Source organism: Helianthus annuus, chromosome 8, assembly GCF_002127325.2.
Source record: "Helianthus annuus cultivar XRQ/B chromosome 8, HanXRQr2.0-SUNRISE, whole genome shotgun sequence".
NCBI lineage: Eukaryota > Viridiplantae > Streptophyta > Magnoliopsida > Asterales > Asteraceae > Helianthus > Helianthus annuus.
In genome coordinates, this window is record NC_035440.2 from 148,958,103 (window position 1) to 149,030,191 (window position 72,089).

General features: G+C 38.8%; 2 protein-coding genes across 2 annotated transcripts; one reads left to right on the forward strand and one right to left on the reverse strand.

Annotated features, from left to right (window-relative positions):
• The first annotated feature begins 44,190 nt into the window (after positions 1-44,190).
• LOC110873267 (DIS3-like exonuclease 2) lies at positions 44,191-50,275 on the forward strand. Its single transcript, XM_022122200.2, has 6 exons — positions 44,191-44,478; positions 44,547-44,600; positions 44,667-44,735; positions 45,870-47,867; positions 49,527-49,598; positions 49,684-50,275. The coding sequence occupies exons 1-6, from the start codon at positions 44,401-44,403 to the stop codon at positions 50,011-50,013; spliced, it is 2,601 nt and encodes an 866-aa protein (XP_021977892.1). The 5' UTR covers positions 44,191-44,400; the 3' UTR covers positions 50,014-50,275.
• A 999-nt stretch (positions 50,276-51,274) lies between these two features.
• Positions 51,275-55,466, reverse strand: LOC110873266 (protein GrpE). Its single transcript, XM_022122199.2, has 3 exons — positions 55,159-55,466; positions 52,136-52,636; positions 51,275-51,695 (listed from the first exon to the last, which is right to left on the reverse strand). Exons 1-3 carry the CDS (start codon positions 55,360-55,362, stop codon positions 51,519-51,521), a joined length of 882 nt encoding a protein of 293 aa, XP_021977891.1. The 5' UTR covers positions 55,363-55,466; the 3' UTR covers positions 51,275-51,518.
• Positions 55,467-72,089: the final 16,623 nt, after the last annotated feature.

Here is a 72,089-nt window from a genome sequence, read left to right on the forward strand (position 1 = left end):
TCACATGGGGTAGCCCCCACTGGTTATGGTTTGGGAAACAAGGAATTGGTTAACTCATGGTTTACAAATGAACTTATGGTTTTTGGAACAACTTTAAAATGAACATCAACTGTGAACTCGCTCAACTTTGTTGTTGACTCGTTGTTACATGCCTTGCAGGTCGTTAGATGCTTATATGGAGCTTGCACAGGAGGAAGAGGTCGTTGTGGGACATGGACTGTCGAGTTCCATGTTAAACATTTGAACTTTTAAACTTATACTTTGGATTTAAACTTTATGCTTCCACTGATAACTTGAATTTGATAAACTTGTTTTGAACACCAATTATATTGTGTGGTTGGATTTTTATTTATTTAATTACATTGTTCAATATGATTGGTGGCTGGATCCTAGCCAGTCACGCCTCCAGCGGTGGTACTCCGCTTGTGGATTTTGGGGGTGTGACAATCAAATTGAGGAAATTGCTCAAAACAATTTTCAATGGCACACTCCCCGAGGCAATAAATCTATCGCCCCGGGCGCCCATAAGGTTGATGAAAGCACTTCTTTACAAGCCCAAATCGAGGCCCTTTCTTCAAAAATCAAAAAGTTAGAAATGACAAAAACGGCCTCAGTTATGGCTTGTGAAGGGTGTGGTGGGCCACATGAAAATTGGAGTTGTATGAAAGAAATAGATAATCAAACGGAAATGGTAAACTACATTGATAATAGACCTAGGCCGTCGGGTCCTCCGACAGGTACCTACAACCAAGGATGGCGTAACCACCCTAACCTTGGTTGGAGAGAACCTGGCAATAGTAGTAACCAACAAAATCAGAACCAAAGAACAAATTTTCAACAACCATGCAATGAGTCACAAAATTTCTCTCAACAACAAGGTGGACGAGAAAGGCTTGAAGACACTGTCTCACGCCTCATCTCCGACTTCGATAAGAAAAACTCGGATCAATTTCAAGAATTGGAATCGAATTTTAGAAACCAACAAGCTAGTATTCAAAACATTGAAAAACAATTAAATCAACTAGCTCAAAATTTCTCCGAGCGACCACAAGACGCGTTACTTAGCAATACTGAAACAAACCCAAAGGCGCAAGTACATCTCATCACATTGAGAAACCGTACTATCGGTCCCGAAGAAGTTCCGCTTCCCACAACTGAAAGGAGTCCGCCAAACCAAGCCACAGCTTCATCAACACCAAAAGAAACGACTCCTACGCTAAGCCAAGAGCCACCCAAGAATCCCCCGGTACCTTATCCCGGTCGATTACTACGCCAAAAGACCGATGAGCAATTCACAAAATTCATAAATTTACTAAAACAATTGCATGTCAATATTCCATTCGTAGAAGTCCTAACCCAAATGCCCAAATATTCAAAATTCATGAGGGACTTTCTCACTCACAAAAAAAATTGAATCATTGCAATTGGTTAATTTAAGTGAAGAATGCTCCGCCTTACTACTCAACAAACTCCCACAAAAGAAGATCGACCCCGGGAGCTTTACCATTCCTTGTTCCATCAGGGACTCACCCATACTCAATGCACTAGCTGATCTTGGGGCTAGCATCAACCTCATGCCCGCATCAATGTTTGACCGACTCGGATTGGGAAAAACAAGCCCTACGAAAATGAGCATCCAACTCGCCGATAGGTCCGTCAAGTACCCACAAGGTGTCGCTGAAAATATGTTAGTTAAAGTCGGAGACTTTGTCTTCCCAGCCGACTTTGTCATACTAGATATGGAAGAAGACACCAAAGTACCACCCATCTTAGGGAGGCCATTCCTAGCGACGGCCCACGCAGTGGTAGACATGAACGGGGGAACACTAACATTAAGGGTTGGGGACAAGGAAATGAAGTTTGGGGTCGGGAAAAGAATTGAAGATGACCTGGTCAACTACATGAAAGTCATAGACTCAAGTTTGGATGATGCTCTCCGACGGTGCAACATGGGATGCAACCCATCCCGCTTGAGTAACATATGACTAGCCTTATAAACGCGGCGCACCACGGAGGCATTCCGCAGAACTATCCTTAGCTTTAGTTTAAATTAACCTTTATTACTTTCTAGTTTAGTTTTAATTTGCAGGAATAAGACACACATGGGATGGTGAAGGATACCAAGGGAAACTTGAACCAACACCCCATGCACAAAAACAGAGCCACCCGACAATTTTTCTTAATTCAGCAAGTTCAGCACGGGGCCGTGCCCAGCCAACACAGCCCGTGCTCGACCATCTGCAGAAAAATGCCCAGTTCAGGTACCTGGACACGGGGTGTGCTCACTGAACACGCCCCCGTGTCCAGCCTTCTGTTACTTTATTTTGTTTTCTGTTACTGGCAATCTGAACACGGGGCCGTGTCCAAACGCCCAGTAACATAAAATTTTGCTTTTTCACACCTTTTACACATTCAATCAACCTAAAAACTTATTTTTGGGACACATTGAGGACAATGTGTAATTTAAGTGTGGGGGGATGCTAAAACCTTGAATTTTGCAAGTCCTAACTACAAGCCTTACACAAAACTCTATTGGAATCGCTAAACACCCCAAATTTTTTTTTAAAAATCTTTCATTTTTTTTACTTGTCTTGGTTTAAATTGGGAATAACAAGTTCTAAAAAGGTTTTATCTTTACAAATTTACAACCGATAGCGTTGTGATAAAAAGAACCAACATAAGAAAATTATGAAAAGGCATGACAAATCTAGTTAAAATTTGATTATATATACTTGATCACATAAAAAACCCATTCCCACAAAAAGTGAGTTTTGAGCCTTTATTGAGCATACAAATATACATCTTTAAACTAAATGCTCATTTTTCGTTTCTTGTGTGAATAGCCGCTTGGTTTCTTACGACTCTAGAACTTGCCACGACGATACATTCCCGGTCCTTACCAACTTAAACCCGAGTAAGTAAATGATGGAGGCATTAGGACTAACCCTTTTTATTTCTACACCATTATTTTTCTTTTTTTTACCACCTACCCAAAAATCCCCCTAGTTAACCCCTTTGAGCCTAAACCTTTTCATTTCTAAACCCAAAACAAACACTCTTTACCCACCAAAACCTTTTTTTTTATTTTTAACCCTTTATTTTAGTAGCAAAGCTCGGTTTTTCATGTGACATTTCCTTATAAAAAATAGAAGAAAAGAAAAATGAAGTTAGCAATAAACAAACAAAGCTCATCAAAAGAAGGCTTGTTTGAATAATGCTTCATTAAAATAAAAAGTCACAAAAACAAAGCGGTTTACAAAAACCGACGCTTTTTACGCCTTTCGCCCTTTTCTACTAACCACTAACCCAACCACCTACCTTTAACCCAAGCCTAACCCTTCCCCAAAGTCCTCTTGATATCTACAAAGGTTTATAGTTAAAAAGCAGGAGGATTGATTGCTTGGCAAGCATACGGTAGAAGTAAGTTCCATGCCGGTCTCAAGTGTTTCACAAATACATCTTCGGCCGAGTGTTGAGTGATCTCCCGTGAGGTATGTGAACTTGTATATAAATGGAATTTTAAAAGAGGCATGTTATGCCCAAATAAATAATTTCTCTTATGTAAATGTTCTAAATAGATCATAACGAATAGGATTGTAAATAACATAAAAATAAAGCCTAAATAAAGATCTTGGAATCCCGACACTCTATGACAAGCCCAAAAACCTTCTCTTCTACCCCTTCCATTTGGGAGTGTAAGCCACATTATAAAGAGTTTTGCTTGAGGACAAGCAAAGATTCAAGTGTGGGGGTATTTGATATGTGTAAAATGCAACATATAAATTACATCAAATGAGGCATAAAACTAACCCCTTTTTAGTACTAATGTTGGAAAAAGTGTGCTTTTGTCTTCCTTTTGTATTTTTTGGATTAAATGAGCATAGATGAACAAAAGAAGCAAAAATGCAGCCAAATCTAACAATAATACAAGAAAAGGAATAAACGTGGCATGCCCGACCCCTCGACAGCATTCCCAAGCAAAAACAAGAGAACAGGAGGCTGAACACACCTCGTGCTCAATGAGCATAGGGGCGTGCCCAAGTGTCTGCAGAAAAGACAAAGTTGTAGAAGCTTCTATCACCCAACACGGGGGCGTGTCCACCAGAGACGGGGCCGTGGTCAACGCAAAGATTCGCAGAATCCAAGCAAATCTTGATAGTACAGATACGCTTCTGCACACGGGGCCGTGCCCAGCGGACAATGGGGCGTGGCCAACTAATGCAGACAAACTGCATTTAATGAAGAAAGAGAAGATGGGTGGACACAGGGCCGTGCCCAATGGACACGGGGCCGTGTCCGAGCTTCTGTGCAGGCTATAAATAGGGGTGCTTGGCTCACTTGCAAATCATCTCTTGGCAAACCACCTCTCTCCCACATCACCCACTCTCCACCACCACCACAACACCATCATCCACCACCATCATCCATCATCCATTATAGAGTGTGTGTAGTAGTCTCGGGATCTAAGATTAATGACTTTAATAACTAGTTTCTTATGTTGAAGGTGAAACTTCCTTATCATTTGCCTGTGGTGTCTTGGCGTTATTTTACTGTCTATATAAAATAAAAGATTTACACCATTCATATCTCCACGGTCTATATGGAGATATGTTGGCTACCTGGTCGGGGGTTAAGGGAATTGTTTGGTAAGCGTCTTGCCTTGTTCAGTGTATAGATCCTGCAAGGACCTGGGTCAAGCTTAGTAGGATCTCCTTTGATACCCACTGGTATTGGATGACGGGGGTCCGAATTTCTTGATCCCCTCATATGTAAACTACTATTAATATATTAACCCGGCTACTTAGGATTGTATCGCTGCTGACTCAAACTACTTAGCCGAGGGTAACGTCACCTTCAAAAGAGGGGCCTACCACATTAGCATTAATAACTTAATTAATTATCTTTCAATAATCCAACCCTTTAGGATTGTATCCTTGCTGACTCAAACTACTGGGTTGAGGGTAAAGTCACCTTCAAAAGAGGGGCCTACTACAATAACTAAGATAATCTCTTAAAAAGTGCAAAAGTGCAGAAATAATCAAAGGTTACACTAAAGGTGAGTCGGATCCAAGTGATTCATCTTGTCTATCTGTTTTTTTTTATTTTTATTTTCAGCATTTTTAGTTTTTTATTTTCTAGTTTAAAGTCTTTTTCTAAACTTTTGATTTGATTAGACGTTGAGGATAAACCGGTATTAAAAGCTCTTGTGTCCTTGGACGACCTCGGTATCTTACCAACACTATACTACGCTCATGATAGGTGCACTTGCCCATATGTGTGTTTGGTGTTAGTAAATATCGTGTTTTATAAATTTAAAACTTGATTAATGTGGTAAAAAGGGCTAAAAATATACTTAAAAATATAACACACCACACACGCATCAATCCAGAAACTGGAAACCAAATTCTGGAATCTTAAGATGGATGGTCCGAAAATAGCCGAGTATATTCAGCGTTTCCATGATTTATCAAGGGTTGTTCCATATCTTGTTAAGCCGGAATTCAAAAGAATCGAGCGGTTTATCTGGGGATTGGCACCTCAGATCTTAAGGATGGTTACGGCTTCCAAGCCTCCGACTATCTCTGAGGCCATTAATCTGAGTGTGGCACTTACAGAAGAAGCTATCCGTTTGGGAAAGTTTTCTATATCTGAAACCAAGAAAAAGGAAACCCATGTGGACTCCTCGTGTGATAACAAGAGAAAGTTCACGAATTTCGAGAAAAGCACCCGAGCAACCAACAACACCAACAAGCGCAAAGACACCAATCCACCAGTTGAGGCCCAGACTGGCGCGACCAACGCTGAGCCAAAGGGAAAAGGATATATGGGCACCCTGCCCAAGTGCAACACTTGTCAGTATCATCATGCCGGCCAGTGTAGATATAGAAAGTGTGACAACTGTGGAAAAATTGGACATTCAAACGATACATGTTGGTATGGCGCGGGACGTGGAAATGGAAATCAGGGTGGAAATGGTAATCGTGGTGGGAATGGAAATCTGTATGGCAGTCGGACCCAAGGTGTAAACGGAAATCAAGATGGTAATGGGAACCGTGGATGCAATGACATTGAGCAAGTCACACATCATACGCTTCCGCAAAAGTCAGGGTGTGATAGGAAACTTGGGCTATCACTTGGACTGCGTAAACTAGCATGGTGAAACTTTTTATGTGTTTACATGAAGGATATGAGTCTTTTAAAACTATTATGCTACTATGTACTCAAACTTGTATACTCGCCAACATTATTGTTGATAGTATTTTAATACATGTTGCAGGTTGATAGTAGCTGAGGAAATCAAGAAACATGCTAGGATGCTGCTTAGAAACACATCTTAGTTAATTTAGAGACTTTTGAACAATATTTGGGATGTTATGTAATTGATATTTTTGTGGTTGTGAAACTTTGGTTGATGCTTAGACAATGCTATGAAACTTGATTAATTACTATTGAAACAATTAGTGTTACGGAAACTCTAGAGCAATCTGAACGCTTAATGTCGCGCCCCCGATGTTTCCGCCATCGGTTGGGGTATGACAAATGGCGTTCAGAATTGAGCCAAAACGACACACGGCGCATGTGAATGGCGTGCAAAATTGAGCCAAAATAGCGCACGGCGTATGGAAATTTCTTGGAGATTTCTTCAAGGAGAAGTTTTGTCTTTTGTTTGGGGGGATGTGACATCTGACTGACGAGGTCTGAGGTGGTTGTCTTGTCGGAGAGGAGGAACAGTTGCTTTTTCAGTGTGTCAGGCACGTTTTTCTCCGTGTGTCAGGCGCGTGGCGGCCACGCGCCCTAAACAGGCGGTGTTTCCTCTTTCTCTCTCCTGACGTGGCGCTTCCTGACTGGCCGACTGCCTGTCTTCTGATGGTCCACTACCCCATCTCATTAAATGCGGTGGGTATAAATACTTGGCGGTTCCAACCGAAGTTCCACCATTCTCTCCACTTCCTTCGAATTTCAAATTTCAGAGTTTTCCTTTTCTTCTCCAAATCTCCTCTCATCTTTCTGAGTACCTTTACAACATGTATACTTCCTCGAAGCCTGTTAGTACAAAGAAGAGGAAATCAAAGCCGAAGAACCCTCATGGCCCAGATCAAGCTGTGATTAACTGGAAAGAAGAAGAGCTCCACAACTTGATTCAAAATTTTGCATTCCCTTCTGACTGGGGCATCCAGTTCCCCACCCCTGGCAGTACGGCCTTAGATGCCCCTCCGGGCTACATAACATTGTATGTTGCATTTTTTAGAGAGGGGAACTTCAGGTTGCCAATGTCAAAGTTTCTCGGATATGTTTTGACGAGATATGGGATTCATATCTCGCAGCTGAACGCGTTGGGGTTGCCTCGAGTAACCCATTTTGATTTCATCTGCCGAGCCCAGAAAATAGAGCCTACTTTTGAAATGTTTGGTGATGCCTATGGAGATGGTGGTAGTGGCGGAGAGAGAGAGAATGTGGGTTATATATGTCACACCCCCAAAATACCACATGCGGATTCACCGCGGGGCGTGTGACGTACCAGGATCCAAGCCACCAATCACATTGAACTACTCATAATATTTAAGTAAAAAAAACATTCCATTCATTTCAAAATGTAAATCCATGTCATAAGTGTAACCACAATAAATGTTCAGCGGAAGCATAATGAAATCAGTAAATCAATTGTTTCAAAACATGTTCATAATCAGCAAGCAAGTATCCAAGAGTCCCGACCCATGACTACTCCAACACTCCCAGATAGCAAGTCCATATCCAGAATCTAACGACCTGCAAGCATGCAGACAAGTGTGTCAGACGACGCTGGTGAGTTCAAAGTTTGTTATCGTGTTTAGTTACCCGTTATTAGTTTAAAACGTTTCACAGCTTCATCGTTGTTAATCACACGCTTACCGCCGATGGCTTCAGATTGTTTTCCCTAAACCCCATTGCCTCTATCAAAGCAATGGTCAAGATGGGGGTCACTAGTTCACTGCCGACCTCCTCGGTGCGGTGTGAGGGTGCCAAACCTAAGTAGCGCTACTAACTAGTACCCCGTTGCCCTACAAGCAACGATCGGTAGGAGCGACTTGAATGATAGATACAGACGTCTATTAACCAACAACCCAGGTTTAACATTCCAGTCAAACCCATTACCCACCATTCCCTTCCCGGAACGTTTACCAGATGTCCCCAACCCGGGACGTATGCTTGGAAAAGAGCAGTGAACTCACCTTGGTTTGCTCGGTAAGATTAACTACTCGTTCACACTCAAACAGTCACAGCCTATGTTATTCACGTATGCAATGCCAGTTTACATTCATCATGTTCACATATAGTTAACAGTATGCATTTCACACGATGATTCCCAAATGGCACATAACAGTAACATACTCATTCAAATCCGCATATCACGTGTACGTTCCGTAATAATACTTAACAGTTAAGTGTACTGGTGTATGAACCAAATCATGTCACTTGATCATAATCAAACATTATTAAGAGTAGATACCATAGCATATCCATTCATTTTTATACATGCAGTTTATACAACCATCAAAACCTACCGTTCATGTGAAATCCTTCGACGAAAGTTACACTCGACGAATCCCCCTTGTGACGAAACTCGTCATGTTTCATCGAGTGATATTGTGACGAAACTCGACAGGTTTCGTCGAGTTATATGGGACGAAACTTACTATGTTTTGTTGGCTATCTTGAAAGTTTCAACGTTTCATCAAACCCTAATGTTTACTGTTACTGTTATCTAATCGGTTCACAGGTTTATCAAGCAATCATTACAATCGTTATGATAACGGTTACATCTTATTCATCAATCAATCATTCAGTTCACAATTACCAATCTTCACGCAACGAGTGCCTTAACAATTTGCATACACATATGATCATGATTATTACAACAGTCATTCAATCAACATTTACTAATCATCCAAATCAAATGGTAATCACAAGAAAACACGAGATTATTCAGGACCCCATCAAATAATTTTAACTACATATCACGATTATTGAACGATAAACATTACACATATCAGATCCAACATATTCACACATAAGCATGGTAACGCCAAATGACGTATCGGGTATAAATCCGATGAACAAGCAAAACACTAACCTCGATATAGTAGCTAGGGTAATCGGACCAAAGAGATGATATGCTTCGAGTGGATTTCTCTGCCATCGATAGGTGTAGGGAAAACTAGGGTTTTGTAACTGACCCTCTATGTATAAATATAATGAGACATGCTTGGGCTCCACCTGGGCCGAAACCCATCACGGCGAAACTTCTCCCAGACAAAACTTGGGTTTCATCGAGCATAGGGATGACGAAACATGTCTCATGTTTCTTCGGGTTCTTTTTTAAACGGTTAATGGGTTATCAAGGTTTTCATTAATTAGAATCATTGCACAATTACACAAGTTCAGTAACTAGTAAAACTCCAATCTAACAACTTCTCATAAAATAAAACTGATTGTCATACGGCATTATGAACAAGTAATACGAGCTTGAAATCTTGGGTTGTCACATCATCCCTAACTTGAAAGAAATTCCGTCCCGAAATTTGACAAGCAATCCCCAAACAATACGGTGTTAAATCAGGTTGATTGAGTGTTATCCGCGGGTGCCACATCATCCCCAACTTGAATGGGAATTTCGTCCCGAAATTCACTAGTTGCGCCAGACTTAGACTTGTCAGCTGGGAATAGATGTGGGTACTTGAGCTTCATCTGATCTTCACGTTCCCACGTGAACTCCGGTCCACGTCTTGAGTTCCAACGAACTCTCACTATTGGAATGCGGCTGTGCTTACGGACCTTGACCTCCCGGTCCATAACTTCTACTGGTTCTTCGATAAACTGCAACTTGTCATCGATTTTCAGCTCTTGAAACGGTACGACCAGTGTTTCATCGGACAAACACCTCTTTAATTGCGACACATGGAACACATCATGGACGTTACCCAACTCAGCAGGTAACTCTAACTTCTAGGCCACTTTACCAGTTCGCTCCAGAATTCTGAATGGCCCTACATAACGTGGGTTAAGCTTTCCGTTTTCCAAAACGCACCACACCCTTCCAGGGTGAGACCTTCAACATGACACGATCATTAACTTTGAATTCCAAAGGTTTCCTACGCTTATCAGCGTAGCTTTTCTGACGGTCACGCGCTGTTGCCATAGGGCTCCTGATCTGCACAATCTTTTCTGAAGTTTCCAACACAAGTTCAAGGCCTGTGACCTGGCTGTCACCCACCTCAGCCCTACAGAGAGGTGAACGACACTTTCGTCCATACAACACTTCGAATGGAGCTGCCTGGATACTGGTATGGTAGCTATTGTTATAAGAGAACTCTATCAGAGGTAAGTGTTTCTCCCAACCCATTCCAAAATCGATAACACACGCCCGTAGCATGTCTTCTAGTGTCTGGATGGTTCGTTTACTTTGACCATCCGTCTGTGGGTGATAAGCAGTACTCATGCTGAGCTGCGAGCCAAACGATTTGTGCATCGACTGCCACAAATCTGAAATGAAACGTGGGTCACAGTCAGAGATAATAGAAGTTGGCACCCCGTGCCTAGAAACCACTTCCTTCAGATAGACGACAGCTAACTGTGAGAACTAATCTGTTTCCTTGATTGCTAGAAAGTACGCTGACTTCGTGAGACAATCAACGATCACCCAAATGGTATCGTTCCCGCTTTGAGTTCTAGGCAAACCTGTGACGAAATCCATTGCAATTTGCTCCCACTTCCACATGGGTATTTCTGGTTGTTGAAGTAATCCAGACAGTTTCTGATATTCCACTTTAACCTTCGAGCATGTCAAACACTTACTCACGTAGGTCGCAATGTGAGCTTTCATCTTTGGCCACCAGTACATGACTTTGAGATCCTGATACATCTTATCCGAACCTGGGTGAACAGAGTATCGAGACTTGTGTGCTTCATCCATCACAAATTCCCTAAGGTTGCCGAATACAGGAATCCATACACGCTCCATGTAGTAGAGGATACCATCCGATCTCTCTACAAGTTGTTTATCCATAACCCTTAAGTATTCTGCTTCAATGTTTCCCTCTTTCAACGCTTCAGTTTGTGCAGCACGGATCTAATCAGGTAGGTTAGAATGAATGGTGAGTTGCAGAGCGCGAACACGCTTTGGTTTCATTTCCTTCCGACTGAGGGCATCAGCTACAACGTTAGCCTTACCCGGATGATACTTGATGGAACAATCATAGTCGTTCAAAAGCTCTACCCAACGACGCTATCGCATATTCAATTCCTTCTGGTCGAATATATGCTGAAGGCTCTTGTGGTCGGTATAAATAGTGCATTTAGTACCATACAAGTAATGCCTCCAGATTTTAAGCGCAAACACCACGGCTCCCAACTCCAAGTCGTGAGTCCTGTAATTCTTTTCATGGACCTTCAACTGTCGAGAGGCGTAAGCTATGACTTTTCTCGCGTTGCATCACACGCAACCGAGACCTTGAATTGAGGCGTCGCAATATACAAAAATATCTTTGGTACCCTCAGGTAGAGATAAGATCGGTGCACTGCAGAGTTTCTGTTTCAGTAGCTGAAAAGCATCTTCTTGTTTCGTTCCCCACGAGTATACAACACCTTTCTGTGTCAGTGAAGTAAGAGGTTGGGCGATCTTCGAAAAATCCTTGATAAACCGGCGATAGTACCCAGCAAGTCCAAGAAATTGTCGCACCTCCGAAGGAGTCTTTGGTGCCGCCCAATTGTTGACAGCATCAATCTTAGCAGGGTCTACGTGTATTCCCAATTCGTTCACAATGTGACCAAGGAAGTGTACCTCCCGAATCCAGAAGTCACACTTAGAAAACTTTGCATAGAGTTGCTCCTTCCTCAGAAGTTCCAAAGTGAGACGCTGATGCCGCTCGTGATCTTCCTTGCTCTTCGAGTAGATCAAAATGTCGTCGATGAATACTATAACGAAATCATCAAGATACGATTTGCATACACGGTTCATGAGGTCCGTGAAGACCGCTTGCGCGTTCATCAACCCAAACGGCATGACTAAAAACTCATAGTGCCCATAACGCGTTCGGAAAGCCGTTTTAGGAACGTCCTCCTCTCGGACTCTCATCTGGTGATAGCCCGACCTTAAGTCGATCTTCGAATAAAAACTTGACCCTTGCAACTGGTCAAACAAGTCGTTGATGCGTGGCAATGGATAACGGTTCTTGACAGTCACCTTGTTGAATTCCCGATAATCAATACACATGTGAAAGGACCCGTCTTTCTTCTTTACGAACAAAACTGGGGCTCCCCAAGGCGAAGAATTGGTTCAAATAAAGCCTTTGTCCAATAACTCTTGCAGCTGATTAGACAGCTCCTGCAACTCTCCAGGTGCTAAACGATAAGGAGCACGAGCAATTGGAGCCGCTCCTGGTGCAAGTTCGATCTGAAATCCCACTTGATGGTGAGGAGTAAACCAGGAAGCTCCTCAGGAAATACATCGACGAATTCGCGTACTACTGGCAGATCCTCGATCTTTCTTTCCCCTGACGGAGTATTAGTAACAAGTGCCAAAATAGAAGGATACCCCTTTCGTAAACATTTCTACGCTTGCATATCTGAGATGATACCAGCCATCGCACCACTGTGATGCCCCTGAACCGATAATGACTCTCCACCAGGGAGAGGAATACGCACAATCTTCTCCTTGCATAGAATCTCTGATTGATGTTTAGATAACCAATCCATACCAACCACTACGTCAAAGCTACCGAGGGTAACAGGAAGGAGATCAATATCAAACACTTGATCCACAAGATCTAATTTACACCCAAACAGAACATGCGAAGCTTCAATCGTTTTGCCATCGGCTAATTCTACTACTTGCTTAACCTCTAAAGGTGTTGGAGTTAACCCTAAGCGCTGACTAAATTCCAGGGACACATAACTCCAATCGGCACCGGAATCAAACAATACAGAAGCAAAAAGGTTGTTCACAGAAAACGTACCGGTCACGACATTGTCGTCATTCCTAGCATCCCCTGCTCCAATATTAAATACCCTTCCACGAGCTCTATTGCCCCCATTGTTGCCATTATTGTTGTTCCAGCATTGTTGTTGCTGTTCTGATGGTTGTTATTAGCGTTGGCATTCTGATTCAGCTGAGGGCAATCCCGTTTAATATGACCCTCATCCCCACATTGGTAACACCCCCTTTTAAAACCTTGATTCTGATGGGACTGTTGCCTTTGCTTCTGATTCTGTGGCTAGTTTTGATGTTGCTGCTTTGGGTATGGAGCTCTACAATCCTTTGCCATATGGCCTACCTTGTCACACCTCTCGCATCTTGGCTTCCTACCAACATAGGAGCCTTGACCCTGATTGCTGCCCTGGCCTTGGTTAACTGAAGATGACTGACTGAAACTACGGTTGTTGTTGTTGTTATCAGGCCTTTTCTGTGATTGGCTGGCACTGGTTTCTTTGTCAGCATCGTTCCATTTCCGCTTGTTATCACTAGCAGGTGTAGTAGGTGTGGTTGCAGCAGTAGCAGTGGCAGAAACGCGCGGTGGTAGAGAACCACTCTCCACCTCCTGGTCGGTGATCTTGTGAGCCAAACGGACAATCTGAGGCAAGTTGTTGAGGTTTGCTGCAGTAACCAAACCCTTCACCCGTGGAGCTAATCCCTTGATGAACAACTTTATCCTTCGGTGTGGAGGTCAGGACAAGTTCGGGCACATGATAGCCAACTCATGAGACCGTTTTACGTATGCCTCAATCTCGGATCCCACCATCTTCAGGTCGTAATACTCATTTTCCAGTTTCTGAATCTCATCACGAGGACAATACTCCTCCCTGATCAACTCCTTGAAATCATCCCAAGTAGTGGCATTTGCCTCCTCGATGCCCAACATCTGAACCTGGGAATTCCACCATGTCAGGAAACCATCCTCGAGTGTGCCTGTAGCATACTTCACTCTATCCCCAGCAGGACAGTTACACATTGCAAATACTGATTCTGCCTTCTCAAACCATCGCATGAGTCCTACAGGCCCTTCGGTCCCACTGAAGGTCTGTGGCTTACAATCCATGAACATCTTGAACGTACAAGCAGGTGGATTGTTTTGGTTTTGCACTTGCTGACCTAATGGACGAAAGAAAAACACATTACAGGGGTGTCGTGTATGCGACACGTGGCTAAAGAGTAAATGGCACATATCGTACCAGCTTGGTAGGCTGCCAAAGCCTCAGCCACGCGTGTGTTGATTAAGTTTGTCAGCTCAGCATGGGTCATCGCGATGTGACCATGTCCATGTCCTCGTCCACTCATGATTCTATATAAGGAGAGGGAACAAATTTAAGAGTCGAGATGAGGTGAAAGTCAAGTATCACGTTGAAATCTACAAACTACCAAGTTTACACACAATAGGGCAGAACCCTTCTCACACTCGTTAAACCTCGCTGGGACTTACATGCACCTCACGTTATTATTATGCGTGCACCCATAATAATAAGGCAATTTGCATGCTCATCTCAGTGCCTCTTAACTTGTGCTAAAAGTTTCCCCCACATTCAAGTAGCAAAACAAAAGGTATTACAGGATTGCGAATCACAAGAGTCGAAGAGTAGTGTCACACTATCAAATCACCATAGTATCTAATATATCGTTTCATGCAAGCTGTGAGTGTGTGACTACTAGACAAGTAATGCATAAAGTAAACGGAAGACGAACCTTGCAATCTGGAGCTGAGTGTCATGGTCGATTTTCGAAGTTGTTCGGTTATAGTCTGGTTTTATAAAAACATTTTAAAACCTAGTTCACTATAACCAGTGCTGTCACACCCCCAAAATACCACATGCGGATTCACCGCGGGGCGTGTGACGTACCAGGATCCAAGCCACCAATCACATTGAACTACTCATAATATTTAAGTAAAAAAAAACATTCCATTCATTTCAAAATGTAAATCCATGTCATAAGTTTAACCACAATAAATGTTCAGCGGAAGCATAATGAAATCAGTAAACCAATTGTTTCAAAACATGTTCATAATCAGTAAGCAAGTATCCAAGAGTCTCGACCCATGACCACTCCAGCACTCCCAGATAGCAAGTCCATATCCATAATCTAACGACCTGCAAGCATGCAGACAAGTGTGTCAGACGACACTGGTGAGTTCAAAGTTTGTTATCGTGTTTAGTTACCCGTTATCAGTTTAAAACGTTTCACAGATTCATCGTTGTTAATCACACGCTTAACGTCGATGGCTCCAGATTGTTTGCCCTAAACCCCATTGCCTCTATCAAAGCAATGGTCAAGATGGGGGTCACTAGTTCACTCCCGACCTCCTCGGTGTGGTGTGAGGGTGCCAAACCTAAGTAGCGCTACAAACTAGTACCCCGTTGCCCTACAAGCAACGATCGGTAGGAGGGACTTGAATGATAGATACAGACATGTATTAACCAACAACCCAGGTTTAACATTCCAGTCAAACCCATTACCCGACATTCCCTTCCCGGAACATTTACCAGATGTCCCCAACCCGGGACGTATGCTTGGAAAAGAGCAGTGAACTCACCTTGGTTTGCTCGGTAAGATTAACTACTCGTTCACACTCAAACAGTCACAGCCTATGTTATTCACGTATGCAATGCCAGTTTACATTCATCATGTTCACATATAGCTAACAGTATGCGTTTCACGCGGTGATTCCCAAATGGCACATAACAGTTACATACTCATTCAAATCCACATATCACGTGTATGTTCCGTAATAATACTTAACAGTTAAGTGTACCGGTGTATGAACCAAATCATGTCACTTGATCATAATCAAACATTATTAACAGTAGATACCATAGCATATCCATTCACTTTTATACATGCAGTTTATACAACCATCAAAACCTACCGTTCATGTGAAATCCTTCGACGAAAGTTACACTCGACGAATCCCCCTTGTGACAAAACTCACCATGTTTCTTCGAGTGATATTATGACGAAACTCGACAGGTTTCGTCGAGTTAACATGGGACGAAACTTACTATGTTTCGTCGGCTATCTTGACAGTTTCAACGTTTCATCAAACCCTAATGTTTACTGTTACTGTTATCTAATCAGTTCACAGGTTTATCAAGCAATCATTACAATCGTTATGATAACTGTTACATCCTATTCATCAATCAATCATTCATTTCACAATTACCAATTTTCACGCAACGAGTGCCTTAACAATTTGCATACACATATGATCATGATTATTACAACAGTCATACAACAGCATGGTAACGCCAAATGACGTATCGGGTATAAATCCGATGAACAAGCAAAACACTAACCTCGATATAGTAGCTAGGGTAATCGGACCAAAGAGATGATATGCTTCGAGAGGATTTCTCTGTCGTCGATAGGTGTAGGGAAAACTAGGGTTTTGTAACTGACCCTCTGTGTATAAATATAATGAGACATGCTTGGGCTCCACCTGGGCCGAAACCCATCACGGCGAAACTTCTCCAAGACGAAACTTAAGTTTCGTTGAGCACAGGGATGACGAAACATGTCTCATGTTTCGTCGGGTTCCTTTTTAAACGGTTAATGGGTTATCAAGGTTTTCATTAATTAGAATCATTGCACAATTACACAACAAGTTCAGTAACTAGTAAAACTCCAATCTAACAACTTCTCATAAAATAAAACTGATTGTCATACGGCATTACGAACAAGTAATACGAGCTTGAAATCTTGGGTTGTCACAATATATATTTGTTTAAATATGTTTTAAATATACTAGTAAAATTACCAATCTACCCTCATGTGCAACGCAAATGCCATACTTAACTAAAAATTTTAACCAAGTTAAGGTCAAAAGACGTATGGTGCAATGAGTTTTACAAACAAAGGATTATGACTGTAATTATTGAAGTTAAAGGGTTTTCTGTTACAATCTGATACAAAAATAAAGGACGGAAAGTGTAATTTACCCTTATAATTAATATACAATTTATTAATTTATACATAACAACAAATAGAGAGATATAGTTATTATATCATATTCATACATCCAATTTATTATATACAAAACTATAGATAAATACGCAACACATAAAATATTTATCTTATATTGTTGTAGTATTCTATTTATTTATGTTTATTTTCATATGTGATATAAAGTTTTATTTTATAGTTTTTGCGGATCAAACCAAATTTACGTATATATACTTGTAGACCTAAATTGTCTAATCTGACCTAATAATTATTTGGTAATAACTACACATATGTATATCTTAATTTAGCAATATTGTTATTTTATTAATAATATGTTAGATTAATATCCAATTTTTATTATTAATATATAACACATGTGGTGTCTAATACAAAAAAAAAATACTTTGTTGCGTATATTCAACGAAATTTATACCGCCACGTTGATAACCTATAAAAATGAGTGTGGTATATAGTTTAAAATTTAAATTATATTTTATATAATTTAGATTATATTTTAATTTATTTTTGTAATTAATATCAACAATGATTAAGTTAAATCTTATTATTGGAGAGGATATTTACATAACTCTTTAAGTTCACATTTGATCGGTGATATAAATTAATGGGGTGGGTTTTATTTGGATTAAAAAATAATCAATTAAATAAGTAAAAAGACAAAAATACCTCTCATTTAGTTGACTTTTTTATGAAGTTAATGGGCTTGATGAAATTGAGAAAGAAATGTAAACATTAGGGACATATGAGAAAAATTGTTATTATAATTTATTTGTAATTATTATAGTATTATAATTATGAATTATTATTTCCATATTATAAATTTATATACTATTAATTCAAAACAATGTTATGCATCATTGTTTGTACTTTGTGCTTATAGGGTGTTTTTTTTTTTTTTTTGCAATGGTTGGCTGCAACTATTGTTTTAGGGTTGCATATAAGTGTTGTACCTTATGTTTTATGAGTTTTTCAAAAATGTTTGGTTGTAGGTCCATAGGACATTATATTTTATTGTTATCTTTATTTTTATTATTATTTATTTTATGGTTTCTTTGTTTTAGTATTCTTACTTATTTAAATCATGTATTTATTTTTGTAATACACATTAATTTATTTTATTTAAATTTTATTCGTGTCCATACACGATGTAAGGTGCGTATGTGGTTCAATGTTTTTATGTCTATTTTTCTCATATGATAGGTTCGTCGCAACTCGCAAGTCCTATATCGACTTAGTTATTCTTTTCTATGTTTTACATTTCGGTCTAATTTCTTCGTATTAACACGCCGCAATCGATGTGTGTGGTTCAATGATTTTACATTTATGTTTCAGCCAAAGCTACTTTTTCATTTTTAATTATTTTCTTTTACGAGTTTTTTCTGCGTTGATGGTCGTTGGCGGTAGTATAACATTGGAGCAACTTGGCACGGTTTTATGTTCCCCACCGCAACATGGGGGCTTAGTATATCATCATATATGTAGTAACAAAATGCACTACAAAATGTTTCTTACTTTTCTCAAAATGGTTATAACTTCTCTTATACTTAAGGTACGTGCATGATTATGGTGTAACAACTTTTATTAATGCGTCATTTTCTATGCGTTGTTACGAACATGCGTGGTCTAACGTTTTTATGTCTTCTTTTTCAGTGTTGCTTGGCGTTGGCGATGGTGTTTTATTAATGTTGTTGGTACGGTTGTACCCCGCCGCAACGCTGGGTGCTTCCATCTAGTTTTCAACAATTATATGCATAGAGTGGATGTACCTAATGTTTAGGGGGATTTTCAAAAAAGAATTTGATTTTTCACTTTTAACCCAAATCTGTTTGATTTTTTACTTTTAACCCAAAAGTTTTCGTCTTTCGCAATTTAACCTCACAATTTTTTTACTTTCAACTTTGGTTCCTTATATTTTCCATCTTACGCAAATTTTTCATTTTACGTTTCATTTTAAATTATGCGAGTTAACACGGCGCAACGTGTGTGCGGTTCAACATTTTTACGTTGTCTATTTTTTCCAGTTTGATAGGTTCATTGCAACGCGCGAGTCCTAGGTCAACTTAGTTATTCTTTTCTATGTTTTACGTTTCAGTCTAAGTTATTCGCATTAACATGCCGCAAGTTCAATTTTGATGGCCCCGCCGCAACGTGGGGGTGCTTAATACTAGTTAGAGTAAATTGCCAAAATCGTCCTTGAGATTTAGGCATGTTTGACAGCTTCATCCAAAACAACTTTTTCCTACTATATTACCTTTCATTTTTGGGATTTTTTTTTGCCATTTTCATCTAAACGTCCAATTTTTTGCTAAAATCGTCCCTGAGATTTGGGATTTTTTGCCATTTTCATCCAAATGTCATACAAAAACTAAAGCAGATTAGACGTTTGGATGAAAATGGCAAAAAGTCATAAAAGCGAAGGCAAATAGTATAAAAAAGTTGTTTTGAATGAAACTGGTAAACATGCCCAAACCTCAGGGACGATTTTAGCAATTTACTCTTATTTTTATCTAAGTCATTAGGTTATAGTCTTGTGTGCTACACGAGTTTACGTAAGATGTTAAGATGTTGTCTTTATTCAACTCGTGTAATATACGGGTCTATAACCTAGTTATTTATCTATATAAATTTGTTACACTAAACATATATTATACACGGGTCTATAACCTAGTTATTTATCTATATAAATTTGTTACACTAAACATAATTTAAATTTGTTACATTACATTACACTTGTGAGAATGCCCGCGCGTTGCGACGGGTGTATCTTTTATAATACTAATAACATTCGTACCACAGCGTTATGTCGGAGTTGAAAATTACACCGTTCTGCTCGTTCTCTGTTAGTTCATCAATCGTTTCATTCTACGCTCTTCGTTAACCCAAATCTGAAAAATAGTCACGACTTTTCGTGTCAAACTTCCCCTTTCAAATGTAGAAACTAATATAGTTGATGCTATAATTGTTCCATTTTCCGGTTCTTTTATGTGGATAATCAAAGCTACTATATACCTACAAAGTTTGTGCTCTTTTCTATCCCAAAACACATGTGCTTGTTATTCAAATGTCTGAATAGAGATCCAAACATACAAAAACAAGGCTCGAACAACAGCTTTCATATATGTTTTAAGTTCTTGCAAGAATGGCTTGTTTTGCATGTCCAGGCATGTGAAGCCCATCTTTGTGCATTAGCCTTGATCCTAACATCTGTCGCTAAAACATCAAAGCCGTTGTAAACAAACCAAACATCCAACAAACCTTGAGTATATCTATAAACAATAATAGTAAGTATATCTGTCTACAAATCAAACATCCAACAAACCATTCGTGAACCTTTTGATAGAAAGTTCCTTTATTTTTATGTGTTAATACATATATAAAATAACAGAGAGTATATATATAATAGAGTAGGAGAACCATTTAACTTGCTCTATCATAACACCTTCTTTCAGCTCTCCAACTCCTACAATGGTACAGAAGGAGAATGTGACAACCCGAGTTTTCAAGGTCTTTCCTCGACACGTAAATTGTTTCACAAGTGTGTTTACATAACTTGTTTGCCTTGTAATTGTGCACGTTTGTTTTATGTTGAGATATTGTGTTATTAATTAGTATACGATTAATGTGTTTATGTGTTTAAGTAATAGAAACTTGTGAATTGTTTAAAAAGTTAAAAACCATCTTGACAAAACAAGTTAGAGTTTCACCACACCACACTCACGAAACCTTGGAGTTTCGTCATGTCCATCACGACGAAACATGGAGTTTCGTCGCCTCCCTTTGATGTTTCGTGGACATGGGCTTTCGGCCCAGGTATAGCCAAGTTAAATCAGCAGTTACGATATATATTGCATACACCACAATTCACGAAACCCTAGACTCTCTTTCTCTCTTTGACACCCGACGGCAACCATCATCTCTCTAGAAGTTCTTGTGTTTCCTCTCACAATCGGTTAGTCACGATAACCGATTCGATCTACTTGTTACTGTGTGCATAGATATCTATCATTATAAGAGAGTTTGTTTGCTAAACGAACTGGCTATGATGAATGCTTGAATTTAAAAATCATGTAACTAGGGTTTGATGTTCTGGTTCAAATCAACTTGTTTAGAAACTGCAGGATGATAACTCATGGAATCGTATTCATTCATGTTTGCTAATTGGAGCCCATGCTTCTGTTTTGATATTGTACTCGTATTGAATGGATCTGATCATCGAATATATTCATGTTGCAATCTAGATCATATATGGTTAATTTATGATTTAGGATTCATGCTAGACGTTAAGTGCTGTGATGTATTTGGAATGATGATAAGTAGCACTAATGTTATTGTATTTGGACGATAACTGTATGATTGATGATAGTGGTGAAACGGTTGTTGATGATTAGGGTTTTCAGTGTGTGTATGCTTAGCTGTTGCAGTGACGACAGAAATCCCACCCCGACGAAACACTCTGGTCGACGAAACATAGTAGAGTTTTGTCAAACTCTCAAGCCGACGAAATATGAGAGGTTTCGTCACACCTCTATGCCGACGAAACTTGAGAGGTTTTGTCACCTTGGGGTTTCGTAGCCTATGGGTTTCGTCGTAGGTCAGAACCTCACAAACAGAATGTAGTTTGGTACAAGTATAATAATGAATGATTATATGCTGACCTTTGTCTGTTGATGATATGCATGAGGAAACATGATTCGGTTTGATTTAGTATACTTAACTGTTAAGCACCGTTACTAAACATACATATGAATTGTGCATTTGAACAAGTTGTGAAACTACTATGAGCTATTCGGTGATTACTGATTGAACATCCACTGTGATTTGTACTTATACGTGAACCTTGCGAATGTGAAACTGATTACGTATGTATGCATACTATAGGCTTTGACTGATTAACTGTGAACAAGTAGATTAACAAACCGAGCAAACCAAGGTGAGTTCACACTTTTCTATAAGGCATGGGATTCCCGCTGGTTTGGGAATGGGTTAAGAAACTAAAACGGAACCTGCATATTCTCCTTGGGTAGAATATGTACCTCCATCCTCGTTGAGAAGGATGACAACATTACACCTGCGTATTCTCCTTGGGTAGATTACGTACCTCCGTCCTCCATAGGAAGGACGACAACATATAACTTACTAGACAAAACTCTATCATGAAGTCCCTCCTTTTTATATCGACTTAATCGTCGTGCCAATGGCGAGCGGGTCATTAGTTAAATAGCGCTATTAGGTTTGACAAGCCTCACACCGTGCCGCAGAGGACGAGAGTGGACTAATGGATCTGGGCACTTAGTCAATGATGATAGACATTGACATAGGGCACAACATGACTCAGTCAGTTATCGATATGGTAACGGGTCTAGTGGTTAACATGGGGTAGCCCCCACTGGTTACGGTTTGGGAAACAAGGAATTGGTTAACACATGGTTTTCGAAAGAACTTATGGATTTTGGAACTTTAAAATGGACAACCAACTGTGAACTCGCTCAACTTTGTTGTTGACTCGTTCTTACATGCCTTGCAGGTCATTAGATGTTTAGCTGGAGCTTGCTTGGGAGCAAGAGTCGTTGTGGGGCATGGACTGTTGAGTTCCATGTTAAACATTTGAAACTTTTAAACTTATACTTTGGTTTTTGGTTTTAAACTTTATGCTTCCGCTGATAACTTGAATTTGATAAACTTATTTTGAACACCAATTATATTATGTGGTTGGACTTTTTATTTATTTAATTACATTGTTCAATATGATTGGTGGCTGGATCCTGGTCAGTCCCGCCTCCTGCGGTGATACTCCGCTTGTGGATTTTGGGGTGTGACAGAGAAGTTACCTGTTTCATTTAGAAAGTCTTTCCTTAGCTGTAAGTAACTCTGCAAGTCTAATTTTCCATCATAAAGAATCACACATTTAGATCGCTCATATTGCATTACTAATGTAGAATGTTTTTTTTTTCCAAGTGAAGAAGTTCGCTAGACAAACTATTAATCCCTTTAATAGTTAATCCACATCTCGCAAGATTTTAGATTTATACACAAATCATGTATAATATGATTAGGGGTGTAAATATGTAGGGACCAAAGTCTTATATGGCTCACTAAGAATAAACACTCCATGAACACCAATTTCGTTGAGCCGTTTGACATTGGATGGAAATAGAACAACATCTAGCAGACAAAACTGAATACAAAGTTAATATTACTCTTTCAAGTATTCAAGATCGTATTGATACCTTTTGCTTTCAAAAAAGTCTCAGCAATGCTCAAAGCAACACCTATCATCGTAGCCTCAAAACAGTGCCAATCAATAATATAACAAATTATATTACCTATCATACAACAACTTCTTCAATTAGGAAAACAAATACATTTTTTAACTGTTAGTAGGTCCACAACATTATTTGCAAATTACATAAGTACTTGTTACTCAATATTGGGATATTACATAAGTAGCTACATATTTATCCTCCATTTTAGTAGAAGAGAGAATTCAAGAAACCCCCCAAAATTTTCAAAACAAGTCTTTATATTAAAAACCTAAGTGGGACTACATCGCCTGTAAATTCTAAGAACACCACCACCGCTTCGTGGGCTACCAATAGACCACCACCACTTCAACCCTTGTTATCAGTGACAACACCTGCAATTCCTCCATCTCTGATAGATGGAATCACTTCATAAATCTAAAAAATAATAACAAGTTAAACAAAATAAATTATCGATTGACGGATCACCAATCGATTGGTTGTTCTTCGTTTGAGAGGGAGGATTGTTCTTCGATTTGTTGTTCTTTAGTGCATTCAGTTCCATCCTCTCTCTCTCTCTCCGATCTCACTCTCCCTACTTTCCCTCTCTCCCTCTTTCTCAAAACGTCACCGAAATTTTGTGGGTGAACAAAAACGAGATGTGTGAAATAAAAGAACGTGAAACTGTTTCCAATATTGAAAAGCCTCATTCAATTGAGAGGGCTTTCCAGCTTCCAGTATTAAAAACCTCTTCCGGAATTCCAGTTGAAGGCCACGAAGGAAGAGGAGAGGTTTATTTGTGTTGTGTTGTGATGTAAAATTATATCCCTCTTAAATGCGTTGTCTTTATTTGTACATATTGCTTCAAAAGTTGTACGTGATGTAATATTACATCTTTGTCCATCACATTTGCTTTATATTTTTATTTGTGTTGTGTTGTGATGTAAAATTATATCTCTCTATGCGTTGTGTTTATTTGTATATTTTTATTCTTTTCTGGACCATTCTTACCAAACCAAAGAACATCGTTCAACATTACGGGCTTTAGGAGTTTGGTTAGTTACCAAATAAAAGACCTTATATTTTACAATAAAATTCATAGACCAATGTATCATTGTATCAAAACAATACATAAATCTAATCAATCTACAATGCATAATTTTATTTACAATAACAATTAATTTAGACTCTTCACATGTCATCTTAATTATAGGTTACAAAGGTGCCGAAATCTTTAAAATGCCCCTAAAGTGTCTTAAATTTTTAGACAATACACAAGTTTACCCCCTCTAAAAATAGCTTGTGTAGGATCGTTCTCGGCCCTGTTTGAGTCGATCAGAGAAGTTTCAATCCAAATCAAGAGGCGGAAACTAATGATTTGGTGCTATTCTAGCTATATTCACTTTAAACTTGCTGTATTATTGATCAAATGCACGAATACAAGGTCAGACAGCACTTCAGCAGCATGCAGGAACAAAATACACCGTAAACTATGTGTTTTGGTTCGCTCCAAATGACTCCTATATATAGACAGACTGGTTCGCTTATACGTACATGCACGTATAAGCGGACCTACATTGTTACACATGAGCGAACCTATATCTTGACCCTATAAGCGAACCTGATCTAAACATGACATATAAGCGAACCTAGGTATAACCATATAAGCGGACCTATTACCAACTAGCTTTTCTAGGTTTCCGTTCCATGTTTGATCTCTTCATCTCTAAGACTCAATGTAAGACGTAGTCGACAGACGTAAGTGCACTAACAGACTCCCCCTCGGATGTTGACGGAGTCTTCATAGAGTCTTCGCACAAGTCAAACTACCATCTTCATCAGTCGTCAATCTGCCTCTGAAATATCTGTCATTCCAAGAATCCTCGATCTCTTTCTTCATCATCAACAGACTCCTCTCTCTCAAATGTTGACACGGTGTCTTCAGACTCCCCCTCTCACACAGCTGGGATCGTAGTCTGGAACTCAATTTCTACGTAACCTGGCCCTTCAGCACAAAATCGTCATCTGGCTCAAAGACCTGCACCATCTCTACCTAACTATAAGTTTCTATTAAAAGATCAACTTTTCAATTTTTAGAAATTTGTACCAGAAATAATATAAATGATTTTACATTCAATATCTTTTACTGGCTTTTATCAAATCAATTTACCAGCTTCTCATACATTCTCCCAAACCAGTTCTTCAAGTTTAGCACTTCGAATTTCGAAATTCAGCATCTCAACACCAGTTGTCGAAACTCTTTTTGACTTTTTCAAAATTTATGCTAAAACACACTAAAAATCTTTTTGGATTTTCTGAATGAAAGTAAATGCAGAAATGAAATATTTATAAACAATATTTTTGTGAGTTCGTGCAAGAGGATCATATCAGTTTTTGAAACATATCACTAACACCGTTAAGCTTGATTACATTTTAAGTTCTAAACAATTTACCTAGATTGTCAGTATGTTTGTCCACTTAAATTTTCATACAAACTTCAATTGATTCGAGATACGATATTAATGTTTTAAAGACTTGAACTTAATTGTGTATCACTCCACTTGAATATACTCCTGTATCCAGATCCCAAATATTCAGTCTTACAGGTGAGTATACCACAGATGATATCTGTAAAGGGGTTAGGTGCGAAACCGTGAGAGCTCAGGTCAGAACTTCCGTTCAGCAGAGAGATGACGGCTCGACTTTTGGTGGGTCCCCTTTAGAGGATCTTTTATTACAACAGCAAAGATTATCAATTTTATTGTTTAATCAGATTGCTGAGGGCGAGCTTGTATTTCAAAGCTTTTTGCAGAAAGTATTATTCGGGGACTAGGTCAGTATTTCCATACAGCAAAAGTCCCGGAATAATACCCCAGATATCACTGAGCATAAAGACCTAGTATCTCAATACGGGACCTTTCAAACAAGATTTCGGGGGTTACCCATATATCCAAGAATAGTTACCCACGAATAAAGCAAGTTCGAATTTAGGTTTATATCTCGTTTCAATTTACTAAATGTACGAAAACCTACTGACACATCTGTAGTAAGATTGTTTATCACTTTTAAACATTCCAATTCTTTAGCGTGCTGTGATAGTTCACTGATGTACTATCATTTCCTCTTTTATGCAACAAAAACTCATTTTTCAATTTTATCATGTTTTTGGCTTTATCAAATTTTCTGATGTTTTTGGATTTTCTAAAAATTCTTACTCCCCCTAAAATTCAAATACATCTAAAGAAAATTGAAAACAAACTGTACAAAACATGACAACTGATATCGAAATACTTCAATTCTCCATCCGTTTGGCTTAAACAATCAGAACTCCCCCTAACAACAAAACTATTTTCCCATAATGATTTCAAAACACTTAAGTTTGTTTTAATCATAATGGTTTTTCCGGAAAATAAGTTTAGTTGTTTTTACCTTTTGTAAAATTGGGGATCATATCATCACATTGTTTGCCAATTTTATGAATGATAGTTAACTCAAGTTCAAATTAATAACCTTGATTTAACCACTTGTACGATCAACTAGTTCTCATTCTGAACCACTTATAACAACCACAAACATACAACTACATGTAGATTTTGCAATAAAACATTTCAAACCTGTTTTTCAACCAATTACCATCTTTTGGTTGAATTCTCAAAGTGCCGATTCCTACTCCTCGCTTACAAACCTGGGAGTTCCGGCAAGTCCTGCAAAAACCTCAAACACAGATTTAGAAGGATGCCGATTCATGATCCACTATACCAACTTGGGATCTCCGGCAAGTCAGGTTTTTATTCTTTGAAAAATATATCCACCCAAGCCTGACCTTCCTTGGGTGTAACAACATCTTCTTTATCTTTACTTTCAACAGGCTTGTAAACACGTCCTTTGGAAGCATAAAAATCTTCAATGCTTTTAGCCTTACCATTGATCATTTTTCCAAATATACGTTTTACATTTCCATTGAAAGCTTTTTCAACATCAAATTTCTTCTTGTCAGAATAAAATTGATTTGAAATTTCAACTTTTCCGATTTTAGATTTGTAATTTTTAGCATTCAGTGGCGGAAAATTCACATCGTCCACTATAGGAACTTTCTTTTCAACCTTTTTCTCAACACATGGCTCCTCTGATTTTATGGAATCAAATTCTTCACCAGAACTATTACCTGAACCTTTCACAACCCATTTTTGATTTGGCAGATTATCTTTCCTTTTTGAAGCACTCTTTGAACATTCTCCTTTCTCAAAAGTTGAATTTTCAAAGCCAGTGAACTTCCGGGTTGACAGTTCAGACTTTTCAACAACTTTTTCTTTCATTTTACTTGAGACTTCCTATTTTGGTCTGAATGTCTTTGGACAATCCTTAGCAACATGACCAGCAATCTTGCACTGAAAACAGGTTCTCTTTTCAATCTTCTTCGGAACTTCATTCTTCTTTAGTTCTTCTTGCTTCTTGGCAAGGAATTCCTGATTTGTCTGCTTTCTGAATGATTGTTCTTTTTCAGCCTCTGACGTTTTCCCTGAAACAAACATAGTTTTTGGTTTATACATTTTCTCATTTTTATAGTTTTTCGGTTGGACAAAACCAAGACCTTTTTCCCTGAAACAAACATAGTTTTTGGTTTATAGTCTGTCGAAAACTATAACCACAATTGTAACCCATTTTCTTGTTGATTCTTTGTTGATCTCTTGAAGTGTATTGTTTAGGTTTTCCATTAAGATTGAAATCTTTTATTTCAGAAATATTAATTTCTGTTATTTTGAAAACCTTTTGAATCATTTCAAGTCTGACACTTCTTATTGGAAAACTTTCGTCAGAATATAATTTGTCAGAACCTTTCAAAGTATATGCCACTTTGACCGATTCATCATTCAAATTAGATTTCGAAAGTAAAAACTCGTTATCATAAACCCGTTTGTCCTTTTTATTTGTCGGCTTTGATATATTTGACCCAGACTTTGACTCGGGTTTGGACTCCGGTTTTGACACCTCATTGTCATCTTTTTCTAACACCTGATCGATCACACTTTTTATCAACTTTGACTCATGATCAGTGTCGAATGAAGTATATGTGACATCAATATTTTCTGGCAAGTTATCCGACGGCCCAGACTCCCATTGCAAATTGATTGCTTTATTGACTCGTTCAGAATTTGGATTTCGAGGTGAATATCCATTTTTGACCGGGGGCGGACATCTGTTATAGACCACACTGGATTTCTTACCAGAAGTCTTTAACTTTTCTTCATCTTCTGTCACAGATTTTTCTTCTTCAGACGTCTTCACTTCTTCGAACGTCTTCAAATTTTCCACCACGGGATAAATCCTGTCAACAACAAAAGAAGAACATGAGTAACTATCTAATAATTTCTTAACTTTCTCAGTTTCTATCTTTTGTGTTTCCAGCTTCAACTCGAGATCAGCACATTTCTTAATATGAAAGTTCGCATCATCAAGCTGTCTAAGATATGCTACTTTCAATGTGTTCATCGCCACAGCTTGTTCACCACTCGAATCTGTATACTTGTTAATTTCTCTGTTCATCGTATCATACGATTCTTTCAATTTGTGAATATTGTGCAACAACTCATTGTTCTGCTTGATCAGCGAATCACAGTTCATGCACTTTTCTGGGACTATGACTGGTTCAGCGTCAATTTTCACTTCAAATTCAGGAACCTCATTGTCTGTCCTGTTATGTTGTAAGAATTCAGCTCTTCTCCTTTTCTCAGCTTTAGCTTCAGCTTTTAATCGCTCTTCCTCTTCTTCCTCTTCTTTGTTCTTCCTTCGTCTTTCTTCAGCAGCTTCCATGACTTTTCTGCACCTTTCTGCACATTTCAAATCATAAGCATTAGCAAAGAAAGCATGAGAAGTGTTTTTGGACATCTCTTTGGCCATGAGATCTTGATCCGGACAAAAATCATCCTAGGTAAAACCTTCAGCCAACTTCTCATCATCTTGTTCAGCCAAACACACTTTGCTGTCTTTCGGAAGATACTTTTCCCAGGTAAAATTATCATATTTTCCCTGACTAACAACACATGCCCTTTTATCAACCATATCTCTCCCATGAGCTGTTTGTGCCTGTTGTTGTACTGGTGGTGTGATTTGATGATAGATGGCCTTCTTGTGATAGTCATTGTTTCCGAAAGGATTCTGGGCTCCGGTAGCTTCACGGTTTTTGCACTCCCTCTTAAAATGCCCCTTCTCTCTGCAACGAAAACATGTAACTTTAGATTTATCAAAACCCAAAGTTGAAATGTTTGCATCACGAAAATCATCACGGCCTGTAATTTGTTTAAACTTTTCAGCACGTCTCATCACACTCGCCATACACCATTTGATATCCATCAATTCCATTTCCTCAGCATCGATTTGATCGTAATCCTCTTTCCTAAGCATTGGATTTCCGATCTTTCCTGCAACAAAGCAACTATAAGACTCTAAAATCATCCCTAACAAAGACATTTGATTTTTTGCAATTTCTTCAGTGTAGTCTTGATCATTTTCAAGGCTTAACACAATGTTACACTGAAGTTTTCTACCATTCTTTGCTACAGAGATGTTAGGATCGTAAGATGAAAATCTTGTGCTGTTTGATCCTTGAGATGCCTTCTTCTCAGGAGAATCTTTAACACTGTAAGCAGTTTCGATCTTTGGAGAATACTTTGTAGAATCAGTAGCACCACTCTTGTAGTACAAACTGATATCCTGTTCTCCATCATAGTTCTTCATCCTAGCAATCTTCCTCTGCTCCATCTCCTGAGCTTCCAGATGCTTGATAAAATCTCCCAGTGTCATGTTTTTATAACTTGTTTTGTTTGACCGCAGCATCATCAGAAATGTTCCCCATGTTTCATATGGTAGTGCATCTGCAAGTTTTTCAATCAACTCATCAGTATCTTTCTTAACACCAAGTTTCGTCATATTTCTCACCAAGTTACAATATCTATCAATTATTTGCTTGGTACTTTCATTTTTCAATCCCCTAAATAAATCAAATTCCTTTTTCATGAGAGACATCTTATTCCTGAGCATATCGTCACTTCCAGTAAACTTTGCTTCCAGCTCTGTCCAAATCGAATGTGCAGTTCCATCATGTTGAAGCAGTATCAAAATATCTTCTTTTATAGCTTGCTGAAGCAGACTCACCATCAATTTCTCATCCCGATATTTCTTTTTATCAGCTGTACTCATTTCTCTAAGTGTTAACGGAGTACCATTCACAACATCGTTCTTCGTGGGCTTAACATATGGCTCTTCAGTGTGTTCCCACGCATCTAGATGATAAGCCTCGACCCAATTTCCAAAACGTTCAGACCACACGTTATAGTCATCAATATCCATGAGTTTGGGTGGTTTCTGAGATGTTCCGGTTTCATTTTCAATCATAGCACTTTGAGTAATCGAGGTCGGGGTTGCAAAAGCGTTATAGAATTCAGTATCCATTGTTCACAACTTTCAAATTTAGGCACACTGTTCAAATAGTCAAACTGACACAAAAGCGAATCTGTACTTGTTCCAAAAACGAACCAAACAAGCTGATACTATAACCGAACCAGACAAGTTGTCTTAAAAGCGAACCAGACAAATGTCTTAAAAGCGAACCAGACAAATGTCTTAAAAGCGAACCAGACAAATGTCTTAAAAGCGAACCAGACAAATGTCTTAAAAGCGAACCAGACAAATGTCTTAAAAGCGAACCACAATGTTATCTCTTGGAGCGAACCAGACAAGTCTCGTAAAAGCGAACCTGTCTCAAAACTGTTCCTTGGAGCGAATCTAACAGGTATTTTGGAGCGGACCTGATTGATGACGTCACTTTTTGTGCGAGTACGTTCGAGCGAACCCCCTAAAAATTCACTTTCTAGGTTGATTTTAAATATGAAAATTTCAAGGGTTTATTAGTTTATGATTCCGAGTGCACTGTGTGATTTTGAGCCGATTTTACCGTGAAAAATTTTGAAAAAGTGAAGAAAGTGTAGAAAACTAGATGAAATCGAGCTAAAATGGCAAGAACTCCTCCTCCTGTGCTCTGATACCACTTGTAGGATCGTTCTCGGCCCTGTTTGAGTCGATCAAAGAAGTTTCAATCCAAATCAAGAGGCGGAAACTAATGATTTGGTGCTATTCTAGCTATATTCACTTTAAACTTGCTGTATTATTGATCAAATGCACGAATACAAGGTCAGACAGCACTTCAGCAGCATGCCGGAACAAAATACACCGTAAACTATGTGTTTTGGTTCGCTCCAAATGACTCCTATATATAGACAGACTGGTTCGCTTATACGTACATGCACGTATAAGCGGACCTACATTGTTACACATGAGCGAACCTATATCTTGACCCTATAAGCGAACCTGATCTAAACATGACATATAAGCGAACCTAGGTATAACCATATAAGCGGACCTATTACCAACTAGCTTTTCTAGGTTTCCGTTCCATGTCTGATCTCTTCGTCTCTAAGACTCAATGTAAGACGTAGTCGACAGACGTAAGTGCACTAACAGCTTGGCTCTCTTGTAAATGTCACACCCCAACCGATGGCGGAATCATCGGGGCGCGGCACTGAGCGAAACAGATTGTTCAGAAGTTTCCACAACAACTATCATACAATTCAGTTATATAACACGTCCCATACCGTGTCCCAAATAATAACAAGTTATCATAGAAATCAACTAAACAATATGGGAACTGTTCCGACAACTCAAATTCTTAATTATTACAGACCGAATTTAAATATTGTTTTAAGACTTCTAGACGGCTAACTATAGATCTTACTGACTACAGGTGCCAGTACAAGATCTACAGATAATTATGGCCCTGGAGCAGGTATATGGACACTGTCCTAAGGTCACTGGCTCCTAGAAGCTTATTATTGCCTCGCTTCCCTAGCACGCTAGTAGCTTAAACACCTGTCACATACGTTAAAATAAAAGTCAATACATATAATGTAAAGGTGAGTACACAAGTTTGATATATCATATAAAGTTCGAATAGTTTACGCATAACCAAGCACGTACACAAGGGCAAACGATGCATGTAAATTATCAACATGGGACCATCGATACCAATGACTTCGAGTTGACTGTCCGAGACAGTTCGCGATACATGATTACCACCGTAATCCATGCAAGTAATTGTCCTTAGCAACCCCCGTGTGAACGGGTGCTGAGTCCAAACTATAGTACTATGTTGCTAAAGCAGGTAGATAGCACTCCACGTGTAAACATAATAAACAGCAATCATTTAGACAAGTAATACATGCAAATAGGTTAGCGTTCAAATAGTTTGTGTTGTTTGTGGATTTGATAGATTACGTATGTAACACCCAAAAGTGCTGAAAGCAAAAAGGGATCGAGTATACTCACAGTGGTTGGTTGTGGATTGAAGGGAGCACTGAGAATAGTTTAGCCTGAATAGTTCGATAACACAACGATGAGTAACGCGGAAAAAAGTAAACAATGTACTTGGATCGAGTAGGCCATTCGATCGGACAGCAGTTCGATCGAGTGGGCTGTTCGATTGGTTTGAAAGTCCGTTCGAACATCCATTCGATCGGCCGGCTGGCTCGATCGGCTGGTTCCTTCAAGTGGATTGTTTCTTCCTTTGATGTGAAGGATGTGTTTGTGTTTGATGGTTTGTACTACCTTTCAGGTTGGCCGATCGAACAGCTGTTCGATCGGTTAGCCCAACCGATCGGTTAGCATTGCATTGTTTTCAAATATGTCACTCGATCGGTTGGCATGCTCGATCGGGTGACATTCCAATGTTTCAAAAGTCTAAGTGTTTGAAGTATAGTATCTCATGATTCGAGCAGTAATGTTTACAATCGAGTGGCGTAGTCGATCGAACAGTACCTCGTCAATACTACACTTTTGTGAGTTTGTGGGACTAAGTGCTAGTCGATCGGTTAGCCTAGTCGATCGGCTGGCATAGTCGTTCGGTTGGGCTGTTCGATCGAACAGCCTAGCCGTTCGGCCAGCTTCTCGATTCGGTTAACCTATCACTTAACACTTGTTTATTCCCGTGAATTGTTGATGTTTTAGAGATATTTTGACTACGAGTTGAACCACAAAACTGAAGTCCCCACTTAGCCTACTGACTCGAGCAGGAATCACCCAAACCCGGTCAGAGACGGTTTGGAACCCAAGTTTAACGTTTAACCCGAAATCGGTATATCTCTCGGTAGAACCCGAATCTTGAACCATGTGTTTGTTTAGATTGATTTGTAAATCGGTTCAAGCTTCGTTTTCACCTTTTTGAGTGTAAAAGAGTTGAAAGATAGATGAAAACCCATCTTCCAATCCTTTTCCACCGTGAAATGTTAAGATCTTAGGAAGATTTTAGGTTATTTATGTGGAAATCGGTTAGATCTAGCTTATTCATGGTTGAATGAAGTCAAGAACATGAAGTTCTTGATGAACACCAAGAACACCATGATGACATCACTCAAGAACACCTAGATCTTGGTGATTTCATGGATGAAATTCAGATTTTGAAAGATAGAAAGATGGAGAATCGATTAATGAACAAAAACGTACAAGGATTAGAGCGAAATACTTACCGGTTTGAGAGAAATCTGAGATTTAGTGAGAAGAAGAGGCTGGTCGGTCAGAGCTTTTCCAAAAGTGGAAAGTTTGACAAGGACAGCCCTATTTATAGGCTTCTAAAAGAGGAAAGGGTCAGCTGATCGAACAGCATCCCTGATCGAGCAGCTGTTCGATCGAACAGCCTGTTCGATCGGCTAGCCTGTTCGATCAGGTTGCCCTGTTCGATCGGCTTGCCTGGTTTAGAGTGTTTCGCGACGATTTTCGATATTTCGAGTTCGATGAACGATGATTTGAGAATGATAGAATTCCTAATCAAATTACTTTTAGTAGTAGTCGAGACTATGCTTAACATACAAGCATCCTTACAACTATTTCGGGTTCGATTTCCATTGAGTTTGATTCACCTTTGAGTCTTGATTGATTTGATTGATTCACCACACACTTTAACATAAAAGTAAACATGCACAAGTAACACATAAGGCACACACACACACGTATAAAAGTACTAAAATCCCCCACACTTGAGTTTGATGATTGATTTGATTAGCTTGATTATTGATTGACTAGCTTTATTGCATTGTTACTTCCTATTATTCACAGTCGGTCGTTGATTCACAGTTCGATTATCGGTCGATTAGTTTGATTATACAACACTTACTCCAAATAATATGAAAATCAAAATGAAACTAAAATGGAATTAATCTTTATTAATCTTTAATTCCAATAACAGTCAACCCTTGACTTTGACTTTGACTTTTGGAAAACACGGGGTGTTACAGTCTCCCCTCCTTTAGGGAATTTCGTCCCGAAATTAGGCCGAGAACCGTACATCGCCGTGTGATTTTACCAATTTGATGCTTCAGATCTATCTGAACAACTGCGGGTACTTGGCCTTCATGTCATTTTCGAGTTCCCAAGTGAACTCCGCGCCTCGTTTGCCTTCCCATCGTACTTTTACAATAGGAATGCGAGAGCGTCTGAGTTGCTTGGTCTGTCGATCCATGATCTCGACAGGCTTTTCCACGAAGTGTAGCGTCTCATTGACCTGAAGATCGTCGAGTGGTATTATTGCGTCGTGGTCGGCTACGCATTTTCGAAGGTTTGAAATATGGAAAGTCGGGTGGACATTGCTGAGTTCCTCCGGTAATTCGAGTTTGTAGGCAACTTTACCGATCCTTTCCAGAATCTTAAAAGGTCCAACAAATCGAGGCGCAAGTTTCCCTCTTTTGCCGAATCGGACTACTCCCTTCCAAGGTGATACCTTTAGGAGCACGTAGTCGCCAACTGCAAATTCGCGGGGCCTGCGTCGTTTATCGGCGTACATCTTTTGTCTGTCCCGGGCCTTTACCAAGTTTTCCCTTATCTGGTGGATCTTGTCAGTCGTTTCTTGCAGAATCTCGGGCCCAGTCAATTGTGAATGACCGACCTCGTGCCATACAATAGGCGAGCGACATCTCCTACCATACAAGGCTTCGAAAGGTGCCATTTCGATGCTGGAGTGATAGCTATTATTGTACGAAAATTCGACTAACGGTAGGTGTTTGCTCCAACTACCACCAAAATCGATAACACACGCACGGAGCATGTCTTCAATAGTACGAATCGTTCTTTCAGTCTGCCCGTCGGTTTGCGGGTGGAATGCGGTACTCAAATTCAGCGTCGTACCAAGAGCTGCTTGAAAAGTTTCCCACAATCTCGATGTAAACCGAGCATCGCGATCCGAAATGATGTCTCGAGGCGTACCATGATTCTTAATGATCTCGTCGGTGTAGATTTGGGCTAGCTTGGCCACCTTATAGTCTTCTCGTATTGGCAGAAAGTGGGCTGATTTGGTTAGACGGTCGACTATAACCCAAATACTGTCGTGACCTGATGGCGTGGTCGGAAGCTTAGTTATGAAATCCATAGCTATGCTTTCCCACTTCCATACGGGTATCGGCGGTTGTTCGAGTAAGCCTGAAGGTCTTTGGTGTTCAGCCTTGACTCTTGCACAAGTTAAACAGCTACCAACATATAGAGCAATATCCCTTTTCATCCCAGGCCACCAGTACTTGTAGCGAAGGTCCTGGTACATTTTGTCCGCACCGGGATGAATGGAATATCGGGATTTGTGGGCTTCGTTCATGATGATCTTTCGCAAATATGTCCTCCTCGGAACCCAGATTCGGTCCAGATAATAGAACATCCCGTTGGCTTTGCTCACGAGCTGAGTTCCATCGTGATAGATCCGTTCTTTCTTCAACGTACGCTCGTTAAAGCAAGCGTGTTGTGCTTCGCGGATGAGAGCTTCGAGGTTATACTGAGCCTGGATGTTTCGAACACCTATCACGTAATTCTTTCTGCTGAGGGCGTCTGCAACTACATTCGCCTTGCCTGGGTGATAACGGATCTCACAGTCGTAATCGTTGAGAAGTTCTACCCATCGGCGTTGACGCATATTGAGTTCTCTCTGGTTAAAGATATGTTGTAGGCTCTTGTGATCAGTGAAGATCGTACACCTTGTACCATACAGATAGTGTCGCCAAATCTTTAAGGCAAAGACAACTACGCCTAGCTCGAGGTCATGGGTTGTATAGTTCTTCTCGTGGATTTTGAGCTGTCGAGATGCGTAAGCTATAACCTTGTCTCGTTGCATGAGAACACAGCCAAGTCCAAGGTTTGAAGCATCACAATAGACAACGAAGTCATCGCTTCCGTCCGGCAGTGTAAGAACTGGTGCATGGCACAGCATGTGTTTGAGGGTTTGGAAAGCAGTCTCTTGTGCGGTTCCCCACACGAAAGGCTTGTCTTTATGGGTTAGAGCAGTAAGAGGTACAGCGATCTTAGAGAATCCTTCGATAAATCGTCGGTAATAACCTGCTAATCCGAGAAAAGAGCGAACTTCTGACGGATTCCTTGGCGTAACCCATCCCTTGACTGCCTCAATCTTTGCAGGATCAACGTGTATACCCCGACTATTCACAATATGACCCAGAAATTGAACCTCCTCCAACCAGAACTCACACTTGGAGAATTTGGCGTAGAGTTGGTTTCCCTGAAGCAACTCGAGAACCAACCGCAAATGCTGCGCATGTTCGGCCCTCGATCTGGAATAGATCAGGACATCGTCGATAAATACAATGACAAAACGGTCTAAGAACGGTTTACACACGCGATTCATCAGATCCATAAAGACCGCGGGTGCGTTGGTCAATCCAAAAGGCATGACAACAAATTCGTAGTGGCCGTATCGGGTTCGAAAAGCGGTTTTGGGTATGTCTTCCTCTTGAATCCGCAACTGATGGTAGCCTGAACGTAGATCAATCTTGGAGAAACACTGAGCACCTTGTAATTGGTCGAACAGATCATCGATTCTTGGTAAGGGGTATCGGTTCTTGATGGTCAGCTTGTTCAATTCCCGGTAATCGATGCACATTCGGAACGACCCATCCTTCTTTTTGACGAAAAGGACTGGTGCGCCCCATGGAGAAGTGCTCGGGCGAATGAAGCCTTTTTCAAGTAACTCTTGGAGTTGGTTTGAGAGTTCTCGCATCTCGGATGGAGCGAGTCGATACGGAGCTTTGGCCACTGGGTTGGCTCCTGGAATAAGGTCGATTCGAAAGTCGATATCACGATTTGGAGGTAATCCAGGAAGATCATCAGGGAACACCTGAGGAAATTCTCGGACAACAGGAACATCATTGACTTCAACTTTCTTTTTCTTGTCCGTCTCTGCTACAACAATGTTGGCCAAGAAGGCTCGATATTCCTTGCGGAGATATTTGCGAGCTTGAAGACAGGACATGAGCTTGAGATCTTTCGCAGTAGTTTCACCATAAACACATAAAATATCACCACTAGCTAGCACAAAACGAATCATCTTATCGGAACACACAACTTCAGCACGGTTTTCACGAAGAAAGTCCATGCCTACTATGACATCGAAACTTCCGAGCTGCATTGGAATGAGATTAATTGGGAATATATGATTGTTGAGCTCGAGAGTACAATCACGGAGTACAGAATTGACAGCAATGGTTCTTCCGGTAGCGACTTCTACTTCGAAGGGTGTCGAAAGATAAGAGCGCTTACGTCTAAGAAGCTTCTCAAATTCAAATGACACAAAGCAGTTATCGGCTCCAGTATCAAACAAACATGATGCATATATACCATTCACAAGGAACGTACCATTGACCACGTTGTTATCAGCTTGAGCCTGGCGTGCGTTGATGTTGAAAGTTCTGGCGTGAGCGGCTTGTTGTTGAGGCTGCTGTTGTTGTTGCTGGGGTTGTTGAGCTTCTTGTTTCACCACCCTGTTCGGGCACCGGTTTGCGAAGTGGTTAGGGTCACCACATGCAAAGCAGGTCCGAACATTGTTTGCCGGGGCCTGTGCAGCTTGATGAGCTTGAGGAGCTTGAGGAGCAGGTAGCAGGGCTTGGTTAACAGCGGCTTGAGCTTGCGTTTGACGAGGACCATAGCGGCAATTCGCAGTGAAATGCCCGTAAACGTTGCAGTGGACACAGAAACGGCAGGCCACACCCACCGGATGATGATAAGAACATGTAGCACAGAGTGGGTGGGGGCCGGTGTACGCACGCTTCGCTGGCGGCGCATTGATCACTGGCGCTGAACGCTGTGGCTGTTGCTGCTGGGCTGGTACAGACTGTAGTGGAGCAGCAGTGGTTGCGGCAGCGCAACTTTTGTTCTTCTTTCTTCTTCTCGAAGACTTGGAGGCTTGAGTGGTAGTGTTGTCGGTTGATGCGGCGGTGACTTGATGCAGGGGCTTGACTTGCTTATCCCAGAAACCAGCCTTCACCCGCTTGTCATTAATCTCAGCGGCGAGCAGGTAGGTCTCCTCAATCGTTGCGGGCTTTGAAGCTAGGACAAAATCCGCTACACAGTCAGGAAGAGCGCGGATGTATTTTTTGATGGTCATGTCGGGAGTCTTGACCTGGTCTGGACAGATGATGCTTAACTGCTTGAAGCGAGCAGTGAGACCGGCGTTGTCACCCTTGTCTTGTTTAATACCCCAGAATTCATCCTCCAACTTATGACGCTCATGGGAGGGACAGTATTCTTCGATCATGATTTCCTTCAGCTTCTTCCATGACAGAGCATAGGCTGCGTCGTTTCCGCGCTTGTTTCTTTCAGCAGTCCACCAGTCCAAAGCACGGGACTGGAAGACGCCAGTAGCATTGAGAGTCCGGAGATTATCTGGGCATCCACTTTGACGAAAGGTGACTTCTATCGAGTCAAACCAGTGAAACATAGCCGTTGGACCATCCTCGCCGGTGAACTCTTTTGGCCCACATGCCTTAAATTGCTTGAAGCTAAAAGCAGTCTTGCTGGATTCTTTCGGAGCATCAGCTTGTGACATCTCAGATGATTTGCTGGCGTTCTCATAAACCTCACTCACGGCCTTCGCCACGGTCTTAGAGATGATAGCAGCCAGACGTCGATCTCTTTTCTCCTGGCGGGTAAGACGCGAGCGTGATCTAGGTTGTCCAGATGACGACATGGTCTGCAATAGACATCGTCACAGGCTCAACACAACGAATTCGAGTCTCACACGTTCTTAGATCTCTAAAGCTTAGAATCACGTCGCATCTCTCGTCACGTAACACATATAATCACATAAGCACATAATCATAGAGGCACATAAGCACAGAAGCAATTAGGGCACATAAGCACAGAAGCAATTAGGGCACATAAGCAATTAAGCAGATAGAGCACTTAATTTCCTAAACACGTACGAAATTTTATCACAGAGGTAGTCAGAAAACAGAAACCTATAACCACAAGTCGAGTGTCGTTCGTTTTGCGTATCGGATAGCACCACATTGTATCGTCTAACTTAGTCGTATAGCGTAGCATAGCACACCGGTTTCGTTTAGATCACATCAACAGGGATTTGAATCGAGATAGGATAGCAACAAAGGTCACGCAGATTGATAACAAATGGAGTAACCAACAAATCTTAAAACACGTAAACAGGTAAATCATATAAATTCAACAAAACAACACTCAAAATCGGAAAATGGATTGTCTGCGGCTACTAGACTTCGACTAACCATGGCAATTTAACTATTCACAGTTGACTTGTCGTCACTTTCGGCTCTAGGGGACATGTTTCTGCCTCGATTCTTGGGCATTATGCATGCGCATTCTAGGTCATACTCGTGAGTTCAGGTCGTTGGAGTCCGTCAATTGCCTTGGCGAGATTAAAATAAAGTCGGAATAACTGCCAAGGTTAGGGTTTCACCCCTAGCTCAGCAATTTCTTCCTTGTTTTAAGAAAATTTAGAGGAAAGTTTTCATCAAATTACGGGTTTCAGCCCTAATTTGGTATAATTCTCCCCCGTTTGTTGATAGAAATTTGCACAAAGTAATTGGCAAAATTTGTAATTTAGGCAGGAATTTGCGGGTTTCACTCCTAATCCCGTCCAAATTACAAAATTTGGCTCGGAGTTCGGATGTAATGATAGAATAGAAGGAAACAACATAAAATAAGCACATAAACTTGGTCTCTTGGTTCCTAACTATAGTCTAGGTCTCTAAGACAGCGATCCGGACTAGATCGTGTCTAACCTAATTCCCTATAGTTATGGCTCTGATACCAATCTGTCACACCCCAACCGATGGCGGAATCATCGGGGCGCGGCACTGAGCGAAACAGATTGTTCAGAAGTTTCCACAACAACTATCATACAATTCAGTTATATAACACGTCCCATACCGTGTCCCAAATAATAACAAGTTATCATAGAAATCAACTAAACAATATGGGAACTGTTCCGACAACTCAAATTCTTAATTATTACAGACCGAATTTAAATATTGTTTTAAGACTTCTAGACGGCTAACTATAGATCTTACTGACTACAGGTGCCAGTACAAGATCTACAGATAATTATGGCCCTGGAGCAGGTATATGGACACTGTCCTAAGGTCACTGGCTCCTAGAAGCTTATTATTGCCTCGCTTCCCTAGCACGCTAGTAGCTTAAACACCTGTCACATACGTTAAAATAAAAGTCAATACATATAATGTAAAGGTGAGTACACAAGTTTGATATATCATATAAAGTTCGAATAGTTTACGCATAACCAAGCACGTACACAAGGGCAAACGATGCATGTAAATTATCAACATGGGACCATCGATACCAATGACTTCGAGTTGACTGTCCGAGACAGTTCGCGATACATGATTACCACCGTAATCCATGCAAGTAATTGTCCTTAGCAACCCCCGTGTGAACGGGTGCTGAGTCCAAACTATAGTACTATGTTGCTAAAGCAGGTAGATAGCACTCCACGTGTAAACATAATAAACAGCAATCATTTAGACAAGTAATACATGCAAATAGGTTAGCGTTCAAATAGTTTGTGTTGTTTGTGGATTTGATAGATTACGTATGTAACACCCAAAAGTGCTGAAAGCAAAAAGGGATCGAGTATACTCACAGTGGTTGGTTGTGGATTGAAGGGAGCACTGAGAATAGTTTAGCCTGAATAGTTCGATAACACAACGATGAGTAACGCGGAAAAAAGTAAACAATGTACTTGGATCGAGCAGGCCATTCGATCGGACAGCAGTTCGATCGAGTGGGCTGTTCGATTGGTTTGAAAGTCCGTTCGAACATCCATTCGATCGGCCGGCTGGCTCGATCGGCTGGTTCCTTCAAGTGGATTGTTTCTTCCTTTGATGTGAAGGATGTGTTTGTGTTTGATGGTTTGTACTACCTTTCAGGTTGGCCGATCGAACAGCTGTTCGATCGGTTAGCCCAACCGATCGGTTAGCATTGCATTGTTTTCAAATATGTCACTCGATCGGTTGGCATGCTCGATCGGGTGACATTCCAATGTTTCAAAAGTCTAAGTGTTTGAAGTATAGTATCTCATGATTCGAGCAGTAATGTTTACAATCGAGTGGCGTAGTCGATCGAACAGTACCTCGTCAATACTACACTTTTGTGAGTTTGTGGGACTAAGTGCTAGTCGATCGGTTAGCCTAGTCGATCGGCTGGCATAGTCGTTCGGTTGGGCTGTTCGATCGAACAGCCTAGCCGTTCGGCCAGCTTCTCGATTCGGTTAACCTATCACTTAACACTTGTTTATTCCCGTGAATTGTTGATGTTTTAGAGATATTTTGACTACGAGTTGAACCACAAAACTGAAGTCCCCACTTAGCCTACTGACTCGAGCAGGAATCACCCAAACCCGGTCAGAGACGGTTTGGAACCCAAGTTTAACGTTTAACCCGAAATCGGTATATCTCTCGGTAGAACCCGAATCTTGAACCATGTGTTTGTTTAGATTGATTTGTAAATCGGTTCAAGCTTCGTTTTCACCTTTTTGAGTGTAAAAGAGTTGAAAGATAGATGAAAACCCATCTTCCAATCCTTTTCCACCGTGAAATGTTAAGATCTTAGGAAGATTTTAGGTTATTTATGTGGAAATCGGTTAGATCTAGCTTATTCATGGTTGAATGAAGTCAAGAACATGAAGTTCTTGATGAACACCAAGAACACCATGATGACATCACTCAAGAACACCTAGATCTTGGTGATTTCATGGATGAAATTCAGATTTTGAAAGATAGAAAGATGGAGAATCGATTAATGAACAAAAACGTACAAGGATTAGAGCGAAATACTTACCGGTTTGAGAGAAATCTGAGATTTAGTGAGAAGAAGAGGCTGGTCGGTCAGAGCTTTTCCAAAAGTGGAAAGTTTGACAAGGACAGCCCTATTTATAGGCTTCTAAAAGAGGAAAGGGTCAGCTGATCGAACAGCATCCCTGATCGAGCAGCTGTCCGATCGAACAGCCTGTTCGATCGGCTAGCCTGTTCGATCAGGTTGCCCTGTTCGATCGGCTTGCCTGGTTTAGAGTGTTTCGCGACGATTTTCGATATTTCGAGTTCGATGAACGATGATTTGAGAATGATAGAATTCCTAATCAAATTACTTTTAGTAGTAGTCGAGACTATGCTTAACATACAAGCATCCTTACAACTATTTCGGGTTCGATTTCCATTGAGTTTGATTCACCTTTGAGTCTTGATTGATTTGATTGATTCACCACACACTTTAACATAAAAGTAAACATGCACAAGTAACACATAAGGCACACACACACACGTATAAAAGTACTAAAATCCCCCACACTTGAGTTTGATGATTGATTTGATTAGCTTGATTATTGATTGACTAGCTTTATTGCATTGTTACTTCCTATTATTCACAGTCGGTCGTTGATTCACAGTTCGATTATCGGTCGATTAGTTTGATTATACAACACTTACTCCAAATAATATGAAAATCAAAATGAAACTAAAATGGAATTAATCTTTATTAATCTTTAATTCCAATAACAGTCAACCCTTGACTTTGACTTTGACTTTTGGAAAACACGGGGTGTTACAGTAAATGTTGCTTCAAAATGTGTATACAATGTAAAATTACCATAAGGGTAGAAAACTTAGTTTACTTAATAAGGTTGTATAGATATAAATATTGATATAGATATAGATTATTACATTATATTACATTATTACATTGTATACTATCTTAAAAGACAAAGTGGTGGGCTTTCCCACTGGCTTTGTCTCCCCCCTAAACTTTTTACAGTATTGCATTTGCATTTGCATTTCAAGCCCCTCAGCTTTGTTACAGTCCCTTCACTTTTGAAGTAATCAATTTTAGTCCCTTATCTAACTTTATTATTCTTCTACTAACAATTCACATTTTTAGCCTCTAACTTTTTACTAATTTAAATTTCCTTCGACAACATTCATTCGTTAATTTCATTTGTTTACCCATATGATTTTCTTACCTAAAAAACTATTTTTATGTGCATATTTTATGTACATATCCGTATAAATTTAAGGGTGTCTACGTTACAACATAAACTTTTTCTAGAAACGAGTTAGGTCAAATATAACACTTTTTCGTTTAAAAAACCATTTTTATGTGCATATTTTTATGTATGCGTTTGTATCAATTAGAGTTGGTCTACATTTGGATATACTTTTTTTTTAATATAATACGTTTTCTTACTTATTTTATGTAAGTTTTCATAAATTTTGTTCCGAACTGAGTGGAGTCAAATTGTGTTTTTTTTTTCTTTCTTTTTTTTCAAAACTTTAATTAATACTATAGAATAAGTTATGATTATACGAGATAGATTCAATGTACTTTACATTATGATCTAATCGCAATACTTATATAGGTTACATTGAGTTCAATTAGATATGTTGAAACACGTGTTTTCATATGGTTAACGCATCAACTAACACTTGAACAAATCGTGCATAACGCATTGTGCTTTACACTTAGTGTTTTACTAAACGTTCGTTCCGTCGTGCGCCGCCGTAACGCTCAGCGGGGAAAAAAACTAGTTACACTAAAAGATAATAGTAGAACACAATGGGCCTGCTCATGATTTTCCAAAAGAATGAAAAATTATATAACATGGTCGGTTTCGGCCGTCAATACCAATTTGTCGGCACCCATGAACCCTAATTTGCTCACGTCACCTTCTACCCCTAACCCTCTCTCTGTTCTATCGAAACACAATAATAATATCTTAATCAGTTGAGGCTCAATTCAATTTGGTAATCACATATTTCAGATTCAATGACTCATAATCAGCCTGATCAACGCAAGCATTTTGCTTCGCATTGGTCTATGGAAGCTATTCATGCTGCATTAGAGGTTATTCATCTTTATCGTTTAAAGATCAACTGTTTGTGAATTTTTACTAATAAGTTTTTATGTTGCAGAAAGGCGATGTGTTCAAATCGATGTTTAGAGTGAATGCGCATAATCGGATTGAGGTATTTCATTATTGTTTCAGTTGTTTTGATTATGTGTTTGTTATAATGTTTGTGTGCATTGGTTAGGCCTATTGCAAGATTGATGGATTGCCGGTTGATGTTCTTATTAGTGGATTTCCTAGCCAGAATAGAGCTGTAAGTTTTTTATTGGTTTCATCACATACTGATTCTATTTTATGATTGTTATATGTTTATGATGGATGATGTGTTAAAATCTTTAAAGCATAGTCGCTAATAGCACTTATAGCAGCGTAGCGAAGCGGTCATACATCGCTATCTGATTTTGGCGCCTCCATAGCGAGTAAATAGCGGGATTTCAGGCTTTTTTTGGGTTTAATATAAATAGCTAGTTTTTGGTTAAATATGCACATAGAAACACCGTATTTGGATATAATATACAAATAAAATATTTCTAAAATTTTCTATCGCTATACGCTAAACATAAAATAGCGCTCGCTATTTCATCGCTATCGCTGCGTAGCGTATAGGTTGCTTCTTGCTATATGCTTTAAAGTCAAATTAGGATAATAACATTCATGTTGTCGTTTTCTGAAACTTTTAGTGTATAAGCGGGGTGTTAGCTCAACAATTTTGATTTAGAGGTTTGAAGGGGCAGGGGAGCTTGGAATGAAGGACAAAATGGATTTCCATCATAGTTATCAAAGGCGCTAGGCGCAAAAAAGCGAGGGCTAGAGAAAAAAGAGCGCACTTAAGTGAAAAAATTATAAAGTATTTTATATGTATTAGAATTATACTGTTCTTCAAGTAAACTAAACAAAAGCTATCATATAACATTTAATGTTAGATTATCATCTAATTAGTACAAAAAGTTCTAAAATAGTGAAGATTCAAATGTAATTCCAAAACTTGAAAGTTGGAAAGTTCTAAACTGGATCAGAAATCTAGGTGAAAGTTTTTTAATTCGGTAACTGTGGAGAAGATCAATAATTTTACATCAGATGATAACCAAAAAAAAGAATAAATCGGTATTTAGTGCACCTAGAGAGCTAAAGCGAGCATCTAGGAACTAAAAGCGCAATTAATGAGTCTCGCCTGGAATATGGGCCTAGTCGCATGAAGCGAGGGCTTCTAATAACTCTGGTTTGTATCTCAACTTATTTGTATTGTATTTTTAATTTGTTTTGTTCTCTGCGGTTATGAATGGAAGGAATCTAAGTCTGCAAATTGCCAGAAAGAGAATTCTTTCCTTATCAAGATTATTCTATTTGGATTAATGGTTTATTTGATAATTTTCTTTCTTTTGTTCAGGTAGAAGGAGACATTGTTGCAATTAAAGTAGATCCTTTTTCATCTTGGACAAAGATGAAAGGGTCAAGTGCAGTGGAGGACAGTTACGTAAACGATAGGGTTCAAAGTGAAGATGTCGGTCAAGAGCTAATTGAAAATAACCATCCAGCTGCTTGTTCTTCTAGTGAAAGAAGAGAAGCCATACCTCTAGTAGAAAAGTTGTGCGCTACGATAAATTCATTTCCAACAAAACGGCCAACAGGTAGAGTTGTGGGTATCATTGAAACGTCTCCCCGGAGGAAGTCTATTGTTGGTTTTCTTAGAATAAAGCCATGGTTATTTAACTGGAAGAAAGACACCAAGAAATCTAGACTTGTATTATTATCTCCAAAACGTGACTACATCCAACTTGTATCCACTGATCCAAAGTTTCCTAAAATGATGGTGGCCGTGAAAACGTTGCCAAACAGCATTATGGAAAGGTTAGACAACTGTGACTTAACACTTGAAATGGACCTCATTGCTGCAGAAATCGTTGAATGGAATGAAGAGTATGATAGTCCATTAGCTCATGTTATTCACAATTTTGGAAGAGGTGGAGAGGCAGAGTCACAGATTTCCGCCATTTTATTTCAAAACGAAATTAATACTTCTGACTTCACTCCCGATGCAATTTCTTGTATACCTCATGTTCCTTGGAGAATACCCGAAGAGGAATTTCACCGTAGAATAGATTTAAGGAACCTGTGCGCATTTACAATTGACCCCGCCACTGCATCCGATCTTGATGATGCTCTTTCAGTTGAAAGGTTACCAAATGATATTTACAGAGTAGGTGTTCATATTGCAGATGTATCATATTTTGTTCCGCCACACACTGCTTTGGATGAAGAAGCACAAATCCGATCCACAAGTGTGTATTTAAAGCATTATAAGTTACCGATGCTGCCATCGTTGCTTGGTGACAAATTAGGCTCGCTTATTCCCGGGGTGGAAAGACTTGCCTTTTCCATAATATGGGATATTAATCGTGATGGGGAGGTTCTAGATCGTTGGATCGGTCGTACCATTATGCAATCTTGTTGTAAGCTCTCGTATGAACATGCTCAAGACATTATTGATGGTACTTTGAACGTTGAGGGGCTCCAACTGCATGGGAATTTCACATGGTCGGATGTGGTTACCTCTGTATGCACTCTTGATGAGTTATCTAAAGTTTTGAAAGAAAATAGGTACAAAGATGGTGCTTTGTCTCTTGAAAACGCTAGAACCGATTTCTTGTTTGATCAAGATGGCATCCCGTATGATATTGTTTTCACCGGAAGGAAGAAATCCAACTTTCTTGTTGAAGAATTTATGCTTTTGGCTAATACGACAGCTGCTCAAGTAATAACTAGGGCTTACCCTTCTTGTGCATTGTTAAGAAGACATCCCGAACCTAATGTGTCAAAGCTTAGAGATCTCGAATCTTTTTGCAGTAAACATGGTTTACAGTTGAACGCTTCTAGTTCCAGTGAGCTAAATCAATCTTTGGAGAGAATACGGCACGAATTGAAGGACGATTCCGTCTTTTTTGACGTTCTTATGAACTATGCTACAAAGCCAATGCAATTGGCAACTTATTTCTGCAGCGGGGACGTGATAGATAACGGTAAAGATTGGGGTCATTACGCATTGGCGGTCCCGCTTTACACACACTTCACTTCTCCATTAAGACGTTACGCTGATATTGTTGTGCATCGGACATTGGCTGCGACATTGGAAGCAGAAGTCATGTTGGACTTGAACGAGAAGAAATTGGCTAAAAGATGCTTTACGGGCTTGCGTTTCAATAAAGAAGAAGTGGAAAGTTTTGACGCTCAAAAGGCGTTGGCGTATGCAGCAATGAAATATGTTGTTCCGGGCACAGATGTACTTGCTGATGTTGCCGCCTATTGCAATGCAAGAAAACTGGCCAGTAGGCATGTAAAGGATGCTACTGATAAACTATATATGTGGCTGTTGCTGAGGAACAAGGAGGTAACATATTGTTGACTTTAACTCACTTTTCTGTTTGTTTTACTTGCTTTTCTGCAACTGGATAGCTTTAGCCGTTCAGTAAATGTGAGAAATTGAGTGGGTCGTGGGTTAAGCTAAAAGGGGTAGTTTTTTAGTAATTGAATGGAAAAGGTTGACTTGTGTGGAACATGATCACAAAAAGTATGTTATTTTAATAATAAGATAGTTTTTATCAAGATGATATAGGAAGTTTTTATGCATTAAAAATACACCATTGGTGACTTTTGACCTATTTAGCCAATTTCCTCGTTTGCAGTTTTTTTAAATTTACCCTTCCAACCTGTTTTATGCATTGATAAAGTAACCTAAATCAACATATCCATAAGTAAAGGGGCTTAAGTTGCCATCTAATGCTCAGCTTTTCGTAGTTTTATTATTCTATTGAGTAAGTTACATGGATGGTCTTTGTGGTTTACCAAAATTTTGGATTTGGTCCCTAGCTTTCCAAAAGTACAGGATGGTCCCTGTGGTTTGCACTTTGTAATGCACTATGCAGTTAATCTCGGCGATATCTCGGTTATCGGCCCCTCACCAAAATATCGGTTTCCGATATCGGTCATATATCGGTCAACGATAATATCGGCGGTCGACGCCGAAATATCGGCCGATATCTTGCAAAACCGTATCGGTCGTCTCGGCGTTATCTCGTTTGGGCCAATTTTGTATAAAAAAAATTCTGGATTTCAGCAAAAAAACGAAGGTAAAACGCTGCTGGGCCAATTTTGTATAAAAAATCTGGATTTCAGCAAAAAAACGAAGTTAAATATGGTGTAAAAACTGCCTCACGCGGTACCCGGGTTTCGGAGCTGCATTCGTGTCCGCAGGCACGCACGAGTTCAACCAAATTTCCAGCTCAGAAACCCTTTTTTTTAAGCACCCCCCCCCCCTGCGCGCGCAGGTAGGACTTGTGGTAAAACATGTCATAAAGCTATAATGGAGTAGTAAATGCTTTACCTTATAAACACCCACTCACTTTGTTCCCACACCAATGTGGGACAAAGTATTTACCACCTTTTGAGACTTTCATTCCCACACCTAGACTTTCTACCACCTCTTGTATATATATAAATATATATATTTATGCATGATATTAGACTTCTAGTATATATATAGGCTCTAGATATGAATATAAATATATATTCATATTTATTCATGATATTAGAAATTACCGATATCTCACCGATATCTCACCGCGATAAACAATATCTCATATATCGGTCCTTGACCGATAACCGATATTTTTCCGCATTAACTGCATAGGTAACGCATTTAGTCCCCAGCCAACAAATCTAAAGGTTCCAGCACTAAATGCGTTACCAAGTGCAAACCACAGGGACCATCCATGTACTTTTAGCAAAGCTGGAGACTAAATGAGTTGCACAGTGCAAGCCACCAGGACCATCCGTGTAATTTTGGCAAACCACAGGGACCATCCATGTAATTTCTGTGGTTTACCCTTTAAATATAGTATAAAGCTATCTTTCCTTCTACCTTTATATAGCATGACCTAATAAATATAGTATAAAGCTATCTTTCCTTCAACCTTTATACTATATTTATTAGGTTATGCTATACAAATACAGTATGTATGTACGTTGACTTGTGGCATGGTAACTGCAGGTTTTCCTTTCAGAAGCTAGAGTGTTGGGGTTGGGACCAAGATTCATGTCTATATATGTCACCAAGCTAGCTGTGAGTATATACATAAGTAAATGGGTCGTAACAGCCTCTTTTATCATTTTGTAATTGCATATTTCTTGTGCTTTCATGCTTCTAGATTGAGCGACGGATATACTATGACGAGGTTGAGGGTCTTACTGCCGAATGGCTCGATGCTACGTCAACATTGGTACTTAATTATCATCCAAACAACCGCTCACATAAAAAAGGAAGCAGTTGCAAGTTTAAAGCGATCGACGAGGTTGCTATGCTTACATTTCCATACAGCAACATGGTATCATCAAAGAATCCAGACATCGAGCCAGCAGTCTTTCCCCTAGTGTTGCATATTCTCTCAACCGTACCTGTTGCACTTCATCCTATTGGTGGGGATGATGGCCCTATTGATATAGGGGCAAGATTATGCATGAGCTCATATTTTTGTTGATTTTGTATACAAAGGGGGCTGTTGTAGATATAGATAACAGGTTTTATGATATTGTTTGCTCAGTACCTGCTTGTTTTTAAACCAAAGCAGACTACTGTGCAAGATTCATGATGGTGGATGTGTCGGTTATTTATCATCGTAGACCAGTTCCACCGACTGAAGCTAGAACTAGATGATGTCACATGAAATTTCTGCTTTTAGATTTCACTTTTGCAAATTTTACGTACAGTTCTGCTCAGTAATGCTTACAGATGTTGGTTGATTTTTGTCTTGTTAAAATTGATCTGTGTTGTTGCCAAGTTCTGTGACTGGTTAACGCCTGCTGTAAGTGATACTTTTCTGGGTTAGAAAATCTGGGATGAATCGGTATGTCTAGTCACGAAAGATGAACCAAAAGCATTGCGATTAGAATAACATGTCACACAGACATTATCTATTTGCATTCCCTGTTGGTTGTCCGTCCTGTTTGTACCCAAGTTTCTGTTCATACATCATGGAAAGAATGGCATCGTGTCAGGTTAAGTAGACGAAGGGGCTGTTTGTTGACCTCTTAATGAGGCTCTTAATGATTTAGATCTCTTACTGGTTCAGCACTTAATGGTTCAGACTGTTTGTTTCACGAGCAGATGTCTGAAACATTTGCCTCTGAATGGTTAAGCCTTATACAGAGTCTGAATGGTTAAGGCCTCTAATCTGATTTGGTCAGACATTTGCCTTTGAATGATTAAGCATTATACAAGCTCTTAATGGTTCAGACCTCTTACTGGTTTAACACTTAATGGTTTAGACCTCTCTGGTTCAATGTTTAACCATTCAGATGTTGCCAAACGGCCCCGAATTCAAACATAAAACATATTTATGTCATGTAATCCATTTAGATAAATGAGTCAAGAAGGTTGATAGTTTGTTAAAAGGTTGTTAGATTGGCAGGTTTAAGTAGACGACTAGATAATCATCAAGTATTAAATGTGTGACTTTATAGGTTGTAATAAGTTGGTTGGTGAGTTGATGTTGCATATATATATATATATACTATTTTAGTTTTAAACAGGGTTGATTTGTTTGATAAATGGGTCATACACATCAACCTGCACACATTCTTTAATTACACAGGTTAAACACGTCAACTTAAACACATGTTTAGTATATAGGATCGACATAACAACCTAAACTTGAGCATTTACTCAGGTTTTTGTCGTGTTTCGATAATGTCAAAACTTGCGACCCCACCTCACAAAACACTCTTTGTATCTTTGAAATGTGCGTCAAGAAAAAAACGTTTGCGGATTCTTAACATCTGTGTTAACATAATTCTTAGGAATGAAACATTCACGGGTAAGGAACATGCATCACTTTAACTAATGCAAGATGATCATAATAAGAAAGATACAAGTAAGAATGTGTAAAGAAACATGATGAACAATGCCATTTGCCACTGAATAAAAGGTATAAAAGCCACTCTGGTGCAAAATTTCAACCATCATCGGCCTTGATATGGTGGTTGTCTATGATTGCTCCGTAGATTCCTGAGTTGAAGGATCGGCTTGACCCGGCCCAGAAGAAACCTTGACCATTGCTGGTCTAAGCAGTCGTTCCCCAAGAACAAACCCTCGTCTGAACTCTTCTATAACAATACCTTCACTGAATTCCTTGGACTCTTCTCGCGCAATTGCCTCATGAACCTACATCACAAAAAAACATTGCATACCAAACACGGGTAAGCGGAAAAATGGATTAACCCATAGTTGTCAATAGCGGCTATAGCGATCGCTATAGCGCGCTATGTAGCGAATCGATGGAGTGTCGCTATTTGGGTTATAGCGACCAATAGCATAAATAGCGACAATTAACTTTTTTTTGATGTAAATAGCAATTAGATATAGCTATAAAATAGCTAGATTTATAGGTTTTTGTTAAATATACATGTAAAATAACATATATACCAGGGTATTTTGATATAATATACATATAAAAAATTTTAAATTCTTTTTCTAGTGTATCGCTATTTATAAATTTTACCCAAAAAAATCGCTATTTGCTATGTAGCATATAGGTCCCTTGTCGCTATTCGCTATTAACAACTATGGATTAACCAAACAAAAGGAACCATTGAACTACTTACTGAGGGATCGAATGGTTTTCCAACTGTTGGTACAACGGCCACCTGTAAGCTCCTCATTATTTCCACAAATTGTTTATAAATCCCTTGGTAACTTGCATCAATCTTCTTCTCCTGCTCTGTTTCCAGCTTCAATTGATGCTTTGCTCTCTCGAAATTATCAACCATGGGCAAAAGACTCTCGATCACTTCCCCTTGGGCATTACTTCTAATGCTAAGCCTCTCCTTCTCTGACCTTTTTCTAAAATTCTCAAAGTCCGCTTGCAACCGGATATATCTTTCCTTCCCGGAATTTGCCTCTTCTGACAATGCCGTCACCTGCCCAAATAATTTATTTTTCTCATTTTCTAGATGAGATAATGTAGCCTCTATTTCAGATGTAGTTGTGTCATCTTCATTGAGGACAGCTTCTTTGTAAAGCAGAAGCAGGGACTTGACGCTCAATACACTCTCCTGATTTCTATCGCTTTCGGATTCGTCTAATTGAGCCTCGTCTTCACTTGTCTGCCCAGCAAAAATGTATGAGATAAAAAAAAAAGAACATATAATTAAGCAGTCAGCTAGTATAAAGTCAAACAAACAGACTGAGACTTTAGCTCCAACATCGATATTAGTTATACCATGCTTCCTGCAAATTTTGATGTTGGTTTTAGATTTTATATGAAACTAGAGATGGTAATAAGCCGGGTATGTGACTGGTTTTTGTAATCCTACTCCCAAACCTGTTTGCAAAAACCATGAACTACCGTTGGAACACAAATTCTTGTAATTTCTATGTTTTTGATAATTTCAAGTTTCTTCTAACAACTTTAAAATCATATTTGGTTTCAACGCGGGTAAACACATATGCACCGATTTCGGGTAATCGAGGGGGTATCACCTAATAGTAATACCATACCCATCCGTCCCAAGCCCAAACTGTGAAAGAAATTATAATTAACTGCATATCTGAATACCTGCCCTAAGTCCCAACATAATATAATAAAATACCCATCAGGTTCAAGTATTTGACTGTTATGGGTTGAACTCAAAAGTTAAGTTCTAAATTCTTTTCAGCTAGCTAATGAAACAAATTGACATTCAGAAGGATATGAGTAAATCAAGTATCCTTTGGCCATAGGCTAAAATTAATAAAGATGCATGCTTTATAAATATTCTATTGTTAGGTTAGGATGATGTTAAAATTACCGTAAAATGTTCATGAAAATGAAATGACACGTAGCAACTCAACTATTTGGTGTTTTAATGGTTTGTGTTACCAAAGAATTAGAGTAAGTACTCCTTGCAGACACTATGCAGGAATCTGGAAACAGGTTACATTTAAACGGCTCAACCTGCTCCTGCTTTTCAAACTTAAGTTTAATCACATATACATACATAGGTATTGACTCAGGTTATGGTCTATGCCCATTTATCTTGTGAATATATAGTCCCATAATGGGTCTAACAAGCCAAGATTAAACTTGTAAAATAACTAATTGTTATGACCAAACAGCCTCCTTATTGTATAAGCCAACTGTAATCCTATCTAGTTGTTCTTATAAGATGATTTGATAAACTAATAACATTTACACGTCGGTCAAAAGATGTTCAGGATGGGTATTGACCCTGCCACCTTGACCCAAAGTCATGAAAGGGGGTGCGGGGATCAAAATGCAATTAATGACTGATGACCAAACAAAAAAGAATACACTTTGCTACCCAATACCAAATGGACATCAACCTGGATTGCTGTGGTAGTTAGGTCACGTTTCTTTTCTTTTTTTTTAATGAATAAAGAGTGTCTGGATGCTGCCTACATAAGCAAATGCTTGTTTATTTTTTGTGCTGAATAATCGGCCTTAAGAAGAGTAAATGATCATTTTACCTTAACGATTCAAGCACAAACAAAACTTTATTGGTATATCAAATATCAATCAGCCCTAATACACAAGTTCAAGTGAAATAAGAAATAATCGAGGTTTTAAAGCAACAGATTCTGAAACCGAATTCGAGATCTAGCACCAAGAAATCATAATCCTTAATTGAAGAGTAACATTTTTAAGTGGCAAGACGACGATAATATAAAGTCAAGGTTACAACAACAACATATAAAACTATCAAACAATGGAATGAATTCAAAGTCTGTCAATGACAGCGAAATGCGAGAATGATAAATATTGAGGAGCTCTCCTGACTCTAATAGTCAATGACAACCTACAAGAAAATTGTGTGATAACCCCAATTCTGGTGGGAATTGGCAAATTGAAGAGCAACCTTTACAGGTCCAGAGTTGTACTCGTGGAAACAACCACTTGTAGAAATGCAGGTTAAGGGTGTGCGTGCGTGTCTCATAATTGATTTTCATAATAAAGATCAATATGTATATAACCTCTAGTATCCTTTCAAAGTTCACTTAATTTGCTTAAGTCGGCTACCTGGCTTTGCTTATCGCCTTCTATAACCAAAAATAGACGAGGGAAAAACAGATTTATTGAGGTTTAGAATAATAGTACATGTCCATGTTAAAAATACAAGTATCATGTACCATAAAGCTCAGTCCTATGCATTAGCATGCATTCTAGACCTAAAAAAGGTAGTATATTTTAAAACAAAACATGGATGTCAAACACACTTGAATTGTAGAGTTATGATAGGCAAAAATAGCATACTTGCTGCTAGTTAATACATAATTCCATTCCCAACCAATATAGCATGCTCACCGTCCACTCCACGGGCATGGTGAAATTGTTTATTATCCAAAGCTAACTTTACAACCACAAATTTTAGCCTTGACTTTCACAATGTTTTGATAAAGCATAGCTAAAGATAGATAGATAGATATTGCATTCAAAAGGGTGTTGTCTGGTTGACGAATCCGCCTAAAACAAAACTTTTTGAGCCAGTATCTAACTATACTATACTATACTAAGAGTTAGAATTTACAACTAAGTTGATAAGTCACTAAGTTAATAATAATAATAATTCCAACAAACAGAATATGGTGCAGTTATAAAACAAATTAATTTGAAAAGTGAAGAGGGTACCTCAACTGTTGTATCCTTGGCTGTACTAAAAGAAAATCTAAGGTTTTGAGGTGGAGAAGAGGTGTGGAATTGGAAAGATCGAGAAAGGCCCAAAATGGGTTGTTGAAAAGAGAGATTTTTGGGTCCAAATTGTGGGGATTTGAGAGCAGATAGGCGATGATGAGTGCAGAGAGAGTATTGATGAGAAAGAGGAAGTGCCGCCATGGAAGATGGGTTTGATATTATTCAGTATTCACAACTGAGATAGATAGATAGATAGATAGGGCAGCAAAGGGGGTTTCTGCTGCTGCTCAGTCAAATTTTGTTCATGATTCGATATATACCACGTTTTACAACATCATTTTAGGTATGCATTGATCTTTTAATAATAAAGAGTAAACTGCCATTTTGGTCCATATGGTTTAGGTACTTTTGTCATTTTAGTCTAAATTTTAAAACTTTTAAATCTGTGTTCCTGTGATTTCATTTTTATTGTCGTATTAGTCCAAAATTCAAAAAACCTAATATTTAACTGTTGAAAGCTGGTTATTTTGTCTTTTTGTTTAGGGGCAATTTTGTCTATCTCAATTTATTATAACATATTAATAAACTAAATTAATTTAACCATATATAAACAGCAGATTATATTCCCCCATTTAATCATCATCTTCCCCAAAAAACCTTACCCTCAAAATCGCCACACCAAACCCTAATCACATGACAGTCTTCTTCACTCTTCACATCCACGAATAACCCCCTTAGAGATTCCAGCGCTTAAAGTTTGATTATGAATCAATACGTCAAGTCAAGCTATATTATACAAACAATATGAAATGTGAATACGTTATACAACTATTGGTAAAGGGGAATTTAAAAACTAAACCTGCTCGGATTCAGACTCATCTCCTGAACTGCCATCAAATCTGCCATAATTTATTCCTGGTCTGGGCCTAACAGATCTCTTAGTCTTTTCATCGTCGTTCGGTTCGACTCGTGATTCCTTCTTGACCGGTTGTGGTTCAAAAGCATTAGCGAAAACAGAACAGCTAGACTCAACAGACCTCTTAGTCTTTTCGTCGTCATTGGGCTCAACCTTTAGTTCCTTCTTGACTAGTTGCGGTTCAGAAGTACTACTGGAAACATAGCAACTAGACCCAACTTTGTTATCATCGGCCCTTTTTAGAGAAAAGGCGGCGATTGACTCAAACCCAGGTGGAATTAAGGGAATATCTATGCTCTCTTCTTTGACATGATGTCTGATGAGTTCAGTCCCCATCATGTATATACTTGCATGGGAGAAGATGAAGAAGACTGTTATGTGATTAGGGTTTGGTGTGGCGATTTTGAGGGTAGGGTTTTAAGGGGAAGAAGATGATTAAATGGGGGAATATAATCTGCTATTTATATAGAGTTAAATTAATTTAGTTTATTAATATGTTATAATAAATTGAGATGGACAAAATTGCCCCTGAACAAAAAGACAAAATAACCAGCTTTCAACAGTCAAATATCAGGTTTTTTGAATTTTGGACTAAAATGGTAATAAAAGTGAAACCACAGGGACCCATATTTAAAACGTTTGAGATTTGGACTAAAATGGCAAATGTGCCCAAACCGCAGGAACCAAAATGGCAGTTTACTCAATAATAAATAAATCATTTGTACAAACATTATTACCATTTCTATTGGGTCGTATTATTGGCACACCTTGAATTATTAAATCGACACCTTCAATACGCATCGTATAGGCCTATACAATGCGTATTAAGGTTGGTTTAAACTTCAAGGTAGTCAAAGGCCGACAATGTATCCACTATAAAGAGTAATACACATCGTATAGGCATATATGATGCGTATTATTAGTAGGCTGTACGTCAAAGCGGACATCTAGGGTTCACATGCAACCCTAATACGCATCGTATAGGCCTATACGATGCGTATTACTTTATAAAGAAAGTACGATGCAGCTTTCTATCACTTTTGAGTGACATAAAGTGATTGACGTAAGTCCTATACGGGTCGTATAGGCCTATACGACCCGTATTGAATTCTGAATTTGCATTCTCCTTCCCCTATTTAAACGATGAAGAAGACGATGATATATACCGTCTTCGTTATATATTCACATTCCCTAACAAACATGTCTTGGTTCAACCACATTTTCAGCGAGTCGTCCAACACAAACACGAGCACGTTTATTCCGGAAAGCAGTGTGGTATAGCATTTTTTTAACTTGTTTTTTTTTTTTTGTTTATGAAATACTTAGCACACCGTTTGTATTAGGAGGGGTCTAATGTCCCTGATTCTTACGATGGGAGAGGAAATGATGATCACGCGGAGGAGGTCGTGTCCGGCTTTCGTCCCCATTATAATGAATCGTTGTTGCCAGACCCCAACGAGGTAAGTATATATATTTACTTTTTTGTATTCGGCGTTAAACTTACCATTACCTTTTACCCGTTGGTTTTTCTAGTCTGCTATGCCCCGTCAACCATTGTTACCAGATCTAAACGAGGTAAAAATATATTTACTTATTATTATGAAGGCTTTTAGATGTGCCGTTATGATTTAACTATTGTTTTTTTTTTCAGTTAGTCGTGTCCAGCTATGATCATGGTTATAGGTCTCCGTATTATGAAGTCGGTTACGGTGCCTCATACGGACAGGAAGAATATGGCAATAACTTTTTCGTTAGTGGTGCCTCAGGAGTACAAGAAGACGTTGGTCAGCCTTCTTACGCGCAAGAGTCATTGGGTAACGAGCAACCCGCTTACCCTGAAGTTTCGTACAAAAGCGATCAGGTACGAATGATATATATTTTTGTTAAATGTTATATTTTTTCTGTTAAAAAATTATTATAAAATTCTTGATAAAAATACATTAAAAACTGTTATATTTTTCAAATAGGATAAAAATTAATTAAAAAATGTTATATTTTTTTTTAAAATTAATTAAAATTGCTGTATTTTTTAAATATAATAAAAAACTACATTAAAAATTGTTATATTTTTTAAATTATTTGTTATATTTTTAGATTGATATGGATGACGTTGTTATATATTTTTTTAAATGAATTATAAATGTTATATGTAATATTTTTATAAAATTAAAAAAATTTAATATTTTTAAAAATATTATAAAAAATACGTTAAAAATTGTTGTATTCTTTTCAAATATTTGTTAGATTATTAGATTGATATGGATGACGTTGTTATATATTTTTCTAAAAATGGTCATTTTTTAAAATATTTGTTAGATTATTAAATGTTATATTTTGTTGGTTAAAAAATTATGTTTTTTCTGTTAAATGTTAAATTATTATAAAATTGTAAAGAAAAAATACATTCAAAATTGTTATATTTTGTAAATAGGATAAAAAATTAATTAAAAAATGTTATATTTTTTATAAAATTAATTAAATTTGTTATATTTTTTAAACACAATAAAAAATACATTAAAATTGTTATACTTTTAGGATTTTTTATCCTCGATGATTTGGAAGGTTGGGTAAAACGAAGGGGTTTAGCCAACGGATACGTTATTGTTACTAGATGATCCAAGTATCACTGGATATGGCTCCAACGTTGTCATAGTGGCAAGCATGAGAGTAAGGCCACGGTCAGGAAAACCGGCAGCAAAATATGTGCGTGCCCTTTTATGGTGATAGGTCATTTTTACTAACTCACATAATGTTTTCAGAGTAAAACATGTCGCTATAAGAAAAGTATATATTTTCAAATAAAAATATGCTTTTAAATTATATAAAAATGTATTTTCATCGAGAACACGATTTTTAGAGTATCATAATATGTTTTATGAACTCAAAAAGATGTATAACTTAAACTATTTTTAAGAAAAGCGAGTTTTAAAGTATCATACGGGTTTCAGGGAGAAACTGGGTAAATTGACGACATTATGGGTATAACGATCGTAAAGATTTAAAAACAGATTTTTAAATCTAAGTTGGGACAAATCAGTCAAAATCTCAAGTGTGTAAGTAACTGTATAGGCTTGCATTGTGTGGGGGAAGCCGGGGATTTGTACAACGCCCAATATTAAATTGTCATTCAGTAGGTTATATATATATTGTTGTATTGAGGCATGTACATGGTTTTCCTAAATGCGGGAAACTGGGCGCCAATTTTTAGCATTTAAGAATTAAGTAATGCACACGTGGAATCGTTAATAGATCTATTGGGTTGACACCCCGTCGTGATCGGTCGCTCCGATCTACATAGTGGCGAATTTGAATTCTTGAATTATCTAGCATTGATTAAAACCTCAATCTTAGTATATAGCTCGTAATGTCTAGCTAACTTACGAAACCGAAGTTTTAACAAAAAAATTAATATTAAAACTGAGTCATGGGTATAAGTTTCCATACGAATGCGGTATAGCGTCGTTTCGAATGAATTCTTCCCTGACATTTTTTATATGAAATACGGTACATTACCGATTTCAATCATATTACAATGACATTATTTTTAAATAAATAAATGTCTTTCTTAAACATATGAACATGTTTTCAAAAGCGTTAAGGATTGAAATAAGGAAGTTTTCCTTAAATAAATCGTAACGAAAATTATATGTGAACTCACCTTCCTTTGTGTTGACACTTGATTTTCGTGTTCTTCAGGTACTTGATTTCAGCTTCGGAGAATTTTGGCTTGCGTTGTCATGTGGTTATGTGATGCTTTTGTATTAAAATTTAAAATAATGTTGGAAACTTTTTAAACTATGGGACCATGTATGTAATAAGACCTCTAAGGGTCAAACTAACTATGACATGATCATGATGGATGTGGTAATCTTAAAAACAATGTTTTAAAAACATTAAAATGTCCAAAATAACTATAGCATCGACCACTGAGACGTTATATGGGTACCAACCCCCGTCACCGTCACGTTTTATTTCCGCTGCGACGTTTTTGGGGCGTGACAATGTCTTTCTTCATGTGCTTGATACAAAAGTGTAATATCATGGTTTGTCGGTCTATGTAAAAACTCTTTGTCGTACAACTAAATTATGCCATTGCATAAAATATTCTAGGCATTCACGTGAAGTCCGATCGGCCTTACATAAATACTCATCATATTCGTCAAGAGGATTATAGTTGCGAGTTGTCTAACCGGCGATGTTCATTTTTGCAAAGTTGTAAAACTCTTGTTCATCCTCTCATCTACGCCATCTTGAAATCTCTTCGACATCCAAAATCTTGATCAAAACATACTCGCATTGTATTTTGGGTTATCGGCGAAATAATCTTCCATTAGGACCTCGAGAGATTTTTCACGATCATGTGGCACGTTATTTTTTATTTTGTCGTGTCTTCATCTCCAACTTGGGCGACAATATCTGCGAAAGAATTCTAGGCTATGATCATTGAACAAATCAAACTTATCCAACAAATCTGGAGTAAGATACAATTTGTGATCAATGTTGTGCTGTAAAAATATTCGGTTGAATACATGGGTGTAAAAGTTGGGTGTAGAAAATGAAGATAAAAGTGACAATTTTGGTTAGAAATTGCGAAAGAATGAAGATAATATATAGGTTTTAATTTATTTTTTTTATAGTAAATAATCGTGGTTCCATGGTTGGATTTTTTGAAAAATGAAACATACCCCATACCCCATACCCCATACCCTCAACCTCTACCCGCATGATCCTTGGTAGTGTAGCCGCACCACCCACGACCCTCCACCCGTAGGCACCCCTAATACCATTATGAAATGAGTTTCTCTTAAGCCTTGTAGTTTCTATTATTGTTTTATCTCTTGTTCCATTATGAAATGAGTTTCTCTTAAGCTTTGTAGTTTCTATTATTGTTTTATCTCTTGTTCATTTTACGCTACCAACACCAAAGATTACCATACAAAGAAAATGTGAAAGATAAATCGGTGCAAAGGTAAAACTCACAAAAAGCCAAATGAGCAAAAAAAAGCAGTTGTCGTAACCCTTAAGAGGTGTCACACCCCGACCGCATAAAACAACAAACCGTGGCGGAAACGTCGGGGAGTGTTGTAACAGAATCATTGTCTCATAACAACCGGAAATTTGAAGTTTCGTTTTATTTAAAGATTAACCATTTACATTGTCTTGAAATCTAAACAAACAAGTTATACATAGTCTATCATTGTTATTAAGTCACTAAGGCTATCGTCCAGTCCTATGTGAGCATGCATCCTAGCAATCAACATCATTCAACAACACCTGAAACATATGTAAAAACTCAACCTTACGCTCACCCCTATCACGCATCACCCCGTTCCACAATGTAAGAGCACGCTTCTCAAACACACTGGATGCAAACTCAACCTTACGCTCATTCGGACATTGCACATGCCTGAATGTGCTCTCCAAACTTTCGAACCATTGCAGGAGCACGGTTGCTCCTTGAGACCCAGAAAACTTCAAAGGTTTAGCAGAGTTGAAGGTATTGAAATTACACTGAGCATTGTTGTTGTTATTGTTGTTGTATATCTGATGGATCTCGGTTACTATGCCCGGAAGCACAGCAGCCATTTGCTGAGCGACAAGGGCTGCGACTTCTTCATTAGTTTGAGGCTGTGCTTCTCGTCGAGGAGGCATTGTCTAAAAAGAACAAGAAAACATGAGGGGAAACAAGTGAAATGGCATTGGGTAAGAATGTTACAATTACCAACCAAAAGGCATGGGTGATGGTCATTTGTTCGAACCATGTAGCAAACAAACGACACACAAAAGCTGAATCAAAGTAAATAGGTCTTCATAATGTATCGCGAAGACATGCTCGCCTATAAGTGGACACTAACCCCAAGAGTTCCCAGGTAAGAGTGACTGGTCCGATACTGCGGATTTGTATGAACACTCTAGCCTTAGACAAAAGACTCGGGGTACAGGCATCCACCCTTCCAGTTTGCACGTGTTCACATTATTTAGACCCAAACTTTGATGAGATTTTGAAAACTTAGAGGGTTCAAAACCCAGTAATCAATCATCCTATAACAGATGATTGGTTTTCAAAGCGGAATCGAAATTTGTGTTCTTATTGTGGTTGTCACCTAAGGATAAGTGACGGTATTGTTTTAAAACTAAACACAAGATAACTTGTGTTAGGGTCTAGGAAGGTTATAGTCTAGGTCAAAGCATTACTAATAACCTAATTCCCTATAACCATTGGCTCTGATACCAACTTTTCTGTCACACCCCAACCACGTAAAACAATAAATCATGGCGGAAACATCAGGGAGTGTCGTAACAGAATCATTGTTTCACAACCATGGATTAAATAATTTCGTTTTATTGAATTATTGAACTCATTGTTTTATTACAAATTAGATAAATACAAATATTATCTTTCAATTTTTAAAGTCGCTAAGGCACGAGTCCATCCTATGTATAGCATACATCAACAATCATCACATAACAGCACCTGAAACATGTGTAAAAATAGGTACGTCAGCATAAAAATGCCTGTGAGATACATAGGTTTTTGTTGGTGCATATGTCCGTCGACTTCGTCTTGTATCGAGTCTTGTAACAAGTATGATAGATCAGGGCACGAAGATCGAGAAAAACGAGAAACATGTAAGATGGGCCATTTCGCACGAAATGGAAAGTCCATTTCGCACGAAATGGAGATGTCTATTTCGCACGGAATGAGCTGCCTATATATATGTGTGCTTGATCTTTCATTTGTAACTTTGAATTCCGGGAGCCGAGGTGCTGTCGAAGTGTCTCTAGCCTGTAAAACGCTTTCAGATCAATAAACTAGACAGTTAATGTGTATATCAAGCTGATTCAAAGTCGATACGTTAGTTTCCGCCTCTCGTATTGATCGAGAACTCTTCTGAATGACTCGTTTGGTCGTGCAAACGATCCTACAAGTGGTATCAGAGCTCAGGAGGAAGAGTTCTTACCGATTCAGCTCGATTACACCAAAAATTCTGACTTCTACACCTTCTTTTCAAAATTAAACAAGATTTCATGGTTAAAATGGCTTGATTTTCTCACATTATAAGTGAAACACTGTTTTGATCAATCCTTAAAGAAATCAGACCTAAAATCAACCTAAATCCTGTTCAATTTTGTTAAAAACTGTCCGATTGAGTGACGTCATCATCATTTCGTACGAAATGGGACATTTCGTGTGAAACAGATTCTCATTTCGCACGATTTGGACATATTGGACCCATTTCGCTTGAAAGCAACTCATTTCGTTTGAAAGCCTGTTCCATTTCGCACGAATTAATCCCAAAGTATTCCATTTCGTACGAATTGAATCCTAGTTGATCCATTTCGTACGAATTGACTCCAGGTGCTCATTTCGCATGAATTGAACCTTGTGACTTCTCATTTCGCACGAAATAGTTATTCATTTCGTTCGAATTGTGCATTGTGATCCATTTCGTTTGAAATTGTCTCAGTTTGTTTGAAAGTTTTAAACATTCATTTCATACGGGTTGTTTTGAATTGTGATTAAAATGTTTGACGAAGAGGAAAATGATGATCTTGAAAGATTAAACAATTGGTTTTATGGGTATTTGGATAGTAGGTATAACGATGTGAAAAAGGATGATTGGGTTAAAAGATTTGAATGTTTTTTATGTAAGAAAGATGAAACAGTGAATGAGTTGGAAAACCGGTATGAAAGCTTAATTGAACATTTAAAAAGGCATGAGATAAGAATATCAAATGATGAACACACATCAAAATTTGCAGATGCATTACCTGTAGAGTGGAATGAATTTTTGAGTAATCTAAAAAAGGATTCTAGGTTTTCAAAATTTTATCCAAAAGAATTTATCAGAGAGCTGAAAACACACAAATATGAAATTGACAAGAAAAAGAAAGGTGTGTTAAATGAAATAGAAAAGAACTTAGAAAAAATAAGTTTGGATGTGATGTTTGAAATAAGAAGAAGAGTATATATGTATCTTGCAGCAAAAAATGTTATGAAATATGATATTAAGAGGGGTTGTTATATTGATGAAAATATGAATCCTCTTGATTTTGTTAAAATTTTTTGTGCAGGCACATACAAGACAGTGTCAATTCAAGAAGAATCAAGTTCTAAATCAGTGTGCTCAAAATGTGATAAATCTGAATCAGACAATGTCAAACTCCTGAAGGATGTGGAGAGTTTGACATTGGAAAACAAAAATTTAAAAGAAAATGAAAAAGAATTTCAAAATAAAATAAAAGTTTTAGAAAATGAAAAATCTGTTTTGAATAAAAATGATTTTGAAAATCAATAGCAATAAATTCTCATCTTGAGAAAATCACTCAACTTGAGAATGAAGTTGAGATTGCTAAAAATAAAATTGTTGATCTTGAAAAGAAATTGAAAGGTTTTGTGACCTCATCAGTGATTCTAGATCAATTATGTCCAAAACCGATCAATGAAATTCCAATAAGTGAAAATGTCACAAGTTATGACAAAGTCATAATTGAGGATTGTGATGATAAAACTGATGAAGAAAATGAGAAAAAGAAAATATTTTTGGAATTAAAGAAAAATTTCAAGAAACTGTTTTACATTCTACTGAAAAAGGTGAATGCTCAACGCAAAAACCTCTTAAGAAGAATGTAGAACAAAAACAAATTGTTAAACATTCAGAAAATTTTCAAAGTAACAATAAAAGATCATCAGTTCAATCATCCAATCATGATAAAAAACCACAAAAATGTGAAAATCAGAACTCACAAAAAGTTGGTAATAAGTGGTGCAGGTTTAACCACAGTGCTCAAAAGTCAAATCAAGTTTTTAGGAGAAGATGGGATGAAGATTCTTCAAAGCCAAATCATTACAATGATAGAAAACAAAAAGATGATGAGTACTACAAATCAAATCAGTGTTATGATTTGAGTGTGTGGTTTGAAAGAGGAGAATTGTACGATAACAGAGTGTGTTACAAATGTGGTTTTCAAGGACACATTGCTGTTAACTGCCAGAGTCAGAGATTTGAGACAAGAATATGTTATGAATGTCAAATCAAAGGTCATATTGCCAGAGATTGCCTAATGAGATCAAAGGGAAGATCGAGGGCTGAATCTCATGGAACGGTGAAAAAATCAGTCAAAATTGATGAAAAGCCCAAAGAACAGAAAGTGAAAATTTCACAAGGGCAGAAAGACAGACTGAGAAAGAAAAGGAAGAAAGCGAGGGAGTATCTAGAAAAGATTTTGTCCTCGGATACAACCGAAAAATCAGATAACAGTTCTGATAAATCGTTTTGCTCTCCAAAGAACGATCAGTCAAGTAAAATGAATTCATCAGATACAAATATGAGGACAAAAGAGAGAATAAAGAAAGAAAAAGTGGTTAATCAAACGATTAACAAACCAAAGAAAGTGAAATTTTCAATTTCTGGCGATGAGTTTGTTTCTTCGGAAACAAAGGAGCCACGTTTTGGCAATGAATCTGACTCGTCAAAGTCAGAAGAGCCACGATCAGGAAATGTATCTGATTCGTCAAAATCAGAGGATCCACAAGTTGAGCTAAAAAATGAGAAGTCAGTTCCGTCAATGGATGATGTTAATTTTCCATAATTGAGGACTGCAAATTTGGTATTACCCAAGGGTCGTCAGGCTTGGGTGAATCTCTTTAAATGAAAACCCTGACTTGCCGGAACTCCCAGGTTGGTAATTGGGGAGTAGGAATCGGCATCCTTCTTGAGAAATTCACAGGTTGGTAACTGTGATATTTCGACTTACAAGTGGTTAATCAAGGACATTAAGTTGTACTTGTGTTAACTTTCTTTCAAAGTGGTTAAAGAAAAGGAAAAGTGAACCTATAAGTGATTAAAATAAAAACAATGTGATGAAATAATCCACATGTTTGTGTAATGACAAATAAACTTATTTTCCGGAAAAACCATTTTGATTAAAACAAACTTCAGTGTTTTGAAATCATTATGGGAAAATAGTTTGTTGTCTGGGGAGTTCTGATTGTTTACGCCAAGTGGATGGCGAATTGATGCAATTCACAACAGTTGTCATGTTATTTGTACAGTTTGTTTTCAAATTTTCCTTGAAAATCAAAAATTGAAACATATTTTTGATTTTAGGGGGAGTAATAAAATTTTAGAAAAATTCAAAAATTTGAAAAATTCAAAAACATTGTAAAATTCAAAATTGAGTTTTGATGTGAAAAAGAGGAGATGATAGTACATCAGTGGACCATCACAACATGCTAAAGATTTGTAAAGTCAAAATGATCTTAAACAAGTCTCAATAATGATGTGTCAGTAGGCTTCACACAATTAGTAAATTGTATTCGAGATATAAACCTAAATATCAAAACTTGCTTATCTCATGGGGAACATCTCTCGGATATATGGGTAACCCCCGAAATCTTGTTTGAGAGATTGCCTGATTCTGAGATACTAGGTCTTTATACTGTTTGATATCTGGGGTATTATACATGGTCTTCTGATATTGCGGAAGCAATGGCCTAGACCTCGTATAATACTTTAATGCGCTTTCAAAGCTCTCCCTCTGCTAAAAAAATGAAAAATATCGAAAGATATGAATCAATAGCAGTTGAAGAAAAGATTCCCTAAAGGGAACACACCGAAAGTCGAGCCTTCATCTCTTTGATCGAACGGTAGTTCGTACCTGAGCTCTCAAGGTCTCGCACTAACCCGAATACAGATATCAGATTGGTATACTCACCTGTAAGACTGAATCTAGGGAATTTTGATACAGGAGTATATTCTGAGGTGGGACACATGAATAAGTTAGTTCTTAAAACACTAATTCGTATCTCGAATCGATTGAAACTTGTGTAGAAGTTTAAGTGGATAACAATACAACCAGAAGTGAATTTGTTTAAAGAATTAATGATTAATCAAGATCAACGGTGTTGGTGATATGTCTCAAAAACTGATATGATCCTCTTACACAAACTCACAAAAATATTGTCTGTAAATATTTCTTTATTGTTTTCCTTAAAAAAATCCAAAAATATTGTGTTTTTAGCAAAAAATTTTGAAAATTCAAAAAGATTTTCGACAACTATTATTGGAAAGCTGATATTCAACATTCCAAAGCGCTAAACATGATGAACAACAGGGATGGGAAAGTTTGTTTTAGATATGAACTAATTTTGAAATGTTTAAATAGTTCATTAATTTGAATCAAAATTTTGAAAATTATAAATTCAAGAATTTTATCAAAGTCAAAATTGTTTATTTTACAAGTGGTAGAGGATTGTGCAGGTTAAAGCCAGGTTTCTGATCCTGTTGCTATGAAGAGCCAGGAGATGAATCAGATCCTGTGAAAGCTTGAGCAGAATATGAGCCAGGATTTGATCTCAATGCGATAGCTAATTCCAGACTGCGATCCCAAGCTTGATGAAAGGGGGAGTCTGACGCTGTTAGAGCCAGAGATAGATCCTGGAACATCGTTCGAGAAAGACAAGCTGCAGATGCTGAAGATCTTACCGAATCAAAAGACCTGATAAAGTTTTTGGAGAGCCAGGTTGCAATCCAGGAATAGTCAGGGTGAGGTTCTGAAGACAAGAAGGAGTTAGAGATTGAGGATACGTTCAATGAAGAAAATTTTGGAAAGAATGAGAAGACTGATCAAGACTGAAGAGTCGACATGCTGAAGACTCGTACCGAAGACTCATCGACATCCAAGGGGGAGTCTGTTGGTGCATATTGTCACACCCCCAAAATCCACATGCGGAGTACCACCGCTTGGAGGCGTGACTGAGCAGGATCTTAACCATCAATCACATTGAACTCATAAGTATAAGTGAATAATACTTTCATTTATAAACAACAGGTATTACAATATCACAATGTTTCACAGTTTACAGCGGAAGCTTATTTAACTCAATGAGTGTTTATAAAACCACATATAAGTTCTTAGTTCTTGTGTTGCGTTTCCATGTGTCTCGACCTATGACCACTCCAGCTTCCCAGACAGCAAGTTTTTTGGATATGCACCTATAACCCTGCAAGGCATGTAATAGAGAGTCAACAACTAGTTGAGCGAGTTCACAGTTAATAGTTCAGTAATAGTATAGTCTGAGTAGTAGTATGTTCGTTCGTTATGTCATGTATCGTATCAGTTTCCATCGCGGCCTCCCAGGCAGGTATGCGAAGATATTAGGGAATGTTTTTCCCCAAGTATTCTAGACTAGGTTTATTCGTATCGCGGCCTCCCAGGCAGGTGTGCGAACATTAGTAAATTTAGTTCGCGGCCTTCCTAAGGCAGGTGTGCGAAGTCAGTCATAATATCGCGGCCAACCCTTGGCAGGTGTGCGAAAATCAGTTTAATAAGTGTTACTAGTCTAGTCGTATCTTATCGTTAGGTTCTATCATCTGAGTATATACAATAAGTCATCCAATCCCATTCCTACCCGGGAACCCCATGCCTTGGCTGTGTGAACTCACCTTGGGTTTGCTCGGTATGCTAAGTTACTAGATCAGTCCCCAGTTGGTCAACCAAACCTTACTGTGGTTACCAAAGATTAAATCAGTTACATGTACACATGAATCATGTATTCCATATTCACATTGTACAAGTAGCGTTCACGTAATCACACATCATTATACAAGTTGTAATGAAAGTTCACGTAACATAACAATTCAATCGAAGCTTGCAGTATCATACATACATATCATATCAGTTGGCATCCATATCGTTCGCATATAGGTCATAATCATAAATGTGTATTCAAGCAACACTAACACTTAGCACTTATCAGTTATTTCGAGCTCACATATGTTCACAGTTTTCATGTACAACCCGAACCGTGCATAACAAAATAAGAGTTAAACATGCCAACCAACCCATGCCTTATAAGTCATAAATAATCAATATCACCTGTCCCAGTTATGCCTAGTTATCCATCCACAAAAACTTACCTAGTTTACTGTGCTTGATTACCCTCTTAACGAAACACACCGTTCCACCGTGATCCCCCCCCCTTCGACGAAACTCTTCCGGTTTCGTCGGGAGAGATGTTTCGTCGAGCTGTTTGCTTTGCCGGCCAAAAATATTATCAAACAAACAAACAACAAAAGATTTTTGGACCGACAATTGTTTAAAGCTAACAAAAGGTTACTGGACCGATTCATTTTTGGTGGGCGGCAAATGCATATGGGGTCACTAAACTTCTTGGGCTTGACACAATCTTCACATGCTACATTCTGATAACATCTTTTTTCCAATTTCCAATGACCGACAATCATGTGCACCTTACAATCATCATTAATATACAATTAAAGGGGCATCAAAAGACACACACATCAGAGGCAATGCACAATAGTCAACATCGGTTTTTTTTTTTGAAGAAGCATAATCATCACGTGGCCACCATGACTTAGTTATTTTCTTTTGAAGTTCAATCATAATCAATAAGATATACATAATATCACACCAAGATTAAACCATAACCTATTCCATCCACAAGCACAACAAGCAGATTAACCAAGCATGATTTAATATAAACTAACCGCAATATGAGGTGCCTAATCCGAGGGATAGAAGTGCTTCAGGTGATGGGGTTGACTGCCGTGAATCGCACAAGGGGGAGGGAAGGTTGTTAGGGGTTTTTTTTCTTTTTGTTAACTCCTATGTTACGTAACCCTAATATACAAATAACAAACAACAGTGGGCCGAAGACTAACTTGAGCACGGGCTGAATTGATTTGGAGTTAAAGAGGGTGTGTGTGCATGCAATTACAACTCCAGCAAAGGCTGGCCCACTTCTAAGGTTCAGTTGGACTTTACAAGATCCATACATAAGTGTGATTTGATTAAACATATACGCGTGCTAGGGTTGGTGTGTGAAGATGTTTTGTAACCAAAATGAGAGAACAACCCCTAAAGTGGGTGTTTGTTTGCGTAGAAAAGGAGTGGGCCGAGGGGCCGAAGACTCTCTTGGGCTACCCAATGATCCGTGTGCAAGGAATAAGGCCCGAATGGGCTTGTGCGGTCGTGTGAGAGTTGTGCGTTTGGGCCATTATATACATACATACATTACATAACACAAAGCACATAATCATAACAATCATGCATTAAATCAATTAATATAGCTCACATAAGCACGTAACGTTACACAAAGTAGGTTCGAATTACGAGTTGTCACATTATCCCCAACTAAAAAGAAATTCCGTCCCGAAATTTGGTACGTACTTACTGAGGAGGCTAGGTAAGTTGTATCGTTTACTGGTTTTCCTGGGATGTCACTTCCTCCCCCCGTTGATCTGGAATTTCGTCCCGAAATTCCGCAGTAGTAGCTTCAGCCTCAGTAGTGGTTGCATTGGTTTCGAATAATTGGGGATACTTTTCTGTCATCTGGTCTTTGCGTTCCCAGGTGTACTCTGGGACACGTTTGGAGTTTCCAACGAACTCGGACAAGAGGGATTCTCTTGTGTTTGAGGACCTTAACATCCCGGTCCGTGATTTCAACAGGTTCCTCGACGAAGTGCAACTGTTCGTCGATAGTGAGTTCTTTCAAGGGAATTATGAGGGTTTCATCTGACAGGCATTTCTTCAGATTCGACACATGGAATACGTTGTGAACTGCCCGGAGTTCAGCTGGTAGGTTCAGTCTATAGGCTACTTTGCCTATTCTTTCTATGATCTCGAATGGTCCGACATACGTTGTGAGACTTTGAGTAAAACCCGGTCCCTGACCTGAAATTCTAATGGCTTCCTACACTTATCCGCGAAGTCTTTCTGACGGTCGCGTGCTGCCGCCATGCGTTGTCGTATTTGTGCAATCTTTTCTGTGGTGTCCACTATAAGTTCTGGACCCGTGATCTGGCTATCCCCCACCTCTGCCCAACAGAGAGGTGACCGGCATTTACGCCCGTACAATGCCTCGAATGGAGCGGCTTGGATGCTGGTATGATAACTGTTTTTGTACGAGAACTCCACCAAAGGGAGATGCTTTTCCCAGCTGTTGCCGAAATCGATAACACATGCCCGAAGCATGTCTTCTAGGGTTTGATTCGTGCGCTCAGACTGTCCATCCGTCTGAGGGTGATATGCCGTGCTCATATCTAACCGAGAGCCAAAGGCTTTGTGCATTGCTTGCCATAGTTCTGACGTGAATCATGCATCACGATCCGAAATGATAGAGGTGGGCACCCCGTGCCTTGAGACTACTTCCTTCAAGTAAATGTCTGCTAGTGTGGAAAACTCGTCGGTTTCTTTGATATCCAAGAAGTGAGCAGACTTGGTGAGTCGATCCACGATCACCCAAATAGTATCGTTCCCGTGCTGGGATCTAGGTAGACTAGTAACGAAATTCATGGAAATTTCTTCCCATTTCCACTGTGGTATCTTTGGTTGCTGAAGTAAGCCTGCTGATTTCTGATACTCTGCCTTGACTCTTGCACTGGTCAAACACCTGCTGACATAGGTAGTGATGTGGGCCTTCATGCTAGGCCACCAATAAGTAGTTCTGATGTCGTGGTACATTTTATCCGACCCTGGATGTACCGAGTAGCGAGACTTGTGTGCTTCACCAGCTCACGTAAGTTGCCATAAAGTGGGACCCAAATACGCCCCGTTACATAGTAGGCACCGTCTTCCTTCTGTTCTAATCGTTGTCGTGAGCCGCGTAGGGCTTCAGCCCTGACATTTTCGGGCTTTAGTGCTTCCATCTGAGCAGTTCGTATCTGTGCAGGAAGACTGGACTGAATAGTGAGCTGCAAGGCTCGTACGCGTCTAGGTAGAGTGTCCTTTCGACTGAGAGCGTCAGCCACAACGTTGGTCTTGCCTGGATGGTACTTGATGGCGCATTCATAATCGTTGAGTAACTCGACCCATCGTCGTTGACGCATGTTCAAATCCTTCTGCTTAAGAATATGCTCGAGACTCCTGTGATCGGTGTAAATTGTGCACTTGGTACCGTACAGGTAGTGTCGCCATATCTTAAGTTCAAAAACAACAGCTCCCAGCTCTAAATCGTGCATCGTGTAGTTTCGTTCATGAACCTTGA

Bases quoted from the DNA above. Each gene is read 5' to 3' on its own strand.
- LOC110873267 (XM_022122200.2), top strand. From the start codon at position 44,401: ATGACTCATAATCAGCCTGATCAACGCAAGCATTTTGCTTCGCATTGG. The intron at 44,736-45,869 runs GTAAGTTTTTTA...TCTTTTGTTCAG, and splicing joins TTCCTAGCCAGAATAGAGCT to GTAGAAGGAGACATTGTTGC. The intron at 47,868-49,526 runs GTAACATATTGT...TGGTAACTGCAG, and splicing joins TGTTGCTGAGGAACAAGGAG to GTTTTCCTTTCAGAAGCTAG.
- LOC110873266 (XM_022122199.2), bottom strand. From the start codon at position 55,362: ATGGCGGCACTTCCTCTTTCTCATCAATACTCTCTCTGCACTCATCAT. The intron at 52,637-55,158 runs GTACCCTCTTCA...TTTGCTGGGCAG, and splicing joins CCAAGGATACAACAGTTGAG to ACAAGTGAAGACGAGGCTCA. The intron at 51,696-52,135 runs GTAAGTAGTTCA...TTTGTGATGTAG, and splicing joins GAAAACCATTCGATCCCTCA to GTTCATGAGGCAATTGCGCG.